A 70,876-nucleotide genomic window follows, 5' to 3' on the forward strand; every position below is an offset into this window, starting at 1 on the left:
ATTTAGTCCCATTAGTCAAGAATTAACTGGGACCTTCAAGAAATCCTGGTCAGTTCACAGCCTCTTTTGCTCTTCGATTGTCCTCCGGGTTCCTGGCACACCAGGTTAATCCCACCCCACCCCCATCATCTGCACGTTTCCCTCGTGTTACCTACTTGAGAGAGAACCCCTTTCTCACCCAGTAAACCATTTCTCCCTTGACAAATTTCTGCTGTGGCCCCACTAAGTCCTTCCTCCCCTGCCCTGCCCCCCCGCCCAGGCAGCACTTGAAGCCAGTGACTCTGTAGCGAGCTCAGCCCCTTGTAAAAGGAAGGAATCCCGGTGTCTATCCTACAGTCGTCTAGGTCAGATCCTAGGCCAGATGCGAAAACTGAGGCCTGAGGCCGTAAAGCTGGTGAGTGGCCAGCCCAGGCTGACCGGCTAACTACAGTCTTTCCTTTCACCCATAACAGGGACCGACATGGTGAGGATCCACCAAGGAGGCAACCAGGGAACAGAGCCCCTGGCCAGGTAGGTGAGGGGCCACATCCTCGTCACCTGTGCCCACCACAGGGGAGACTTGGGCAGCACTAAAGGACCATGGACAGCCAGGGAGCTTAACAGAGGCTGCGAGGGAGGGGGGAGGGCAGAGTCATGACGGGAAGGGTCGAAGGCTCCCTCAGCCGCACTTGGCCCTGGCTGTATCTTGTGCCGCTGGGGGCCTGTGCCACCTTCCATGCTGTCTCTGAAACCATCCAGGTAACAAGTGCAAGCCCCCCAGATACCCCCTACCCCCTCAGCCCCCCTCGGTCTAGGACAGCATCAAAGTAAGAGCCTTTAAGGAGTAGCATTACTCCACAATAAGTGATAAATGCAAAACAAGGGAGACAGTAATTCCAATTTCTCCTTCATTTCAAGTTGGGGAGACAGAAGCCCCAAACAGGTGAGGTGCCTTTCTCCCACACTGAAATATGCTGCGTTGGGACAATACCCAGATTTTCTAGCTCTCAGTTATGCTTTGTTTCTCTGTTTCCATCAGGGATTTAGCACTTCTTTATTTGTAAGGAAGCATATGTGATTTAGGCAATGAAATTAGGTAAAAGAAACCGGTTAAGGGGGAGGGAATTGAGTAGATGGGGGATGGAAATGGAGAGAGGCAGGGAAGGAGAGAAGGAGCAGATGGGTGCGGAACCAGTCAAGTGGAAGGAAAGGGAGAAGGGAAGAGATGCCCTACAGAGACGTCCCCTTTCCCCCCTGCCTGAGACTGGCCAGTGCCAGCAGATAGAGACCCCCAGTTCTAGTCCCCTCACCGGCCCCCTTTCCTTCCCTGACACCCCTCTGGAACCTGAGCATCTTCAGGTAGAAAGGACCTGAGTGGCTATCGTCCAACAGCACATGTACTGGCGACAGGCAGAGGGGGCGGCAGAGTGTTACTACCCACCTTTCCCAGCTGGAGATATGGGGCTTCGAGGACAGCAAATGCAGTACAAGCTGGCAGGGTCGTGGCCACTGGACCATAAAGCCTTTCCCTCAATTATCTGAACAGCCGGCCCCACACAGTCGCTTCCCCGCGGTGGGCTCCATGGGAACACGGCCGAGAAATACGCGGACCCCAGAGGAAAACCCAGAGCGAGGGCACCGGTACGAGGGAAGCGCGAGCGAGAGACTTGGGACAGGAAGTCCCAGGCCCAGGGAGCCCGACCCGAGCCTGTCCCGGGAGCCCGCTCCGCCTTCCTCCCCGGACAGCGACACGGGCGCGCGCCACCTCCTAACGCATCCCGACTAACTCTGCCTTCCCGCTCCCCGCGCGGTCCTGCCACCCAGCGCCCCGGGGTGCTCAGGGCCACCCCCAGCGGCTGCGCCCGGGCCCGGCCGGCTCGCCCTTCCCGTTCATCCGCTCGGTGCCTGCGGACGCGCTCCCGCGAAGCCCTGGCGCCCGCGCGCGTCTCCCGAGCCCGGAAAGGGTCAGCCCGCAGCGGCGGGGCCCGGCACGCAGCGAGGGATGGAGCCGCCGGGGACCCGAGGAGCCTCGGCTCCCCCGCGCACCCACCTGCCCTCGCCAGCAGCCAGCCGGGGAGGTGAACCCCGAGGCCCGAGAGCCGCGGCGCCCCGAGGTCGGCTGCGGCGCCCCGAGGTCGGCTGCGGCGCGGGCGCGCGCCCTCCGCGTCGCCAGGAACCTCTCGCCCCTCAAGTCCAAATAGAAAGTTCTGTCACTTTTCCAGAAACTTTCGGAAGCTCCGAGAAGCGGCCGTGGCTGGGAAAAGTCCCGCCAGCGTCTTCCCAAGCCGAGGCTGGGGCGCGGGGCAGGGGTGGGCGGCGGGGTGGGCACAGGTTCCCAGGGGACGCGGAGGCAGGGGCGCGCCGGGCTCTCGGCGCTGGCTGCGGGCGCTCACCTGCGGCTCCGCTGGGGGCGGCGGGGCTCCGCGGGCGCGCGGGGCGGGAGCGCGGGGCGGGCGGCTGTCTGTCCCGCCGGCGGTCGCCGAGGAGGCACGGCCCGTGCTGCCCACCTGGTGCGCTCCCGCGGCGGCGCGGGAAGAGCGCGGTGCTGCGCGCCCTGGCTGCGTGCGGCTGCGGCTCAGAGCGCGGGGCATCACCCCTTTTATAGCCCGGGCCTGGCAGGCGCCCCTTACTCTGGGTTACCAAGCCGCGGCTGACGTCATGTTATTAACAGTCCCCCCCGTCCCCCCAACCAGCCCAAAGCTGCCGAACCCAGGAGGGCGGCCTGGAGGAGGGGCGTGGCGGCCTCGGGGCTGGGGAGGCCTGGCGATGCAGAGGAAGGAGGATCCGCCCCGCGCCCCGCGCTCCCAGCACCCGCCCGCCCTCTCCAGGTCACGCCCGCAGCCGCCCCGACCCGCGGCCGGAGGTGAGCACTAGCCGCTGCGTGTTCCAGCATGAGCCAATGGTGCCAAGCAGCGACGTGACTCCACCGCGCGGGCGTCTCTCCCTCCGCTAGGACCCCGGGGTCAGCGCGGCGGGGCGCCGGGGGTCGGGTCCCGGCAGCCGCCCGCCCGAGGGGAGCCGGGAAGACGCGCAGCCTTTCTCTCCAACGCGGGCTGGCCTTCTGGAGCTTCAAGGAAACGACCCTCCGGGGCGCCCGCCCTCTCCTTCTCAAGCAGGGCGCGGGGTGGGGCGGGGACAGGAGCGGCCAGACTCCCGGTGGGACAGGTGCCCGAAGTCACACGCCGTGACGCTCCACCGTTACCCGCCTGGCGGGACCTGGTGACGGGGACCGCGGGAAGCCAGCCCGTCCACGCAAACACTGAAGGCAGCTCGCCGGCTTGGGCGTCGCCAGGCCCCGCACACGCCACGCAAGTTCACACGCAGAAAAGCCTCGGGGCTCACTGGGAACCCGATTCCGAGGTGATGGCGAGCGGTAGGACGGGGTCGGTTAGGATTTTTATATTTTAACCGCAAAGCGATTGAAACCGACAGGGAGATTCCTAGTGAAAAGCACAGGAGGGTGGAAAGATGAGGAACCGGGCAGAGGGAAGAAAGAGGGAAGAAAGAGGGGTCCTCCCAGGCCGGGCCGCGCGGGGCCGGGGTTCACCCCGCAAGCGGCCAGCGATTAGGGAAAACTCACCGCCACCTTTCTAGGGGGTTCTGCGCCCAGGGCGGCTGGGGAAGGGACCCGCCTGGAAGCACTGGCCGCAGTCAGAGTGGGCCCGCGGGATCCCGCCGCGACTCGGGCCGAGGCCTGGGCAGAACTGGGTCTGAACCTTGAAACGGTTTCCTGGTTCCGATTCCCCAGCCCGGCCTTCTCGGATGCGAGCGCGGAAGGACCAGGGACCTTCTCGACCTTCAGGACCACCAGATGTGGACCTGCGCGGGCCCGGACTTTGCGAGCGTGCCCTGCAGGGAGACCGAGCCAGTCGGGAGGGTTGGGGGCGCGGCGGAGGACAGTGACACCTGCCTGCTCCTGTCCCCGGGGGGAGGCGGTCGCGGGTGGAGCTTGGTAGTTTGGAGTAAGAACTCGAGAGGTCTCGGAGCCAGGGCTCGCAGCAGCCGCACCCCACCCGGCCTGCACAGCCTTGGCCGTTAAGGTCGTCGCGGACCCGGGATTCCGGCGTTGGGGGGCACGAGGCACCAGCATGTCACCCACGCACACACCCGCACGCACGCACACATGTCCCCCCGCCCCGGGAATCAGCGCCCCTCTTCCCAGGCCCGCTGACTGCGGAGCGGCCCGGCGCAGAGACCCCCTAGAGCTGCAGATAAAACCGGATCGCCCGCACCCGGGTTCCTCGCCTCCACACGCGAGCCTCACCCCAAGTCCCCCCACTTCCCCAGAGCGTCGTCGGGCCGGAGACTCCGCGGAGGGTGGCCTTGGGGGACTCCCGGCTCCGCCGCCGGCGCGTCCGCAGCCCTGAGGTTCCACGCGGGAACTCCGGAGAATCTGCCCTGGTGCTGACCCGGTATCCAGCCGTGTCGCGCGGGAAGCATAAGGCGGTGTATTTGCTGGATTCTTCGTCGGGGTAACAGCTCTCCCCGCCGCATCCTCCGCCCACACCCCCGCACCCCCCAGCTCCCCGCCTCCCGCAATGCTCGGGCAGGTGAACCCCGGGCCTGTGCGCGCAACCCCGAGAACGCCGGGCGAGATCAGATGGAAGGGCGTGTGTACATCCCAGTGGAAGTCAGCTGGGATTCTCTCCTTACTAGACCAACCTACCCTGGGCTATAGAGCACCACTGTGGAGTGCAGCAGGGAGGTGGGGAGTCCCGTGGGAGCTTACTTCATCCTGCCAAACGCCTGCAGAGCTCTTTAACCAGATCACGTTTTCAACTATGATTCCAGCAACGCACCCAAGCCGGGGCTGTTGGGGGTTTGGCCTGTCCTTACGGGGAGTTCAGTTTAGGAGGCAGAGAACACAAACAGACCCGGGTTCACAAAACAGTGCGAAACAAGAGCAATTACGGCAGAAGACGGCCACACACTGTTGGTTATTTTTTACTATCGTCTTGTTTCTTTCTAATAATTCTTGCTTTAGACTCTCCAGGTTACACCTGCACAGAAATGCTGCCAAGCGCCCACGGAAGCCTGAGCCGGCTTCTCTGCCTCTCCTACTGAAAAAGCAGTAAGAATCTTGACAGAGAAGTGCATTGCCACGTGAATGAAACTCTTAGCCAAGGAAAACAAAACCTCCACCTGGCTGCCTTCCTCCTCGCCCCCCCAGCCGGTTCCCAGGAGATCAGCAAAATGCCTGCTGAGTTGTAGAGAAACTGGGAAAGAGCAGCCGAAGGGAAAACTCACCCACCCCACCGCAAGCTCTCCGCCACGGGGAGGGAGGCTTGATAGCCGGGTCCTGGGCGTCCTCGTTTTGCACTGATTGATTTAATGCCACTGGTGGCCGAGTGCACTCATCACACACGCGGGCCATCCCGTCCTGCACAGGAGGGGCAAGGATGCTTCTCCACACATAAGCAAAGATGCCTGCCCTGCCTTAGAAGGGAGCCCCGGCCAGAGTTACTTCAGGGGTTGATCCCGAGTGAAGGAAGGTTAAGCAGAGATTGAGTATCGCTGAGGTTTTACCAGGGAGCGCCGCCTGGGGCATCCGCGTGCACTTCAGCCTGCGTGGGTTTTGCTTGGGAGAGGTAAGAACTGGTGACTCCATGCTGGGGCTTGTGCAAAAGGAAGGGGGAAAACTAAAAGGGAGGGGAAGAACTAGGCAGCTAAGAACAGTCCACTTGTGGCAACCAAATCTAAACACCAGAACACTGCAGGAAGCCAAAAGCAAATGAAAAAAATAAAGTTCTAGGGATATTTAAAGGTTTTAGCAGTTTCTTCTCAGCCCAGGGCACAGTCCCTTCCCACCTGCTCCCGACTCCCATTATTCTGTTTTCCAAACACAGAAGATTATATCTGCTCACCATGTGGTAGAAAGGCAAGGAAAACTCGAGTTAAAATCATCCAGGGAAGCAGCAGGGAGCCGGCCGCCCTGCCCATCTGGCTCAAGCCACTTCGTCTCAGAACCGGGCTGGGGTGGGTTGGCTGCTGGATTCTGCCTTCCAAAGCCCACACTCGCTGTAAAGCCGGTTTGAATGTGGGGTTACGGTCTCCTCAGGGCCTGCAGGGCAACTCTGCCAGTAGGCTCGGAGGTGCTGATTAAGCACCTAGTGGCTTTGTCACTTGGATAAGTCATTTCACTTTGCCACTTGGATAAGTCATTTCACTTTATGGGCTTAAGTTTTCTCATCTGAAAAATGACACTAATAATGGCATGGGTGGCTGGTGCAAGAAGAGCTGGAGCAGGGCTTCCGCCTGCACTGCCAGGCCAAGCGCTCACGGGGCTCAGGCGGCCCCTCGGCCGTCGCATCCCTGTGCCGTCTCTAGTGGACAGCCTGGGTGCTACCGCGGGGGCGTCACCTCAGTCTGCAGCAGAGCAGCTGCCTGGAGCCTGCTGGGGAGGATTCCCAGAACCTCAAGCCCTCAGCGCCAGGAGGACCCCGGAAGCATCTACTTCCGTCTTCCCCAAGCTGGGCAGGATGACATACCTGGGGACGCCATTGCACCCCAGAGTCACAGGGACACAGAGGGGATCTTGCTGGAGTGTTTGTGTTAATTAATATGTGCTTAAAAGGATTGATTTAGATTATGCAAATATGGATCTATCCATATAAAAGTTGTACAAAAACTTAGTGGAAGAGAAGTTTTCAGATACATTTTGGACTTGAAAGTTATATTCCTGGGACCCTGGGGGGCAGGACATTAGTCCTCTCTCTTCTGCCTGTAAGTGTAAAAATAGTAACAGCAAATGTCTTTGTAGCACCCACTGTCCCACACTCTGTGCCAAGCCCTTTACATGTAGTTGATGCCTTGAATCCTCATGACATCCCTGTGAGGTAAGGAAAACGAGCATCTCCACTTTACAGATGAGGAAACTGAGGCACAGGAAGGTAAATAACTTGCCAGTGAGGGGCAGAGCAGGATTCAAGCCCCGGCAGCCTGGCTCCTGAGTCTGGGTACTTCACCCTGATACATATGCCTCGCAGGAAGTGCTCAGGGAAAAACTTGTGAAACTCTGAGGTGGCCCAGTGCCCTCATTTGATGGATGGGAAGTTTATTTTATTTTTTATAATTTTTTGTCTTTATTTATTTTTTAATGTTACGTTCAAAACATATGAGGTCCCCATATACCCCCCACTCCCCTCACCCCACTCCTACCATAACAACAACCTCCTCCATCATCATGAGACATTCGTTGCACTTGGTGAGCACATCTCTGAGCACTGCTGCACCACAAGGTCAATGTTCCCCATTATAGTTTATACTCTCCCCCAGTCCACCCAGTGGGCCATGGGAGGACATACAATGTCCAGTAACTGTCCCTGCAGCACCACCCAGGAAAGCTCCAAGTCCCGAAAATGCCCCCACATCACATCTCTTCCTCCCACTCCCCACCCTCAGCAGCTACCATGGCCACTTTCTCCATCTCAATGCTACCTTTACTTCCATTACTAATTACAATAGTTGAGAATAGAGTATCAGTAAGTCCACTCTAATCCATACTCTATTCCTCCACTCTGTGGACTGATGGATGGGAAATTGAGCTCAGAGAGGAAAGGCAGCTCTCCACGATATCAGCACAGCACGTTCTCACCTGGGAGGAGCTCTGGCAGCCCTCTCCTCTCCTGAGCCTCTGTCCCCTGCCCAGCGAGATGCTCCATTTGCCCAGAATTGGGCCAAGGGGAAGAAAAGCAGAGTTTAAGAAGAGGGTCCAGCAGCATTCCAGGGCCCTTCCCTAGTGACTGGCCGTGGCTTGCATCCTGGGGGTTGAAAAGTGGGGAGGAGGAGGGAAAAGAGCCAGGAATTGCTGCACTCGAGGACTCAGCTCAGGGGAGCGAATGTGGCTCAAGTGGTTGAGCACCTGCTTCCCATGTATGAGGTCCTTGGTTCAATCCCAGGTACCTCCTAAAAGAAAAAAGAACTGAGCTCAAATCCGGTGCCGCTACCTCCTCTATGGCTGTGGACAGGTTCTTGTTTATTTCATTTTTTTAAAGATTTATTTTATTTATTTATCTCCCCTTCCCCCCCCATTGTCTGTTCTCTGTGTCGACTTGCTATGAGTTCTTCTGTGTCTGCTGGCATTCTTGTCATGCAGCACCTGGAAACTGTGTCATGGGGACACTCCATATGGTAGGCTGATGCTCTATCAGCTGAGCCACATCCACTTCTTCTTTTTTTTTTTTTTAAAGATTTTATTTCTCTCTCCTTCCCCCGCCCCCACTGTCTGCTCTCTGTGTCCATTCACTACCTGTTCTTCTGCATCTGCTTGCATTATCAGGCGGCACCAGGAAACTGCGTCTCTTTTTTGTTGTGTCATCTTGTTGCATCAGTTCTTGGTGTGCGGTGCCACTCCTGGGCGGGCTGTGATTTTTTCATGCGGGGTAGCTCTCCCTACAGGGCACACTCCTGTGCATGGGGCATCCCTACGTGGGGGGACATCACTGTGTGGCACGACACTCCTTGTGCGCATCAGGACTGCGCATGGGCCAGCTCCACACAGGTCAGGAGGCCCTGGGTATTGAGCCCTGGACCCCCCATATGGTAGGCAGATGCTCTATCAGTTGAGCCACATCCGCTTCCCTGGCTATTCTCAATAATACTGCTATGAACATTGGTGTACAAGATTCTGCCCCAGTCCCTGCTTGCAATTCTCATATTTTTAATTTTAGCCATGATTGTAGGTGTGTAGTGCTATCTCATCATGGTTTTAATTTGCTTTTTCCTAATGGTGAGTGATGTTGTACATCTTTTCATATGCTTCTTTGAAATAACATATTGTAAAATTTGCATTTTAATTATAATGATAAACAAGAGGATTGCTGAAGTTTTGCATATACTGACCCCTATTCAACAACCATACTAAACTCTCTAATTAGTTTTAATAGTTTATAGATTATCTTGAATTTATGGTTCACAAAAATGACAGTTTGGCCTTCTTTATTTTTATATCTCTCATTTATTTCTCTTCTCCAATTGCTCCTACTGTACTTCTAGACTTATTTGTTCCTAATTTTAAGAGGAATGTTCCCAGTATTTCACCACTGACTTTATATAAATTATGTAGAAATTATCCATCTCTTCCTATTTTACTAATAAATTTTTAAAGATCAGGGATAGATGGAGAACTTATCTAATGTCTTTTCAGTCTTTTCAAAGATGATCTTGTCTTTTCCACTTTGATCTGTCAACATAGTTAATTATATTAATAGGCTATTAATAGTAAACCATTCTTGCCTTCTTTTGGTATAATACTATTTTGGTTGTGGTGTATTGTTCTCTTAAAGTCCCTCTCAATTCTACTTCTTACAATTTTAAGACTTTTTTACATTGATATTCACACGTAAGCTTGAACTGCGGTTTCCTCTGTGCCGCTCCTTTTTGGCACGCTGGCCAATGTGTAACAGTGACTTTACAAAAAGAAATGGAAGCTCTCCTTCTATGTGCTTTGCAAGGCTTAACTGGAACGGGACTTCTGCCTTCCCTGAAGTCGTGCGAGTCGCTGCTCCTGGCTCTTTGGGAGGGGGCTCCTTGCCTCCCTGCCAGAGGGGCCGGCGGTGCCCCTGCTTGAAACTCCTCAGGGCTTCCCGCTGCTCTGGGAAGAAAGGCCGCTGCTTCCCGTGCTCAGGGCCCCCGAGGCCTGGCTGGGGGCTGCCCACCCCTCCTCTCACACAGGCCCCACGGTTCACTGCTCTCCAACTGCACTGAGCACAGCTCTTTAAAAATTTATTTATTTTAAAAAAACTTCATATTACATACACGCTACATAAAAAACTTAGGGGATGTCCATATGTCCCCCTCCCTCCCCCTCCCACACTTTCCCCATTACCAACATCCCCCGTTAGTGTGGTCCATTCATTACAGTTGATGAGCACTTATTAAAGCGTTGCCACCAACCGGGGATTTTAATTTATATTATAGTTTACACTCTGTCCCACGCAATTTTGTAAGTTATGACAAAATGTGTAATGGCCTGATCCATCATTGCAACGTCATGCAGGACAACTCCAGTGTCCCGAACATGTCCCCATATTACAGGTATTTTACCCTTTCCCTCCCTTCAGAACCTCCAGTGGCCACTGCTTTCATATCAATGAAAAAAGTTCTTCCATTGCTGGAATAACAGGGAGTCTGTAGTAGAATAAGAGTGAGTCTACTCTAGTCCCTTGTTCCTTCCCCACTCCTGAGGATTCTAGTACTGTGACGCCCTCTCTGCCTCTAACTCAGGGGAGGCTTTGATCCCACAGGCCCCTGAATGGGACGATCTTGCTTGCAGCTGCAGAGTCCCTCTGTTCTTTGGAATGGTCGTTCTCCATCATCACCACCTTGCTAGCTGTCCTGGGTGAGTGCGATGAACTGGAGAGTAGGTGTTGCAGCTCTATTGAGATTCAAGGCCCAGCTGGCACATGGACAGCCCAAAGATTTAAGCGTCTTGGACATACGCCAAAAAGAAAACACTCTCCACCCTGTGCCAGAAGCCCCTCCCCCAGGGAACGCTCTGCCCGCTCTGCTGGTCGCGGTCCCTGGCCCCCTTTCTGTTCTGAAGCACACAGGCACTTTCTGCCCGGGGGACCCTGCACTTGCTCTCTCTCTGCCGAGAATGTTCTTCCTTCAGCTCCCAACGGGACTCTTCTCACCCTTCAGGCCTTGTTTAATATTATATCTTCCCACAAGCCCTCCCTGACCATCAAGGCCCCTGAGTTCCGTCCTTCATTCTGTTTATTTCCTTAATGAGTCACTTACTGTGCTCTGTACTTGTCTTAATTTTTTGCTTGTTGTTTTGTTCCTTCCTCAGCTCTGCTGTTGATGGTAAACCCCTTCGAGGGCTCCAGGACCCGGCTGTCTTCTGTACTCCGTTTCCTTTCCCTGAGACTGCATTAACACACAGGAAGCAGTAAAACCCAGTGCTGAACTGAGAGAATCAGAGCACCCGTGGAGGGGACACTGGGAGGAATGGCTAAGCCACTGTCGGGAAGAAGATCAGAAGGAATCGGTGAGGGTGGAGCTCAGGGTGTACAGGTTTAATTTCAGATGACAGCAGAGGGGCCACGTGTCAAGTTTGCATTGGCATTTGGGGATGGAAGTATGAAGGGAAGTGGAGAGGTCAGAGGTAGGAACGTAGATTCCAGAGTCATCCTGAACCCCCTACTAATGCGCCCACCCACTCGTCCATCTACCAATCCATCCATCCATCTGCCTGCCTCTCGCTTCATCCAGTCATCCATGCATGCGTGAGCAAACCATGAGCCAAGCCCTGTGATGCACCTGGGGAAATACTGGCCAATGGGCACAGTCTCTGTCCCCAAGGAGTCTAAGTCGGGAGGAGATAGGAAAGGAGTGGACAAAAGTCACAACAGAGCAGGGTAACTACTGCTATGAGGGAGCCACAAAGGCGTTATATAGATCATAGCTGAAAAGATGAGGGTGGGCCTCAGTTTCCTCCCTGGGGAAATAGAGATACCCTCATAGCGATGCTGTGAGTTAGGTGCTGCCTGATGCAGAGCAGGTGCCTGTAGATGGCGGCTGGTGGTGATGACGGTGGTGACGGGAGGGCACTTTAGAGACTGCTTCCCATTGCTGAGCAGCGTTCACTGCTGGGATTTCCTGAGGTATTTCCCCTTGATGTGAGAATGCCTCATGATGTTTTTTGTTTTCTTTTTCTTTTTTTTTTAAGATTTTTTTCCCTGTCCCCTCCCCTCCCTGCCCCACAGTTGTCTGCTCTCTGTGCCCATGTGCCGTGTGTTCTTCTGTGACCACTTCTATCCTTATCAGCAGCACCAGGAATCCGTGTTTCTTTTTGTTGCATCATCTTGTTCTGTCAGCTCTCCATGTGTGTGGCGCCATTCCTGGGCAGGCTGCACTTTCTTTCCCACTGGGCGGCTCTCTTTATGGGGCACACTCCTTGTGCGTGGGGCTCCCCTACCCAGCACAGCACTCCTTGCATGCATCAGCACTACACATGGGCCAGCTCCACACGGGTCAAGGAGGCCACGGGTTTGAACCACGGACCTCCCATGTGGTAGGCGGACGACCTAACCACTGGGCCAAGTCCACTTCCCTGTTTTGTTTTTCTTAATCTTTTTTAAAAAATAAGCTTTGTATTACATAAATGTTACTTCAAAAATATAGAGGATTCCTGTATACCCCTCCTCCCCCTACACTCTCCATGAACAACATCCTGCATTAGTGTAGTAAGTACATTAGTTACAATGCATGAGCACATATTGAAGCATTGCTGCTAACTACGGGCTAGAGTTTACATTTTGCACTGATAATTTTATAGGTTTTGACAAAAGTTATGATAGCCTGTATCCATCATTGCAATGTCATGCAGGTCAAGTCCAATGTCCTAAAAATACCCATGTCATACTTGTTCTTCTCCCTCCCTCCCCTCAGAATGTCTGGTGTCCACTGCCTTTGTATCACTGATACAAGTTCTTTCATTGCTAGAATAATCATGTTTACTTTAGTCCATAGTTGCATTCTCCCCTTATGTTTGTTTATTCCTCCATCTTGAGGATTTGGGGATGGTGATACCCACTCTTCTTCTGACTGAGAGGACGCTTAGATCCCGTGAGGCAGAGGGATAGAACTGTCTTGTTGCACTTGTAGATACTCTCTGTTTTTTTGAGGATGTGCATTGTCCATCATCATCCTTTTGTTAATTGTCTTGAGCAAGTCCAGTGACCTAGAGAAGAGGTGTAGCAACTCTGCTAAGATTCAGGGCTCAACTGGTGTAAGAATAGATGGAAAATTTAAGTCTCTGGGATATATATTTGGTAAGTATAGTGCTAACTATATATTCAAATAAAAGGGACGGAAGAGCCGTGTGGAGGGGAATTACACTGAGCTAACTCTGTTACCCTGGGAAGCACATACTCCAAAGTAAGGCCCCCTGTCGGGTGCCCGGTTCCTGAGACTGTCTGCCCTGCTTATCGTGTCCCGATGTGTCTAGAGCCCTCGGGAGCTCTGCTGTCTGAGGCCCTGTCTACTGTGGCAGTCAATGAGATCCTGCTGAGAGGTGTGTAAATGTAACCTCTGTAATGATGTCCTGACTCACTTTGAAATCTCTTAACCATAGAAATTCATTTGTATTTACTATTTCCCCCTTTTGACCAAGGTCTTTTTCTAAGTGCATCACTAGTTGGCACTTGGTAATAATACCTCTGTGCCAGGGTGACTCGTTCCTGGGAGTCACACCCCACACCAGGGAGAAGGGAGTGAGTTTATATGCTGAGTTTGGTGTAGAGAGAAGCCACATTTGAGCAACAAGGAGATTTTTGGAAGGTAACACTTAGGAAAAATATAATACCAAGTAAAGTTTCAATTTCAAAAGAAAAGTTTCATTGCATAATCATTGATACCAAGGGCCTGGCATATTGGTCTGCCCTTCTCTAGGCACTGCCCATGTGCTCTAGGGCTCCTTGCTGTCCTGTTAAAGAATGTGGCAGACTCCCCTGGGTGGAAACTCAGTGTTCTTTTGGTTATTGTGTGAGTCTCCACCCACCAGGACAATGCCCCACGGCCACCTGAGCATATTCATGTACCACAGAGGTGTGCCCCAGGTGTACCCCTCCCTGCACACCCCTCACCACCGACACCCCCACCAGCGGTCCTCCCCTGCCACCGCTGTGTCCCTCCTGTGATTCAAAACCTCCTCCAAAACAAAGCAAAAAATAATAATAAACAAATAAAACTAATAAGAAAGCACATGGAGTTTGGGTGGAGAAGAGAAGGGTGGGCCAGGTCTGTGCCACCAGCTGCCTGCGGTCTGACTGTGGTTCGGAGGGAAGCTGGCTGATAGCCATCTGCTTTCTTCAGGGAAAGGCGTTAGCTGCCATCCATGGTACTGAATTGCTGACGCGGAATCTTTGTGATGAGTGCTGAAATTAAGTAATTGCTTTTTTTTTTTTAAATACATGCTTTCCTACTGGGTCAAGTGCCGGGGTCAGGAGTAGTTTTCAGTTAGACGCAATTTGCTTTTGATGAATATGGGGACTATGGCTTGGAACTTGGCCAAGAGATACCACCTTCCTTTTTTTTAAAAAAAAGATTTATTTATTTATTTATTTCTCTCCCCTTCCCCCCCCCCAACCCCAGTTGTCTGTTCTCTGTGTCGTATTTGCTGTGTCTTCTTCGTCTGCTTCTGTTGTTGTCAGCGGCACGGGAATCTGTGTTTCTTTTTGTTGAGTCATCTTGTGTCACCTCTCCATGTGTGCAGCGCCATTCCTGGGCAGGCTACACTTTCTTTCATGCTGGGCGGCTCTCCTTACGGGGTGCACTCCTTGCACATGGGGCTCCCCTACATGGGGGATAACCCTGCATGACAGGGCACTCCTTGCGTGCATCAGCACTGCGCATGGCCAGTTGTACATGGGTCAAGGAGGCCCAAGGTTTGAACCGTGGACCTCCCATGTGGTAGATGGACGCCCTAACCACTGGGCCAAGTCTGCCGCCAGATTCCACTTTCTTCCTTCTGCACCTCTGTGGAGTGGCAGAGCACTGGGGATATTGGGCGGGAAATGGGAGCAGAGTCTGTGGGAAAAGCTATACATTTCTGTCAAGCAGTCCTTAAGGAGTGTCGCCTGCTCAGAGCACCCCGCACGGTGCCTGCACACATCAGCTGCCAGGCAAATGCACCTCACAAGGGCTTTCTTGTGTAGGATTGGTAAGAGGGGTTCCTGGAGCTCTGCTGACAAGGACCATAAGAAACAAAGAAATGAAAAAAGGGGAGTGGGGGAGGGAGCCAAGTGGGGGTTGGCCAAACTCAGTAACTGATGGGGCTGTGGGTCAGAAATGGCTGGAGGAAGGAACCCGCTCTTTCTCAAGGGCCTCCTGACGGCCGCGCGTTGTGCTGGTGGCTTCATACTTGATGCTCACAGTAACCCATGAATCGCTGTGATTTACCTCATTCTGCAGGTGAGGAAATTGAGGTTCAGTAAGGGGAAGTGCCTTGCCCCAAATTATGGAACTAATTGCTGGTCAAGCCGGCATAAGAATCTAAGCCTCTCTGACCCAAAGCTCCGCTCTTTCCATTGTGCATGCCCGGGAGGTTGCAGTGCTGGGGAAACGGGCTGCTGAAAGGGAGCCCGATGCAGGAGAGCTGACGGCTCTGATCTCTCTCCACTGAGGCAGGTCTGGGCTGTTCGTTCTTTGAGAAACCGAATCTTAAGCGAGGTAGGCCTGAGTCAGCAGCACGTGGCGTAGGGAGGGGTAGGTAGGAGAGGCAGTGGGGGGGGAGCGGGGGTACACTCAGGACAGGGGTCTCCCCCCAGAAGCCTGCTTCCCCCCATGACCCAGCAGGTGTGGCCTTGATGCCTGCGGACACCAGGAGCCGGGCACCATGCCCCACGCCCCCCAGGCACTCAGCTCTGGTGGGAACTCAGCCCTGAACTCTTTAGGGGGGCAAGCCTTTTTGTAGAGACCCAGGGACATTTGAGTCATTTTGTGGCACAGGACCGATGAGATTCTCAAGAGCTCACACAAATAGTTAAGCCCTGAGAAGAAACATGCGTTGACTCCAAAATGTGAGTGGAGAAATGGCATCAAAACTAATGCATGTCTAATTAAAGGCCTGCCAATGCAATATGATGTCAATGAGTCACGGGCAACCCAGATCAATTCTGATTTCATTAGAGGGAATGTAAAGTTCCGCTCACAAAACTCAAACTTAGAAAAAGCCTTTCAAAACCTGTGCTGCGGTAAGTGCTATTTAACGCAGGAGCAGTTTAGGAGGCTGTGGTGACCAGGGCGAGCCTGGGCCTGGGCAGGCCTTGGGGGCCCCCCTTGCAGGGCAGTGCCCCCAGTCCTAGCCGAGGAAGGAGGCTGCAGCTGGTGTCCCCGTGCAACTGGGACGTGGCTGGGCGGCCGCTTGCATCCGTCCCCGTGGGCTCTCAGGAGAGACTGGGGAAGAGTGAAGGGCAAGGCGGCCCCCTGCCCCGGCTACACACAGGGACCAGACAGCCACCTGTCATCGCCCCTGCCTGAGCAGGGAGAGCACCACCCTCAGACCCTGGCTTAGAAACTGCCCCCCAGCTGCTATTATGTGGAGGGGGGTGGGGGGGTGAGGCTGAAGCAGGGCCTGGGTGAGAGGCGAAGGTGGGCTGACCCGAGCAGGGCCCGTGGAGACAGAGGAAAGCAGGTGAGTTGAGAGGTGCGCCCAAGGTAAAACGACGACTTTCTAAGCACCCGGATATGGAGGGTGAACGAGGGGGAAGAGCCCCGGGTGACTTCTGGGCCTGGGTGGGCAGGGGCTGGGCGGGGCCAACGGGAGACAGTGTGGGTGCCCGAGGATGTCGGTCTGGGACACGGTGGCTCGAAGGGCCTGTGGGATGTCCAAAGGAACTGCGCGGGCCCCAGCCAGCGAGCTGGCTTTACAGGGTGGCCCGAGGAGAAGGCCTGGGTGAGGCCCACCCAGCGTGGCCATGGCAGGGTCTGTGCCACGGGAGGCCCGTGGGCAGAGTCATCCACTTTGGGCTTTAGCCTCACGGGGCATTCATTTATTCCGTCCACCGAGCCCCTGCCGCGCGCCCTGGGTGGCCGCCCTCTGCTGTGGCTCTGAGGGGTGGATCCATTGCCTCACCCTTTTCAGCAGCTCCTGTGTTCCCAGCAGCCCTCCCGCATCTTCAAAGCCCGTCCCTCGAATCCCTGCTTTCATCACCACGTCCCCTCCTGTGACCCTGCTTCTCCTTGGAAGGATGGCTGTGATGACCTTGGGGCCACCATCTCAGGACCCTTAGCTTAACCACACCTGCACAGTCCCTTTGCCATAGAGGGGAACCTTCCCAGATTCTGGGGACTGGACACGGGCATACTTGGGGACCACTTTCAGCTACCACGGAGGCCCAGCACACACCAGGGTGTTGGAAGCCACACGCAGCCACTGCGCCCTGTTTGGTCCAAGGCCCAGACTTTCAATCACTACTCCAGGCTGACTCTCCAGGGACTTCTGAGTGGAATCCAGCCACCGTCCCTAAGCTTAGAGATTGTCTCACTTCCCATTAAATTGTATTTCAGGAATTAGGCAAAGCTGGCAATGGCTGGGCTAAACAGCGAAAGGGCTTTCCACAGCAGGACTCCTCAGAGCCTTTACTATGCTGTGTACTGTGACTCTCCACACTTAATTCACGATGGACCTCTCTGAGGTAGCAGTGTTCCAGGGAATGCAGTTTAGGCTGCAGCGATCAGGTGCCCGCGTGGGGTTTTAGCCTGAAGAAAGGAAGCCTCAGAGGAGCAGGCGCTTCCTTCCTTTATTCAACAAGCACACTTCCAGCAAGCTAGGGGCTGATAATCAGGGCATTAGATCATCATGCGTCCTGCTGTAGGGAGCTTACCATCTACTGTATTTGATGTAGGTGAAAGAGTCTTGATGTCAACACTTGCACATTAAGGGAAGGGTCGGGCTGAATGGAGAGGGAGAAGAGTGATCAGAGAAGCTCCTCAGCAGAGGTGTCTTTGGACTCAAGACCTAGAGGGGGGGGAGTCAGCAGTGTGAAGGCTGGGGAGAGAGCTCTGCAGGGGGCAGGGAGAGTGGGAGTCAGGCCGGAAGTGGGGGGTGTGTGTGAGGAGCTGAGAGGGCAGAGTGGCCACAGCACAGAGATCATGGAGGAGCGGGCAGGGGTGGGTGAGGCTGCTGGGGAGTGCAGGCCCTCAGGCCCCTCTGGGCCTGGGTGAAGAGTTTGGAAGTCCTCATGCACAGGTTAAGTGGAGAAGTTGAATGATTTTAAGAAATAACAAAAAGCAAAAGGGCCTTGTTTGGAGAGTAGGCTGTAAGAAGCCACAGGGCAAGTCTTGTTCCTCCTGTGGCCCCAGTGTCCACAGCCGGGCCTGGTAAACAGTGTGCGCACATTCCACAGAGTTTGTTGGATAAATAAATCAGCAGGAGAAGTAGGAACACTGGTATAGAGACGATCGCATTGGTCACCGCAGAGGAAGGGAAGAAGAGGGTGCATTCAAGATAGATTTTGGAACTAGAAGTGACAGGACTTGCTGATGGGGGAAGATTTAGGCATGGGAGGAATCTCTAGTGTCTCTGGGGTTTCTGCCTCCGTCAAGTGGGAGGATGATAGCGGCACTTTCCAAGAAGGGGAATATTGGGGAGAGGTTAACGAACATGGTGCTGGGGATGTGGGTGTTAGGTGTGAGATGCCTTCAAGATATCCAAATGCAGATGTCAAGATGGCAGCCTGAAGCCCAGAGGGGGGATAAAGGTTTGGAGCACAAACTTGGGAATCATGTACAAAGATAGCTTTTTCAATTTACTTTTTAGATTTATTTTATTTCTTTATTCCACCGCCCCCACCTTTTGTTTACATTTCCTGTCTGCTCTCTGTGTCCATTTGCTATGTGCTCTCTATGTCCGCTTGTCTTCTCTTTAGGAGGCATGGGGAACTGTACCTGGGACCTCCCATATGAGCTTGAGCCACCTCAGCTCCCTGCTTTGTTATCTCTTATTGTCTTTCCTCTTTGTGTCTCCTTGTTGCATCAGCTCACTGCACCTGCCTGTCATGCCAGCTCACTGTCTTGCTTGTCTTCTCCAGGAGGCACTGGGAACTGAACCCAGGACCTCCCATGTGGTAGGTGGGAGCTCAATCACTTGAGCCACATCTGCTTCCCCACAGACAGTTTTTAAAAGCACATCATGAGCAAGATCATCCAAGGAGAGGGTGTGAAGAGAGAAGAGGGCCAGGTCTTAGGTGGGTTCGGAATGGTCCATTACTGTGGTGAGCTTGAGCAATTGATCAGCTGAGTTTGTTTCCCCCACTGTGGAGTAAGATAACTCCTCCTCATAGGACCCTACTCCAAAGCACTCAGCTAAGCACCTGGCACACAGGTAGAGGCTCCATAGGTGATACAGTCCTAGAAAGGCTCAGATTTTTCCATCCTGGGATGGCCAGGGGAGGGGCAGGCTTAGCTCTTCTCCAGCCAAGGCCAGCAGAAACAGATCCTTTGGTCCTATCTCTGGGTGCCCTTCAGAGCTCTGCCCATTACCCAGCCTTCTCCTGGGCCCTCACCAGCAAGGCCCTGAGACAGTCTACCTTGCCCGCAGTTTCTCAGAGTGACCACCAGAGGGGGCACCTCCCCACAGCTGGGGCTTGCTGGCTCTCTCCTCCCTGCCCTTCTCTCCAGTCTCTTCTCCCTTCCCCACCCCACGCCCTCCCCTCTCCCTTACCCTCTTTTGTCTCTTTCATCAAAACTTAACTCTCCCAAAAAGAGTTCTTCAGTTTAAAAGGAAAGGATACTAGACAACAGATCGAAACCACACGAGAAAAATAAAGATCTCTGGTAAATGTAATAACATAGGTAAATAAATATAAGGGCCAACACTTTTGTAGTTTGGATTTGTAATTCCACTTTGTGCTCTCTAGAGGATCTAAAAGGCAAATGCATAAAATGCAATGGTAAATCTGTGGTTTGGTACTCATAATGTATAAACACGCAATTTGTGACAAGAACTACATAAAGGTGGGGGACAGAGGGTTGCAGGAATATAGTTTGTATATACTACTGAAGTGAAGTTAGTGTCTCAGCAAGCAAGAGTGTTACAGATTTAGAATATTCAGTTTAAGCCCCAGTGGAAACTACCAAGAAAATATCTGAGAACACGCAAGTTTATAGAGACAGATATCAGAGTTCAGGTTCCAGGGGCAGTGGGGCAGGGGGTGGCATTGGTGGCACCAGCGCTGAGGATGCAGACAGCTGTGACAACCCTGCTGAATGTCCCTCAGGCTGCAGGTCTTGCTGTCAGATACACATCCAAGAAGGCGGGTGGCAGCTCCAGAAACCTCAGTGGAAAGTCGCCAGCAAACACTGTGGCATCAACAAAGGGGAGGGTCACTGCGTTCATGCTGGCAACGTCCTCGGGACTCAGCGCCAGGCTGGCTGGCCCCCAGGAGCCCACGTTGGACTGGGGGAGAGGAGATGCCCTTGTGCCCTGGAGGGGGGGTGGTCCGCTACGCAAAGAAAGTCTGCCCGCCAATACCACCAGCTGCCAGGCTGTGGATCTGGTCGCCAAGCTGCCCAAGGGTGCTGTGTTCTACAAGACATCTGTCCACGTGGTTCCCAAGGGTGCTGAGTTCTACAAGGCTTCTGACCACGTGGTTCCCAAGGGTGCTGTGTTCTACAAGGCTTCTGTCCACGTGGTTCCCAAGGGTGCTGAGTTCTACAAGACTTCTGTCCATGTGGTTCCCAAGAATGCTGAGTTCTACAAGGCTTCTGTCCACGTGGTTCCCAAAAGTGCTGAGTTCTGCAAGGCTTCTGTCCATGTGGTTCCCAAGGGTGCTGAGTTCTACAAGGCTTCTGTCCACGTGGTTCCCAAAGGTGCTGTGTTCTACAAGGCTTCTGTCTACATGGTTCCCACCAGGCCTGAGGGCCCTTCAAATTGGTAGCTTTGTTTTGAGCTCCTGATGGGGGCCACTGAACAGGAACTGGTGCCCAGATGCCAGGAGAGGGTGATACCAGAAGAGGCCAAGGACTGGGGGGATGACAGACCTCCGAGGAAGAGGTCTGCTTGATGCTGACTCTTCAGGAAGCTCCTGGAAGTGATGGGCTGAGAAGCCATTGGGGAGACCTGACCTGGGGCCAAAAATAGAGTTGGCCAGAGTCATGGGGAAAAAAAAAGGTTACATAAGTGAATATCCTTGTTCTTAGGCCATGTGTATGGCATTATTAAGTGTTCAAGGAACATGATGTAGGCAACGTACACTGAAGTGTTCAGAAAATGGATAGGTTGATATGGCTAGATAGATGGGTAGATTGATAGACAAGAAAGAAAGAAAAGAAAGAAAGAAAGAAAGAAAGAAAGAAAGAAAGAAAGAAAGAAAGAAAGAAAGAAAGAAAGAAAGAAAGAAAGAAAGAAAGAAAGAAAGAAAGAAGTGGCAAAATATTCAAATTGGCGGATCTGGTTATCTGGGGAAATGGGGTACACTGCAGAGATAAGGGTATATATGGGAACTCCTGTAAGTCTGAAAATATTTCAAAATAAAAAGTTTTTAAAAAACCAAAGGAAACAAAAGAATAATGAATTCAGGATTCAGAACACTCTTTCCTTTGTGGGGGAGGTAGGGCATTGGTAGGGAGAGAACCTTATCAAGGATCTGGTCTTTCTGTTGAGTGGTTTGTTCGCAGGGGCTTATTATATTGACAAAACTGTCTAAATGAAAAATTAGAAAAAGCAGGTCATTCATGGACAATGATTAAAGTGTGCCCCAAACTAAGGATTCCACTTAATCCAATTTTGTTCATCTCATCTGAGTCCATGTAGAAAGGGAGGGAGGGAGAGAGGGGAGGGAGGGTCTCAGGCCACATGGCAATTATGGGAAGGAGGATTGGGACTAGAATGAGAGAACAGTAATGAAGCTGCTCTAGAAGAGGCTGGCTGTGGGATGGACAGCACCTTGTCACCTCGTGAAATATTTAAATCAGCAAAGAAGAATTTCACACACACACACACAAATGGTATCCAGATGGCCAATAAACAGTAAAATGTGCTCAACCCGATTAGTCACCAGGAAAATATTAGAACCACAGTGAAGTGCCACTAAACATTCACTAAAATGGTTAAAACATGTGGAATCTAAGCCCCTCTTGATATGGATGTGGAGTGGACACAACCATTCTAAGGTCCACAGGATGGAGGAATACAATATGGATTAGAGTGGACTTACTGATATTCTATTCATGAACTAAGGTGATTAGTAATGGAAGAAAATGTGGCATTGGTGTGGAGAAAGTGTCCGTGGTGGCTGCTGGGGGTAGGGAGTGGAAGGAAGAGATGTGATGTGGGGGCATTTTCAGGACTTGGAGTTGTCCTGGGTGGTGCTGCGGGGACAATTACTGGATATTGTATGACTTCCCATGGCCCACTGGGTGGACTGTGGGAGAGTGTGGGCTATGATGTGGACCATTGACCATGAGGTGCAGCGGTTCTCAGAGATGTATTCACCAAATGCAATGAATGTCTCATGATGATGGAGGAGGTTGTTGTTATGGGGGGAGGAATGGGGTGAGGGGGTGGGGGGCATATGGGGACCTCATATTTTTTAAACGTAACCTTAAAAAATAAATAAAGACAAAAACAAAAACAAAAAACATTGGGAGGGGGAAGAGGACTTGGCCCAGTAGTTAGGGCATCCATCTACCACATGAGAGGTCCATGGTTCAAAACCCGGGCCTCCTTGACCCGTGTGGAGCTGGCCCAAGTGCAGTGCTGATGCGCGCCAGGAGTGCCATGCCATGCAGGGTGTCCCCGTGTAGGGGAACCCCATGCCCAAGGAGTGCGCCCCGTAAGGAGAGCCACCCAGTGTGAAAAAAGTGCAGCCTGCCCAGGAATGGTGCTACCCACATGGAGAACTGACACAGCAAAATGATGCAACAGAAAGAAACACAGATTCCCTGTGCCACTGACAAGAATCCAGGCGGACGCAGAGGAACACACAGCAAATCGACATACAGAGCAGACTATTGGCGGGCGGGGGGGGGAAGGGGAGAGAAATAAATAAAAAATAAATCTTTCTAAAAAAAAGACGTGGAAAAGATTTTTCATAGCAGCACAGTGGAAAATACCCCAAAGCTGGTGGCAACATAAATGCTCAGCAGTAAAATGGGGCAATAAATTGTGGTATGTTCACCCAGTGAAATCCCATACATCAATGAGAACAGACACTCTACAGAAACACACAACACATACATCTCAAAAATATAATCTCAAGCCAAAGAAGCTGGTCTCAAGAGAGTAGATACAATATGGCTTGAATTTTGCAAAGTTGGGAAGCAGAAGGGTTGGTGGCTCCCTGCAGAGGCGGGGCCTGTGGGAGGCTGGTGATGGGTCTACCTGTCAGGGTGGCGGCACCTGAGTCTGCTCACTTAGTGAACATGCATCCCTCTGTGCTTACAAGTTGTGCAGTTTTCTGTACACAGGATGTACTTCAATCAAGTCTGCATTCAAAAGGAGATTCAGGAGAAAGAAGCAATTGGACGTGATGACCCATTAGAAGTCGTGGGAGAGAGACTTTCCCCTTCTAGAAGCTGAGCTGCCCTGCCATAGTGTGGAAGCTGGAGCGGGACATCACGCACGACCCCACCACCCCGGCCAGCAGGCGCCCCCAAGGAGAGCTGCCCCACCCAGCGCCAGCGGCTCAGCCGCCAGCAGCAGCCCCCGACCTGCGCTTGGCTCACCTGCGCTGTGCCCCTGCTGGCCCAGAGGGCAGCCTCTGCAGCCGGGGGGCTGTGGCCCTGCTGTCGGCACTGTCGGGCCCTGCCTTCACGGGGGCTCCAGGGTACAGAGCAGGGCTGAGCCCTGAGGCCTGACCTCTCTCACCGGAGCCTCAGGGGCCCCACTGCGAACAAGCAGCAGCCTGGCCCTTGGCACCAGGGGATGAATCAGTTTTTGGGGTGACCTTCAGGTGAGGGTTTCAGCGAGGTGCTGTGGCGGTGCAGATTTGCAAATGGATTCGCCTAATCAAGAAGGTGAAAATGAAGAAATGGAAAATCTGCTCTTAGGACCAAGCTAATGTAGCATCGCTGTAATTGGGAGTGAAAGCATAAAGGGTGAAACCACTAGGTAAACCTCTCCTCTCTCAGGAATCGCTTCCTTGCTTCAGAATCACAATGGAAGAGGGGGCCTCATGGCACAGAAGTCCACTGGCGTGGCGGAGATTTTGGAACTGGACACAAGTTTGTGGGTCCTCCTTCAACCAGTGGCTCTGATGTTATTATCTGTGATGTTATTTTCTTCCCCCAGAAAAGAAGCAGCAGGAGAGGCACAGAAAACAGTTAGCGACTCCCAATTTTTGGTCTGAATAAGCAGGTAAACTGGCGATGCCCTTTGCTGAGATGGGGACGAGCAGGGAAGAGCAGGCCTGGGCGGGGCGGGGGCGGATGGGGGGAGAGGAATCAAGCATCAGCGGTGACTGGAGCTGTGCAAAGATCACGTCCAGGTTTAGACACGCTAGGCCGGGTAGAAGGAAGCCAGGAGGGGGTGGCAGCCACGGGCCCAGTCGTGTCAAGGAAGGCCTGAGCAAACCTGCCTAAGGCTGCTGAGAGGGCAAGGCGAGATCGGAGAACTGAGCGTGGATTTGGCGATGTGGCGGTCCTTGTGGACTTGTCAAGGGCAGGTTCTCAGAACCATGGATTTGAAAGTGTGGAGCAGGGAGGACAGAATGGGAGGCTAAGACGGGACGATGTCAAATAGAGACGGCACTTCCCAGAGGTTTGCTGTGCCCGGGAACCGAGAACTGGGGCAGAAGGCGGCAGACACAGTGAGGTGGGATTCCAGAGCGGAGCTCCTGTGGCCATTGTGGACCACTGAGCAGGGCCTGGTGGAGGGAGAAGCCATGGACATGAGGAGAGGGACGAGGCCCTCGGACCATCGCTGGAACCAGGTCACTGAGCAGGTTGGATGGGGATGAGATCCAGAGCCAAGCAGTCCCGGTGGAAGAAAGGGCACGATCCGAGCGCCCAGAGCCTGGGGACCTGGCACATAAAGCGCTGCGGAGGTGGCCCTGCCGCTGATAAAGGCTGCACAACCTCTGCTTCCTGCCACCTCCAGCCGGGCCCCAGGGGAGGCGGGATTCAAAGGTTTCTTCTAAGAAACAGATCCCTCCCAGGGCAGAGGCAGGGAGCCTTGGGGCTGGGCTCGGCGCAGCACCCTGGGCTTGCACATCCTTGGGCAGCACCCAGAGCCCGTGGGTGCTCTGGCCCCAACAGTGCTCTGAGAAGCCCCAGAGCCAGGCAGAGCGCCAGGATGGTGGAGTTCGCGCCCCTTGCCGTGCCGTGGGAGCGCAGGCTGCAGACGTTCGGCGTCCTGCTGTGGGTCTTCTCCTTCCTGGTCTTGCGTAAGGCAGCTGGGCGGGGTGGGGTTGGGGGTGCGGTGGTGGGAGACCGTGGCTGTGGCCGGGGGGGGGGGGAGACCAGAGACAGGGGCGCAGGGTGCCACCGGAAGATGCTCGCCCCGAAGGGACTTGGCTGCGCCCACAGCCCCTGCCCAGCGGCCCTGGAGAGCCGGGCGGGTAGGCACTGAGGCCGCTGCCATGGCTTTGGGCAGGTCACTTAACTTCCCTGGGCTGCCGATTGTCCCTTGATTCTTGGGCAGAGACCCGGGCCGCGGGCTGGTGTGAGGGAGGATAGAGCTGATAGTGGAAAAGATCCAGGAGCCTCAGGGGGCTAAGGGGGGGCAGGAAGAGGGGGGACAGGCTTCCTTCCTCCCGCACAGAGGAGGGAACTAGGGCTGGAGGTGGGGTGGGAAAGAGGGAGGAAGGGGGAAAGAACAGGACAGGGAGGAAAGGGGGGGCTGGGAGGGGGGACTGGGGCAGCCTCGGGCTGGGCAACGCGCCCGCTGTGGCCTGGCCAGCCCCCTGCCTGACCTGCCCAGGCCCCCCTCGGTCACCTGCAGAAGGGGGCGCAGTCGCGGCCTCACGGGCTGCGGGGCAGGCGAAAGGAAACGCGGGCTTTGGCGCAGCGCAGACCTGGCCGGGACCCTGGGCCGTGACCCAGGAGGGGAGGGGCGCCCCCTGCACCCCACCCGCGATAAACACACCGAGTGTGACCGCGTAGGGCGGCATTCCCAAACTCCTGCGCTGCTGCAGTGAGCGTTGGGAAGAGGCAGGCCCCGGGAACGCGGGATGCGGTGTCCCCCGCGGCAGGTGACAGGTGACGGGGCCGCCGCCCAGGGCTGGTATTCGGTCTGTAGGCAGGATACCGATGCAGTCCCTGCGGTTTGGCCCTGCCTCTAAGGGATTCCCCTTGGCAAAGCGGCCCTGTGAACCCTGCCCTGGCCAGGCCGGAATCCCTTCTGATTGGTCGGTTTCACTGCCCCAGGGGTTGGTAAACTCTTCTCTCTCCTTTTTTTTTTTTAAGGATTTTTTTCTTTTTAAAGGAGGTACTGGGTAGTGAACCTGGGACTTTGTACATGGGAAGCAGGTGCTCAAACCGCTCCCCAGTAAACATTTTTCATACCCCTCAGTCCGTTATCCCCATTGCAAGGTGTGCAGGGAACTGAAATGTCTTAAATGCCCTGGCTTGCCCGTCTGGAGCCCTGGGCTCCTCCTACTGCCAATGACAGGAAAGCAAAGGAGGTGGGGAAAGGAGAGAGGGGCCGAGGGGCTTGGGAGAAGGTGGGCGTGGAGGTGGGAGGAGAGAGCAGGGCAAGGGCCACGCCCAGGGCAGCCTGCAAATTCTGCTGGCTCCTGAGCACCTCAGGACAAAGGGCACTGGGGACCAGAGTCCAGTGGCTCTGCTGGGATCACCGGCGATGAGGAACCTCGTGCTCAGCTGGGCTTGTGCCCTTGTTGAGAACAGGAGTGTGTCTGCATGCTCACTCCCCCACCACCCTACCGCAGGCCCTTGGCACGTGCCTAGCCCTGCTACCCCAGGAGCCTGGACTCCCAGGAGTGGCATGGAGGGATGAAATCAGCCTTGGGCCTGGGAACCAGAAGAACGACTGCTGAAGAAAGGGTTGTGGGTCCACTCGTGCCAGGTGTGGGGTTGTACCTCACCCTTTTTTCCGAGGGCAAAGGGAAGCCTGGGTAGGCCTTTAGGCAGGGGAGTGACAAGGCCCAATCTGTGTGTTCAAGGCCCCCGTGGCTGCTGGCGCTCTCCACCGTGTTTGGGGTGGGGGGGGCAGTCCCAGTCCAGCTCAGGGGTCAGCAAATTACAGAGCAGAGGTCAAATCCAGATCAAACAACAGTGTTTCTTATATTTTTAAATACTTACATTTTAAGTGACTACTTATGTACCTAAATAATAGCCTCGAATTTCCCTCTTGGGCTGCAGTCTAAAATATTTACTATCTGGCCCTTTAAGAGGAAGTTTGCCCACCTGGGTCTGGAGAGGCTGGCGTGGGGTGGGAAGAGTGTCCTGGTCCAAGAGACAGTCAGAAGATCCCGTCCCCAGGCCCCCAGACCCGGGGACCGCAGGTGGATGGCAAGGGAGGCAGGAGGACAGGATGCAGTCTCGGCCCCTGCACGGCTGGCTGTCCCCACCAAATTCAGGCACTGGGGAGGAGAAGGCTTGGGGAGTTAGGGGGACACACGCCGTGGTTGATTTTGAGGGTCTGGCAGGACTTAGACGGGGAGAAGCCACTAGGCAGCTACCAGCAGTATAACAGAAGTGAGCCCGCAGGAAGTGTGGGGAAGGGAGGGAGGCAGCGTTTGAGGGGCTTTTAAGAATCTGGTAAAGACACAAGGGCAGCCTCCCGGCGGGGACCTGCCCATGCAGAGCCCGGAGAGGAAGGGCCTCGGCACATTTCCGAGCAGTTGGTTCACACTGGAGTTACTGGATGCATTTTGGGGAGTGACAAAGATGAGGCTGGAGAAGACGACTAGACCAGTCACCGTCACCACGAAGGTCACAGATCCTGCAAGCTGGTGCTTTCCAAATGGGTTGCTTGCTGCTGCCTGTTTCTTTCCTCTCCTTTGCATCTCACACTCTTTCACAGGAAGGGATTTATCCATTCAGTTTGTCTCACTCGCAGCTGCGTCTCCTGATCCTAGAAGGGTTGGAGCCGGTGAATGCAGCTTGAATGAATGGATGGAAATGGGAGCACCAAGTGGCCAAACGAGTGGGACTGGACCCAAGTTCCACCTTACCAGTCTGCTGTGTGACCGGCCAATTTTCACACCTCTCCGGGCCTCCCTTAAAGTGGGGTTTTCCATTTCTCCCTCAGGGAAAGAAGGTATCTCCCTTCTTAAATTACTGTGAAGATGCACAGTCTGACTGTGGTATGTTAAAAGGGGTTAAGGGGTGAGCCAGGAGTGAGGAATGGGGAGGGAATTGGGAAGAGGTCTCCTCTGGGCAAGCGCAAATGCCTTGTGGGGTTTTTCCCCCAAAATTTTGTATATTTTTTCATAACATATTTAAACAAAACATGTATCCTAAAAGTAAAAGACTCCCACTTCCAGGTAACCACTACTAACCGTTTTTCATTCTCTCGAACTGGTTTTCTTAAAGTGGGAGCCACCTGCACAGACTCTTTTTTTCTTTTTTCTTTTAAATCACTTTATTGAAATGTATCACCCACACACAAACATACATGAACAATAAGTGTATAGTAATAGTTGTGAATTTACAAAACAAACATATATAACATCATACAGCACTCTCATAACTCTCTCTACCACCACCTTACACTGTTGTTAAACCTTTTAAACTAATGATTAAAGAGCATTGCCAAAATACTATCTACTAACCAAAGTATTTTTCCCCTAACCAATCCAATTATTATTATCTTTATATCATTTTTATATGAACATACCTAAACAATTAAGTGTATAGTAGAAGTTGTGAACTTACAAAGCAAACATGCATAACATCATACAGGGGTCCCAAACATCAGCCCTCCACCAACACCTTGCATTGTCATGAGATGTTTGTTACAAATTATGAAAGAATATTGTCAAAATCTTACTACTAATTATAGTTCTTAATTTACATTTGGTGTTTTTTTCCCCAACCCACCCTATTATTTTTTAAATATATTTTTTATGACAGAATTTGTAAACTTGTGAAACAGTCATGCACATGTGCAGAATTCCCAAACAACACCCCCCTATTAACACAACTCACTGTGGTGGAGCATTTGTTACAGATAAGATATTATCTGATTGTTAACCACATCCATAGTGTACATTTGGCTCACATTTTCCATACTGCCTCATTATAAACACAGTACATCTTTGGCATAGATGCAAGAATATTATATTATTACTGCTAACCCTAGTCCATAGGTCTCTCCAGTTGAATTTTTCCCATGTGTTCCCAACACCCTGCAGTAGTGATGTACATTTGCTCTAGCTCACAAAGGACACTCTTGCATCTGTACCATCAACCACAATTCTCATCCACCTCTTTGTTTACCGTGCTATTCAGGTCCTAGATTATTCTCTAGCATTCTGTCAATTGGCATTTATATCCCTAGACTACCATTTTCAGCCACATCACTATTTATAAACTAACTGTTGCTCAGTATGTGTTACCATCCACTCTATACATTTCAACACTTTTACAGAAAAGCTAATTAAAACTGCTACATACGTTAAACATCAGTAGTCCATCTCAGTCCTTCTCTTATCTCCTTTAAGAATCCACCACCTACCACCAGGTCTTGGAGATATTTTCCTACATTTTCTTCTAGGAGTTTTATGGTTCTTGCTTTTATCTTTAGGTTTTTTATCCAGTTTGAGTTAATTTTTGGATAAGGTGTGAGACAGGGGTCCTCTTTCCTTCTTTTGGCCATGGATATCCAGTTCTTTCAGCACCATTTTGCTGAATGGACTGTTCTGCCTGAGCTGTGTGGGTTTGACAGGCTAATCTGAAATCACTTGGCCATACATGTGAGGTCTGTTTCTGAAACATCAATTTGGTTCCATTGGTCTATATGTCTGTCTTTATGCCAGTACTATGCTATTTTTACCACTATAGCTAGGTAAGATGATTTAAAGTCCAGAGATGAGGGTTAACTTTTCCTTTTTATGATGTTTCTGGCTATTCAGGACCCCTTACCCTTCCAAATAAATTTGATGATCATGTTTTTAATTTTTTAAAAAAATGTTGGTGGAATTTTTATTGGGGTTGCATTGAATCTGTATATCAACCTGAGTAGAACTGGCATTAATGATATTCAGTCTTCCAATCCATGAGCATGGAATGTTCTTCCAGTTATTTAGGCCTTTTTGGATTTCTTTTAACACTGAGTTGCAGTTTTCTGAATACAAGTGCTTTACATTGTTGGTTAACGTTATTCCTGACTATTTAAGTTTTATCTGTCATGTTTTATTTTCACCACTCTTTTGACACTTTTAGTTACTGGATAGTCATCTCCATGAGGTCAGGAATCTCTGTATGTTGACAGGGCAGAGGGCTAGGGAGAAAGCCGCTCTCCTGTGTGTCTGAGGTCCCAAAAAATGGAAAGTAGAACAGCTCATCCAGCCAGTCACTCCCCATCCATTTATCGAGCACCTGCTGTATGAATAGGCATTTCCCACCTGCGAAAGCAGTGTTAGTATTTCAAGTATTGCAGAATCTTTTGCAGGGAGACAGGGGGAGGGAAAGGGGAAGACTGGAGTGAACGAGGCAGCCTGGTGTGGTGGGGGGATGAGCTTTGGAGCTGGGCTTCCCCGGGGCTCCAGTCCCTGCTCCAGGAACAAGGAGGGCTGGTTCCGCTCAAGCCTCCATCTCCCTGAAGGCAAGGGAAGCTGCTCTCATCCCTCTGGGGCCACGGGCTGGACAGATGAATCTGCTAGCGTGGGGCAAGTGGGGACGGCGTGGCCTGGGCAGCCGTACTTGCCTCTCTGGGACCTCCGACCGCTGACCGCCTGCTTCCCTCCCCAGCTCAGCTCTGCGTCGCCGCCTTCATAGGCCTCCTGTGCACGAGGTTCTGGCTCTGCGCTGTGCTGTACGCGGCCTGGTGGTGCCTGGACCAAGACACGCCGCGGCAGGGGGGCAGGCGCGTGGAGGCCCTGAGGCGCTGCGTCCTGTGGAAGTACATGAGGGACTATTTCCCCACCGCGGTGAGTGCTGAGGCTGGTCCGGGTGGGGAGAGGGGTGGCAGGGCCCAAGGGCCCCACATCTCCTCGGCAATCCTGGCCTGGCAGGCAGGAGCCTGGACTTCCACCGCCGTGGGGCAGGGAAGAGGGGCACCTTCTTGGGAACGCGGGGCCAGTGTGAGATTGACGGCTGTCCAGGATGCGAAGGCACTCTGTGACGCGTGGAACGTGACGCACATGTGTGTTATACAGATGTAAACCTCAGGGCCCAGGTTGGGAACATGAATGTAATAAACTCACAGGTCTTAAGAGACCATCTAGCCCCATGCATATCCATCAGAGGAGGAGACCGATGCCCAGAGAGGGACAAGGGTGTGAGCAACGGCACACAGCAAGTTCTTTTACTGGTTTTAAAGTTTGTGCATTGACTGTGGGTGAAGGGGCAGAGAAAAGAGCCCTGACTCTGGTATGCTGCGTGTACCATTCTGAGCCTCAGTTTCCCCATGTAGCCAGTAAGCAGCCTGGACCCCCACTGCTCTGAGTGCCTTTGAGTCTCCGGCTCTCTGGCTCGAGGCTCCTCCTGGCCGTGATGGCCACTTGGCCCCGGGCTTGAGGGTCACCTGAGGGGAGGAGAGTGTTGAATCTGAGGGAGCCGATCCCTCAGCTCCTTCACAGACTCCAACAGACCAAGCTCTTGGCTCTAAGCAGCTGGGCAGGGCTGGTTTACTGACCAGAGAGGTTAGGATGGGCAGGCAGTGGGGACAGAGAGAGGTGCCTGGCAAGGGCGGTTGCCCCTCCTCAGAAACAGGGCAAGGAAAGGTGTAAGGTGTGGTCTCAAGTTAGACAGACTGGATGCTAATCCCACGTCTGCTGCATACTAGCTGTGTGACCTTGGGTGAGTTGCACCATCTCTCTGAGCTTGTTTCCTCACATGTAAATGGGGGTGATGCCACATACCTCATAGGGTTGTGTGGGCTCCAGGCGACAATGCAAGTAAAACACCTGGAATGTTCCTAGGAACTGGCAGCTTCGGTTATTTTCCTGAGCCAGTGGGGACTCGAGGAGGCAGGGGTGTGGCTGGGGGTCGGGGAGGCTCTGATGGCTGGAGCCCTGCTGCCCTGACCTGCCCCCCTGAGTAGCCTCTCCTGTCCCTCCAGGAGTCAGGGCCCAGCTGGTAAAGCTGGGACTGCCAGTGGGAGAGCGGGCGAAGGAAATCGGCTGGTAAAGGTTAAAACCTGCCCAGGACATGAAAACTCAGCGGGGCAGGGCTCTGGCTGGGCCGCCTGCTGAGAGGCCTGGGGCCCGACAAGGACCAGCAGAGGCTGAGCAACAACTGCAGGGCCTGCGGGGCAAAGGGCAAGGGCAGGGCACAGGCGGAGGGCGGGGGGGTGGCTGGCAGAGACGGCCGCGGCCCTGGGGGTGGTAAATGCTGACGGGCAGAGCCCGTGGGCAGGGGCGTTGCTGAACTGGGGGTCTGGGTGGGGCAGTCTTCCCTGCCCCCTGGATCTGCTTCCTCTCAGGGGCCCCTCCCAGGTCTCACCAGCAGAGACAAGCAGGGCCCTGGGTGTGTCACGGGCACAGTCCCTGGTTCCCGCCGCAAGACCCTAGAGCTTTGAGATTCTGAACTCCCTTCCCAGCCTGAAGTGCCTGGAGGTCAGAGTTTCTTGGGGAGGGAGTGGCTGTGGCCCAGGGAGAGAAAAACCCACCCATCCAGTCAAGGGAAACCGTAAGCAGGTTGGGGCCTCCAGGAGGACTCTGTAGCTCCTAGGTCTCCCCTCCCTCTGCCAGCCAAATCCTGAGCTCACCCGGAAAGCAGGGCATGGAAAGGTGGTCTGCGAAGGGCCCAGCCCAGGCAAAGGGCTGGGTGCTGGTCCCAGTGGAGTTTTGACAGTAGCCTGGTGTTCAACGTGACTAGAGGAGAAGGAGCTCCGGGGCATGGGCTGAGAGAGGTTTGCAGGGACAAGACACCCAAGCCATAGAACTGGACTCCTCAGGTGACAGAGAGCAAGGGGACAGCCTCTTGTGCAGCCCAGTGGCCTCTGAAGGACAGTGTCTGGGCTCTCTTTGCACCCGGAGCCACTGCCAGTTACAGGTCTGGCAGAACTGGTGCTGCTCGGTGCCTTTTCCAGCGTGGGGACTCCGTTTGCACAAATTCCTCATGTGCAGTTGTGTGGGTGCGCTGTGTCCCTCAACGCCTTGCATCCCCACCCACTGAGGGTGGGATAGCACCCAGCGGCCGGCAAAGGGCAAGATGCCCTTCACATTGACCTTGCATGTCCCTGCTGGGCGCCTGCGGGGCGGCCCTGCCACCTGCAGACACCCTTCCCGCACACCTCCCAGGAGACACTCTGGGCCCTGCAGGGATCTTGGGGTGAGCAGGAGACAGCGAGCCCCGGCTCTGCCACGAGCTCCCCAGCATTCACGAGCCTTGGCGTCCCCTGTGAAAAGAGAGCAGCCCCCGCCCAGCCCGCGTCCCTCCAGCTCTTATGGGATTTATGCACCAGCCCTGACATGGTACTTCAGGCCCAACCAGGAAACGGCTTCTGGGCTGGAGCCACCTGAAGTCCCCCGAAGGCCCACCAAAGAGCTAGTGCAGAGAACGGGCAATGCTCCATGTCAGAGGAGCTTCCGCCCCCTCATGCTGAAGGTCTGAGCAGAGCTGGGGAGATTTCATCATCGCGGAGCAAACACTGCACAGGAGGCTCAGGAGGGTGCAGTGCCCTGCCCGGGGTGTGTCCCTGGTTGTCAGGAAATGCTGTCCCCAGAGTTCTGGTCAGAGCCGGCTTGGGGCAGCACAGGGCACATCCCTGAGCCCCCCTGTCCCCACCACCCTCACCTGGGACAGCCCCTCAGCTCCCCCTCAGCGCCCAGTCCTCCTCTCAGCACACAGGGGTCTCCGCCTGAGTCAGAGGGGCTCTTGGCCAGCTGCTCACCTGGGCTGGGAACTCCGGCTTACACAGCCCTGAGGACGGGGCGCTCCCTCCCTGAGATGGCTGCTTCATTGCGGGAGAAGGGCTGTCTTCCCGGGAGCTGGGGCCGGTCTCCTGCCATCCTCCTAGGAGTCCCACCTCTGCCTTTTGCAGGGGGAGCTGGTTCACAGGCCCCTGCCCGCAGCCCTAGGCTGCCCTGAGGGGACTGGGGGGCTTCCACGTCCCCCCCAGCCAGGCGGCCCTCCAGCATGGCTTCTCAACCTCTGCACTGTTGCCATTTAGGGCTGGAAAACTCTCTGCTGTGGAGGCCTGGCCTCACCCCTGCCCTCTACCCACTAGAGGCCAGCAGCACTGCCCCTGAGGTGCGACAACCAAAAGCACCTGCAGACGTTGCCAGATGTCCCCTGCGGGGCAGGGGGCCAACGTTGTCCCTGTTGAGGCCCACTGCTGGAGGGCGGGGTGGTCTCCTCAGCTCCTCCTCCCTGGCCCCATCAGCTCTTCCACTGGCTCCTCTTCTGCCGACACCCCCAGTCCCTCCTCCACGCGGCGCAGGACCAGCCCAGCAGTGACTCCCAGCACACCTGGAATGAAAGCTAATCTCCACGGCAGCCTGAGGGCCCTGCACCTGGGCCTCTGCCCACCCAGCCCTCACCCACCTCCCTTGCCCCTTTGCCACCTTAGTTTTCCTGATATGAGTCACGTCCCTGGCACTGTGCCCTTACTTGAAGTGCCTTTAAGCCCCGCTGCCTTTCACCTGGGGACTCCCACAAGGCTGGGCCGGCTGGCTGTGCCCACGGGGCCAGGCTGCCTGGGCCCACCTCCTAGCCCTGCCTCTTTACTAGGTCAGCGGGTGAGCAAGGTCATTACCCTTGGGTCTCGGATTCCTCATCTGTGCAATGGGGGCAGCGACGTCCGTACTTCCTCACAGGCTTGACGGAGGATGACACTGTGTGCAAGGTGCCTGGCACATAGTAGGTGCCGTGGTGCCCGCCACCTCTGCTGCGCTTTCCAGATCTCCGGGCCTGGCATGCACTGTATGTCTTCAATGCTAAGACATACCAGTATTTTATGTACCAGAGAGAAAAAATTCTTCCAGTTAGAATAGCCAGCGCCTCTTGATTTCACAATGTTAAATATGAAAACATGTGCATCTCAGAGCTGATGGAAGAGTGTCTGTGAGATGAGGGCAGGCCTGAGGAAGGAGGAGAGGGCAGGGCCAACACCTCACCCCCAGAGGCCGAGGAGGTCAGACACGGGCCCAGAGCCACACAGGGAGTCGCTGCCTGTGCCAGGGAGACTCCAGGCCTCTCCAGCCATCGGGCCATCATGCATGGGTGCAGGGAAGGACCCATCCTAAAAACTGCAGCCCCCGAGAGAATCGCTCTTATTAACCTGAGCAGCATCACACAGTGGCCGAAGAGTGGAAATAGCTGAAATGTCCGTCAACTGATGAAAAGACAGACAAACTGCGGTCCAGGTAGACAATGGAATAGTATTCAGCCATCAAAAGAAATGAAATGCTGATTCATGGACAACCCCTGAACACATTATGCTGTGTGAAAGAAGTCAGGCACAAAAAATCACAAAGGATTCCATTTATGGGAAATATCCAGAAGAGGCAAATCTGTGGTGGCCTAAATTAGATTAGTTGTTGCCAGGGCTGGGGGAGAAGGGGAGAACAGGGAGTGATTGCTAATGGGACAGGGTTTCTTTTTGAGGTGTTGAAAGCATTCTGCAATTACACAGCAGTGTAGGTTGCACAACCTTTTGGATGTTCTGAAATCACTGAATTGCACAATTAAAATATGGTATACAAAATATATTAGTAAAAAAAATTAGCAACATCCGGAGCCTAGTAACTTGGCTCAGCCCCCTCACCTGATGCCAAACCAGCTTGACAGCACAGGCACTTGGCCAGAGTGTGCCGCAGACATCAGCCCATCTTTGCTTAGTCACACTCCCCTATCCTAATGGAACCGAGGGGGCAAGACAGAGAACACTACACTTTACAGTTTGTAAACCTCTCCCCTCCTCTCTGTGTATCCCCCTTGAATTCAACTGCCACCCTGCCAGGGAGGCATTATCACTGTCCTGGTGGGACAGAGGGAAAACTGAGGCACAGAGGGGGCAGCAGCCTGGCAAAGGCCACATCGTGACCCAGTGGCAGAGCCAGGCCTGCTGCCTCTCCGGAGCAGGGCCCTTTCACCTTCAGCCCAGGTGACACGTCGGAGCAGGATGGGAGCAGGCACCTCCTTCCAAGGAGGCTGCCTTGGCCTCATGCACCCACAGGCTCATTCCTTCATTTCACAGCTTTCCAGAGCATCTGCCTTGTTCCAGGCCTGCATGGGTGCTTCTGGTACATGGGCTCTAATCTTGAGCCCTCACAGTGCTGGGATGATAGACTGGGGCACAGGGGACAGATAGAAGGTGGTAGTGCAGAAGACACCAGCAGAGAACACGTCCAGGGAGGTGCAGACTGGGCCTCGGGGGGCAGTCATGGGCCCACCAGGGCCCACTCCTGGACGCGAGCAGATGCGTGTACAAACGCTGGCACCCATGCCTGGACACAGGCCCTCACATCACCAGCATTTTTCTCTACACAAATTTGTCTTTATGAAGGAAGTAATCATTCATTCATGCATTCACTCGTTCTTTCATTGTTCATTTATTTCAACCTGGTAATACGATCTTGTTCAAGATGCACAAGAGACAAAAGGATATACAGTCAAAGTCTCCCCCCCACGTCATGTCCCATCTCTCCAGGTCCCTTTTCTAGGGGTGACGTCTACTAGCAGCGTTTGGAGTGTCCAAATGCAGACGATGTATTTTTCCCTCCTGTGCCCAGTTGGTGGCATTCTGCACACACTATCCTGCCCCCTGCTCTTTCACCTGCTGATCTGTTGTGTTCCTCATCTCGTATCAGGACAGGAAGAGCTGTTCACACTTCCCTACACACAGTGATCCACCGTGTGTTTCATAATTTGTCAAAAAAAGTCCTGTTGATGGACATTTGATGCCAAGTGTGGTTTTTTTATTTTGTTTGTGTGTGTGTGTGTGTTTTTGAGGTACTGAGCCTGGGAATTGAACCTGAGACCTTGTATGTGGGAAGCTGGTGCGCAACCACTGAGCCACATTGGCTCCCCTGAGTTGGTTTTTTTGTTTGTTTCCTTGCTTTTTTTGTTTTTAGGAGGCACCGGGAACTGAAGCTAGGAACTCCCATTGGGAAGCAGGTGCTCACATCCGCTCTCCCCAGGTTTTTGTTTTATTTATCCTCTCTCCCCAGATGGCGCTCTCCTCTGTCTGCTCATTGTTTGCTTGCCTTCTCCAGGAGGCACAGGGAACCGAAGCCGGGACCTCCCATATGAAAGGCGCGTGCCCAACGGCCTGAGCCACATCCGCTCCCCGCAGGCCGCAGCGGGGCTGGCTTGTGGCATCTGCGCATTCAGGTGTCTGCTCACTGCAGCGGGTACGGCGTCTGCTCATTTCTTTAGGAGGCACTGGGACCCGAGCCCGGGACCTCTCCTGTGGTAGGTGGGCACCCAACTGGTTGAGCCACATCTGCTCCCCTCCCCATGTTTTTGATATTAACAAAGGATACGTCAGTGAATAACTTGCATAAATGTCATTTTGAACAAGGGTGAAAAATTCTGTAAGCTCATTCCTCTGCAGCAGGGTTGCTGGGTTAAAAGGGCCAATTGTGTTTTTTTTTACAAATTTTGATGAGTATTGACAAATTTCCCTTAAATGGGAGTTGTACAAAATTACCCTTCCACTAGCAGAAAATGAGAACTTAAAAGCAAGTGTTTCAATGCACTGAGCAAGTTATGTTTTTACAGAAACCACACCAGGTAGATTCCTGAGGCAGCACTTGTCCCAGGGAGCATCCCCAGCGATTGTTCTGCTCTGTCTATGTTTTCACACCCAGCAAATCCCCCAGTGCATGAGGGGAGGAGGCTTGTCCTCATCTGGGGAGGCATTGGGCCCTGCAGCCCTTCTGTGAAGCGTCAGTGGGTCTGCGGGAGTGGGGCAGAGGCCAAGTCCAGTCAAGGACAGGTGGGCCTTGGGCTGGGAAGCCTAGGTGGGGCACCCAGGCCCCGTTGCTACCTCCCAGGCCCCTCCAGGCCCCTCCAGGCCCCTCCAGGAATCACCTGCTGAAAGTTGCAGCTTGAAGGCAGAGTGAACTTTCACATGGGCGAAGCTGAGTCATCATGGGAAGGACAGCAGATTGCAGGGCCCGGGCCATCAGGGTGCTTCCTGCCCAGGGGTGGGGGTTGGGCCAGGAGCCCTGGGGACCCTTTCAAGTCCAACGGCTGTGGCTCCCAGAACAGAGGGCACTCTGAGGGGTGGGCTCAGCAGTTCCTGGCTGAGTGGGGATGGGACGGTCCCCCGAACAACCACTGGCCATAGCAGACTCGGCTACACTGCCACCTGTCAGGTCACCTGCCAAGAGGAGCGTTTGTTAACTCAGCCCGTCCCCACCCCATCCCCTTCAACTAGAAGCTGCTAACCACAGGCAGGTCTCCTCCCCCACTCAATCTACAATACGACACCTGCAGGGACCCCACACCCCCTCCATGCTGCAGGCCTGAGCAGACCCAGGCACGTCGCTGTGCTGGAGCCCCCTTGGCCAGGGAAGGGAGTGGAGGCAGGGCAGCAGGCCTGGCTGGGGGGAAGCAGAGGGCCACAGGGTGAGAGACTTGCATTGTGAGTAGGAGGAAGCAGGACTGGAGCCAGCCTCCTGGGCCGCCTGCTCTTTCAACAGGAATCCACTCCTGATATAGCCTCTAAATATTCTCACAGGTGTTTTTTTAAAATGTTTATTTCTCCCCACCCCCTTGTTGTTTGCATTTGCTGTGTCTCTTTGTTGTGTGCTGGACTTCTCTTTTAGGAGGCACCAGGACCCCAACCATGACCTCCCATGTGGCAGGGAGGTGCCTAAATCACTTGAGACACTTCTGCTCCCTTTTTGTTGTCTCTCATTATGCTTTCCTCCTTGTTTCTCTTGTTGTGCCAGCGCTCCCTGTCAGCCCCGCACATCAGCTCACTGTCTTGCTCCTCTTCTTTAGGAGGCACTGGGAACCCAACCGGGACCTCCCGTCTGTGGTAGGTGGGAACTCAATCACTTAACCAGATCCTCTTCCCACTCACAGGTCTTTTTTTTTTTTTTTTAAGATTTATATACTTATCTCCTCCCCCCCCATCTGCTCTCTGTGTCCATTCGCTGTGTGTTCTGTGTCTGCTTGTCTTCTCTTTATTTTTTTTAAAGATTTATTTATTTATTTATTTATCTATTTCTCTCCCCTTCCCCCTCCACTCCGGTTGTCTGTTCTCTGTATCTATTTGCTGCATCTTCTTTGTCTGCTTCTATTGTTGTCTGTGGCATAGGAATCTGTGTTTCTTTTTGTTGCGTCAGCTCTCCGTGTTTGCAGCACCATTCCTGGACAGGTTGCACTTTCTTTCGTGCTGGGCGGATGTCCTTACAAGACACACTCCTTGCACGTGGGGCTCCCCTACACAGGGGAAACCCCTGTGTGGCAGGGCACTCCTTGCACGCATCAGCACTGCACATTGGCCAGTTCCACACGGGTCAAGGGGGACTGGGGTTTGAACCACAGACCTCCCATGTGGTAGACGGACGCCCTAACCACTGGGCCAAGTCCATTGCCTTGTCTTCTCTTTAAGTGGCACCAGGAACTGATTCTGGGACCTTCTGGAGTGGGTGAGAGGTGATTACTCTCTTGCGCCACCTCACCTCCCTCTTCTGCTGTGTCTTATTTTCTCTCCTCTGTGTCTTTTGTTGCTTCATCTTGCTGCGTCAGCTGGCACTCCTGCACGGGGCAGCACTCCTGCACGGGGCAGCACTCCTACACAGGGCAGCACTCCCACACGGGGCGGCATTCCCACACGGGGCGGCACTCCGCATGGGCCAGCTTGCCACGCGGGTCAGCTTGCTCTCACCTGGACATGGAACCCTGGACCTCCTATATGGTGGACTGGAGCCCTCCTGGTTGAGCCACATCCCTTTCCCTCACAGGTCGTATATGCCAGGTTTGCTTACGTTGTTTTGTTGCCATGGGCCTCGCTGGGCATGGTGGCGCCCGGTGTGGCCCTTTGGTGCCTTCAAACTATATTCTGTGCCTTAGCTTTGGTAATTCCAGGAGCGGCCGGCATGCTGGTTCCAAATACCGCACCTTTACAGATGACGGGCCTAAGGCCACACAGCCGGGCAGTGGTGGGCAGGGACGGCCACCCGGGGCCAGCGCGGGCTCACCAGGCCTTGTCCCTGCAGCTGGTCAAGACCGCGGAGCTGGACCCCTCCCGGAACTACGTCGCGGGCTTCCACCCCCACGGGATCATGGTCGCAGGCGCCTTCCTCAACCTGTGCACGGAGAGCACGGGCTTCTCGGCGCTCTTCCCGGGCATCCGCCCATACCCGATGACTCTGCCCTTGTGGTTCCGCGTCCCCTTCCTGAGGGACTACTTCATGAGCTTAGGTGAGCCTGGGGCCCGGCAGGGGCGCTGCAGGGCCGGCTGCCCGCGGGGCCGCGCGCTCCCCGCGCATGCGCAGGGGGAAGGAGGCGCCTGGGGAGCAGCGCCCAAAGCGGCGCGGGGCCGCGAGCTCGGGGAGAGCTGGGAAGAGGGACAGGGCTCGGGCCTGTCCTCAGGGGGCCCGTGGGCACTGCTGGTGAACTGCACCCCGAGGCTGCCGCACCTTCCTCTCCCCCCAGGGCTGGTCACGTCAGACAAGGAGAGCGGCGCGCACGTGCTGAGCAGGAAGGAGGGCGGGAGCCTCCTGGCCATCGTGGTGGGGGGTGCCCAGGAGGCGCTGGACGCCAGGCCCGGCGCCTACACGCTGCTGCTGCGGCACCGCAAGGGCTTCGTCAGGCTCGCGCTGGAGCACGGGTACCCGCCTTGAGGAGGAGGGGCGACTGCACAGATTCTGTTTTGGTGGGAGATGCACCGGCCCGTTTTCAAATGCCCAGAGAAGTTTCCACTAGAGGAGACTCGGCGGTCAGAGGGACTGGGTGGGAAGGAACGTGTTCCCCAAAGCTGACACTAGATCTGAGACATTTGGGATCAGGGAGAATGAGGTGTGCGGCCCATTCCGAAGCTGTTCTTCCTTGGGGTAAGCCTCATTGAGGAATAGGAGCCAGCTGGGGTAGGGGAGATTTTTCTAGAAAGTTTGGGAAGATGGAAAACATCACCTGAGGTATTCTGATCTACCTGTCATGGTGCCAGTGAGAGGTTGTGGTCCTGAGAGGGGCAGAAACCTGCCAAAGGTCAGCGAGCGAGGCTATGGCCGATCGGGGAGAGAACCCAGACCTCCCATTTCCAGCCCAGGGTTCTGTCCTCCACCCCAGATCCTGGGTGCTGTGTCCCTGACGGAAGCAAGGTGCTTCTTGGGAGATTCGTGCGTGCCCTGACTCTTCTGTCTCTCTCCAGGGCAGCTCTGGTGCCCATCTTCTCATTTGGGGAGAATGAACTATATGACCAGGTAAAGAATCCCCCCGGCTCCTGGTTGCGCTGCATCCAGAAATGGCTGCAACAGGTCATGGGCATCTCCCTCCCACTCTTCCACGGCCGTGGAGTCTTCCAGTACAGCTTTGGCTTCGTGCCCTACCGTCGGCCCATCACCACCGTGGGTGAGTTAAGACCCAAGCTGGGAGGAGGTAGGCTGCAGGGACAGGGGCTTGGGCTGGGCACTGCAAGGGGATGTGGGGATGGGCAGGTACCTCTCTGTCCTCAAAGAGCGTATATTTCTAGCCTGGGAAACACACACATGGGCAGATAACCCTAATGCAAGGCAGCCTGGGATAAGACCGTAACACAAAGACCAATAGTCCCTGCTGGTTACCGAGCTGCTGTGTGCCAGGCTCATCACTGGCTGACTTACATTCAGTGTCTCAGTTTCTCCTAACCACCTGCATGGCAGGGATTATTATATCATTGATAGCAAACTGAGGCCCAGAGAACCAAAAGATAACACTGCCTCTGAAAAAGCAAAATTGAGATTTGAATCAGGATTTATTATGCCAGAGAAGGAGGGTTTTTGATTCTGACCCAAAAGATCTGAAAGGGCTTATTGGAGAAGGTGGGTGGAAGGAGGGATGGTCCAGGTCTGGGTACATTGTGTGTCCCCTAGCAGTCAGTAGGCTCTGAATTCGAGCCTGCGGGATTTCCTGTGAGCAGTGGGCATGGACTTTAGTGCGTCCTCTCTGACCTGTCAGGAGACCTCTGCTTCTAGGATTCATATCAGGCTCCTCTGCCCAACACTGTAGAGAGAGGCCCCTTGGTCTCCTTCCACCCCTGTTAGTTCAGCAGACTTGGTGAGCCTCTAAGCCCTGCCTTCCCTGTGCTTTTCCTAGCTGCGTGGCCTTGAGCAAGTTACTTAATCTCTCTGAGCCTCATGGCCTTACATGACAAATAGGAATGATAACAGATTCCATCCCCCCATCCACAAGGCTTAAAGGAGATAATGCAGGTAAAGCACATGGCACTGTCAGCTGCTGTTCTTGTTCTATCAGTACTGTGCCGTCATGCCCTAACCTCTTAGAACTGATCACCTGAAACTACAGTGTGGAAGGGGTTTGGTACGAGCACTTTCCTGGGGCGATGCCCATGGGGTGCGCGCCTGCACCAAGGGCCCATGTGACCCCAGGTGGTTTCCACTCTGAGCCGCTGCCCACTTTTGTGCCTTGCAGTGGGCAAGCCCATCGAGGTGCAGAAGACGCTGCATCCCTCGAAGGAGGAAGTGGATCAGCTGCACCAGCACTACCTCAAGGAGCTGTGCAACCTCTTTGAGACCCACAAGCTCAAGTACAACGTCCCCACTGATCAGCACCTGGAGTTCTGCTGAGCGCCTCCAGCCAGAGGCGGGCTGTCCCCAGAGGCAGGGCCGGCAGCCGTGGAGAGCATTAGGGAGCCCAGCTGGAGCTGCTGCCATCTGAGAGGGCTTCCTGGTGGCATTTGTTGAACACACCATCTCCAGAGACACTCCCACCCCCACCTCCAGACTCCTGCAAATTCCACCCACACCAGGTCCCAAGTCAGACCCGCAATGTGGGAGAGCAGGCCAGACTCTGGCATCTGTGATCCGCATGCCTGCTCTGAAACCTCTGCAAGTCTTTCTCTTCTTGGCCTCCATCTGCTCACCTGTGCAATGGGAGAGAGCGCTGGACGAGAATGATTTCTTAGGTCTCTGTCCTCTCTTGTGATGTCACTCAGTGGGTAGAGGAAAAAGAGCAGTGACTGGGTTTTTCTTCCTTTACCACTGAGTGACAGCACAAAGAACCCACCAGCCCTCAAATCCCTCTCCTACAATTCCCTCCATCCTGCAACTGTCCTCCTCCCCCAAGCTAGACAGGAGGGGGTGGCCACTACGTCCCCTGCACTCTCCCAAGGCATCTTCAAGTTTCTGAGTCCTTTGGGCGATGGAGTGGCAGCCAGAGGGTTCCAGAAGGTGGGTAAGGAGAACTGAGCTCCATCACTGATTGTTTCTGCATGACCCTCCCCTGAGCCTCAGTTTACCTGACTGGCTAAGATGACCTCTGATTCTCAGCCCTGACTCCATAGGTTCACCCCTGACTCACCCTTGGTAACCTCAGCCCCTGACCTCAGCACTAGAAGGGACCTCAGCAAATGTGACTGTAATAAATGGGTTGGGCCGCCTCTCCTCCTGGCCCCAGGCTGTGTCTTACTCCTCCTGAAGGTGGGCCAGGCTGGGCCAGGGGAGCCCACACTGGTGACTTCATGGTCCTCAGCCCCGAGCTGATGCCTCTGGCTCTCTCCTTCAGGGGCAGAAGGAAAGCATCTGGTAGGAGGCAGGCCAGACTAGCCCAGGGAATGGAGCCACATGCGAGGTCTGTGTGCTCGCAAGTGTCCCCAGGGTGGGTGAGAGGGCACAAGTGCCCTGACGAGAAGTCTGGATTCCTGGGTTTGGGACATGCGTCCCTGTAGCCCCTGCCCCCCTCTCCACCTTCCAGGGCCTTCTCTTTGGCAGCGGTCAGTGAGGGGCAGGGCGTGGCTGGGCAGCCTGGCGCTTGCGAATCCCCCTCAAACCCCAGCAGCGAAGCAGAGGCCTTGCCCTCCAGGGCAGAGCTCGCGAGGAGCTACACCACGGGTGGCATTTGGAGATGTTTCCGTTAGGGTTTGAATCCTGGCTCCACCCCTTCCAGCGACCCTGGGCTAAGCCACGCTACCTCCAAACCTCAAGCTCATCATCTGAGAACGATTATAGTAACTGACCCCTGGTTTGGGGAGCGTGTCCTGAGAACGTCAGCCACTGCCTCCTTTAGGGGATGATGTAAGGTAGCAGTCAGATGGCAAATGGGCACAGTGTCTCCAGAAGGTGCCTGTCATCCTATAGGCAGCATGGCGTAAGTGCCACAGGAGAAGCAGGGGTGACGGGCAGTAGGGGTCCAGAGGAGGGAGCAGAGATTCCTAGCCAGCGGAGAGACGGGGCAAGGGACATGAGGGCAGGGCCTTGAAGGAAGCAGGGAGGTGAAAAAGCGCCCTGCCCGCCCCACTCCCATCAGTTACCTCCTGCCGTGTAACAGGCCCCTCCAAAGTGAGGGGTGAACCCACCAGGGTTATTTCCGCCGTTCTGCGGTTGGCGGGTGGTTCTCCTGGGGCTTGCATTCGGCTGGTGGGTGCTCTGTGGCTGGGACCAGCGGAGGAGCCGGAACAGCCGGGCCTCTCCACATGGGCCCTGGGCCCCTCTAGACTGACGGCCTTCGACATGACGCTGAGTGGGTGGCAAAGCCGAGAGCTGAGGCTGCCAGGCCTCCCGAGTCCGAGGCTGCACGGCCTGCCCTGCGTCCCTCCCTCGGCCAAAGCAAAGTCAATGGCAGCCCAGATTCAAGGTGTGAGGGACAGACACCCCCTCCAGAGGGGAGGGGCAGCAAAGTCATAGTTCAGAAGGACGTGGGCACACGGAAGGGTCCTCGTGGCCATGTTCACAGACAATCTACCAAATTGTACAGGAAAGCTCACCGCAGAGCCCCCCCGCCCCGCACACACTCGCCCTGGAATTCCTGTGTGGACGTGACAAAAGCCAGAGTTTATCCCAAGGGCCCCGTCTCTCTCTGCCCAGGACACCCTTCACGCGGCAGCCAGAGCCAGCACCTGAAACACAAATCTCACTCCCCAGCTCATAACTACTATTGATGGGGGCTATGGGTGGGAGGCTGCTGTCTCTTCATAGGTCACCTAAGCTGTCTGTGTCCTGACCTGTGGGTGTGGGACAGTGAGAGGCTGCCCTCCTGCCCTTGGTGACCATGGCAACGGCTCCAGTCCCAGAAAACAGTCTATCAATGCAAACTCTATCCACTTTAAATATTCAGGGAAAATGCAAACCAAATGTGCTAAAGCTTATCTAGACCGTATGAAGTCCATGCTAAAAGCTTACCGAGGATGTGGAAGACATATGCTAGTTCAAGCCTATTGAGCACTGAAACAGAGAACCCTTTGGCCCTTCCTCTCTGTATAAAAGGAACTCAAAGATCTTGTTGGGGGCTCAGATTTTGGAATGAGAAGCTCCAAACCCGGCCAGTCTTAAATAAATCATTTTTCCTTCCCAAAAATTATTCCTGAGTCCTGACCTTTCTATATGGAAATAACTGAAGCTCTGGACTTCCACCACACTATGGCCCTCCATCGCTCCCCGGACAGAGTTTGTGTTGATCTGGTCCCAGCAGGCACCAGATGCCATTAGGTTTAATGAAGGAGCGCTTTTCTGGGGTGTGTGCAGGGCAAAGGGTGGGGGCAGTAACCCGGGGCTGTGGCAGTGGGCGAGGCACTGCTGTCCCCCTGAAGCTGGAGGGGCAAGTGCAGGCCGCGGGGACCGGAACCCACAGGGAGGAACCATGGTCTGCCAAGGGATGCAGGGGGTGGGGGGACCCCCAGGGGTGAACATTCCCACCTCCCTCTCCTCCCTCTGCTCCATCTCCTGCCAAGGCTCCCCTGCCTGTGCCCAGTCGGAAGCGAGAGGGTGCCAGGTCTGCGCCACCTTCTGCACGGGGAGGTCTCCCTGGAAAGAGCTCAGTGGAGGCCATGGAGAGCGGACGCGCAGAGGTGGAGGAGGACAGACATCCGCCACAAGGCCCACTGCTCTCCGCCAGCCCCAGTGCCCCCAGCCTCAGCTCCCTGCCTCCCTCGCCGCTCTGCTCCTGTCACACTGAGCCACCTGCAGCCCTTTATATCCCCCGTGGTCTCTCTCTGCTGGGGACACCTGCTCCCACCCCCACCCCACCCTTGGTCTGGACAAATCCCACTCAGCCTTCGCGAGTTTCACCCACTCAGGAAAGCCTTCCCCCATCCTCCTGAGACAGGGGTCCCTCCAGGTCCCCCAGACTGCCCCTTCCGCAGCACCCTGGGTGGTCACCGCATGAGTAAATATGCACTGAGGTTCCCGCCTCCAGCCTTCCCATGTGCATCACCCAAGAAATCTAAAATAAAACGGTCCCCCAGGCCACACCGTAATGCCAAAACCCCTGCTCAGGCTGGCAGGCAAGGCCCTTTATCCTTCTGCCCTTGGATTGAGAAGATGTGGAAGGCATGCCCTTACACTGTTTACAGGGCCTTTTGTCTAACTGAACGGTGTTCTGAGGCCCTGCTTTTGATCCTGCTGTGTTTTTAACAAAGGGTTAATTTTTGTACTGTGTTTTCCTGGGAGTGCCTTAGATTTGATCTTTGTTTGGAAGTCATTTCTTCATTTTAGCCTTGTTTGCCATCTGGAGAAGCTGGGAATCTTCAAAACCAGTTAGTCCTTGTTCCTTTTTGCTTCGTTCTACTATAATCCATTTTATGATAAGCCACAAGAATAAACCAGACAGCGCCTTCAGCACTCTGCCTGGAGATCTCCTTTTCTAGACTGTTCAGGACTCTCCTACCCCACATTACTGCACATGACAATGCGGCTAAACCGTCTGAGACTAGTAACAAGCATCTCCTTTCCTCTAATTTCCAGTAACGTTTCTCTCACTTTCTTCTACTCACCCTCACTTGCAGCTTTATCAAAGCCATGTGGCTTCTATTAACAGTTTTTCATTTTGTTTGAGGGTTCCAGGGCCAGAGATTGAACCTGGGACCCCACATGTGGAAAGCTGACATTGGCTCCCCTGAGTTGGCTTTTTCATGTTTTGCTTGTTGGTTTGTTTGTTTTGCTTGAGGAGGCATCAGGAACTGAACCCAGGACCTTCCACGTGGGAACAGGGACTCAACCGCCTGAGCCTCATCCGTTCCCTATTTACAGTTTCTTTGAGGCACTAATACTCCCCTCAAGCCTGATGCCTGCTTCCAAAGCCGTTCCCTCATTTTAGGTTTCTGTTATGGCAGCACCCTATTTCCAGGTACCTAAATGTGGGCTACCTATTGCTGTGAAGCAAATTACCCCAAAACTCTGCAGCTTTGAACAGTAATATCGCACGTAGTTTCCGAGGGTCTGGAACCTGGGTGTGGCTTGGTTGAGGGGTTCTGGCTCAGGGTTTCCCCGGAGGCTGCAGCCGGGTGTTGGCGGGGGCTGGAGGACATGCCTCCAGGCTTACTCCCGCAGCCTGGGGGAGGGGATGATGGCACAAGGGTGTGGATACCAGGAGGCAAGGCTAATTGAGGGACAGCCTGGAGGCTGGTTATTGTGGGGACAGAGGACTAACACTCAGAGGCCAGCAGGGCTACTCCAATCCTTGTTCTGCTGCATAAGATCACTTGCCCAAGGGACAGAAGCCGAACAGGCCACGAGGGGGGTACACACACGGGTGGGGGGCAGCAGCAGCAGAGCAAAGGGGTAGAGGGAGGCATGTTAAGCATGACCCACCGGGCTGCTGTGACGGCCTGTGAGGGCCATTAGACTTGAGGATGCCAGGAAGGGAGATGGAGGGAGGCAAGTGGAGGAACTTGAGGGGGTGGGGACAAGAGGCCTCTCTTTTGCAGCAACTTTGGATGCCCCCTGTTGAAAACACTGGCCACCCAAGATAGAAGGTCAGGGCCCTGTCTCGGGAAGGCTGCCCAAGAGAGCCAGCCAGCCAATCACATAGGACTTCATGCAAGCGACAAACGTCCTTTTCTTGTGCCAAGCCCCTGAGTCTGGGGAGTGTTCGTTACAGCAGTTGGCCTGCTCGATTAAGGCCAAGTGCTAGGAGCTGACAGATGAAGGTGCAGGCAGTAAGCGGCACCATCTGCACCTGCTCTGGCCCCAGAGCCCACCTCAGCAGTGGGTGGGAAGACGGTTCCCCTGGCCCCAGCACACACACAGATGCAGGTGGCCAGAGGAGGACAGGGTATGTTCTACGTGACTAGAGAGGGTCAGAGGCCCCAAGCGATGGGAAGCTAGCATCGCCCTGGAAATCAGGCTGCCCTTCGACCTAGGGAGATGTTCTCAGATATCACCCAGAGGGAGCAAAGGGCTGCAGGGCCCCGGCCACCTGACAGGCACCTGATGGTTGACTGGGTCGGGAGTGCAGGGTGGGACAGGGTCAGCCAGCTCAGCGCTGCAGCAGCCACGTGGCAGGGGGCAAGGCTGCCCTCCTACAGGGCCTGCCCTTTGCTAGGCCTGAAGGAGGCAAAGAGGCCAGGAGGGCATCCACCCAGAAGCTGCTGTGGCGCAAAGCTGGGGGGCAGTGCTGGGGTGGTGCTTATGACTCAGGTCCAAGGGCGAGGCTCAGGGGAAAGGCTCCTGGAGGCTTAGGCCTGAATTCGGCCAACACTTCTGAACGCGTGCTGTGGGCCAGGTGCTGGAGAGAAGGGTGAGCAAGGAGACAGGGTCCTGACTGGGTTTTGCTTATTGTCTGATAGAACTCAATGTCCAGCCAACGAGCCAGGAATTTATCCCCAGGTGTGGAGGGCTCTGGAAGGTCTCTGAGGTGGAGTGCGCCATGGGCCAGGCCAGAGGGGAGACGATGTCTTGGGCTGACCTGGGCATTTGTCTCAGTGACCCCATGGAAGGGCAGAGCTGCACCCTCAGCTATATACAGAGTCCCTGCTAGGTGCTAGGCAGTGGGTAGGAGACTCTGCGTACATCCCTCAAGGACACCGTGACCCCTTTTTCACAGATGAGGGTCACATGTCAGAGAGTTTTAAGGACATTCTAGAATCCTGGCCCTAACATGAAGGCTGCCTTCCCAGACAGCTGTGACACGCCCGCTCCCACCCTGCTGGGTTCTGGCTTAGATGAGGGTGGCATGGGCAGTGGAAATGGCAGGGGCCTGAGAGCCACAGAGCCAGCTCCTGTCCCGACCTGCTCCCTGCATGGCTGTGTGGCGCTGTGCAAGCCATGTCCCCTCCCCGCGTCTTGGTGTCTTCCCCTGCCATCGGTTCATCCACAGCCGAATATTCAACAAATGCTAGTTCTTCTTCCCTTCCCCTTGCTAAGGGCCAGGAAATGACCTGGAGGACTTGTGCCCATCTCAAATGAGGCTTAGGCGTGTCTTTCTCTCCCTGTCTGCGAGAAAACTGGTCTGAGTGTTTCTCTCTTCAACCAGTTGAGAAGTGGCAAAGAACCAGGCATGGTTTTTCCCCTAATTTGTCGTGGACATATATATTTGTAAAATACCAACTAAATGAACTATAAGAAAGTGGAGAAAACAAAGAGAATCATAGCACAGGTCCCAATTTTTTATTAGAGTCAACAGACAACAAATTACCCTATTGCATTGCTGTAGGCGTTTATCAAGTTACTCCCAATTTCTGTACTAATTTCATGAGACATCATTAACAAGCAGTGCGTGCACCAGTGCCTGCCCTCGGAGCCCACTTGAGTAGCTCTGCTCTGGAACTTGTGGCTACTATCATCATCATAAGGTCGTTATGGGGAAACGGACTTTGGCCCAGTGGTTAGGGCATCCATCTACCATATGGGAGGTCCGCGGTACAAACCCCGGGCCTCCTTGACCCGTGTGGAGCTGGCCATGCACAGCACTGATGCGTGCAAGGAGTGCCGTGCCATGCAAGGGTGTCCCCCGCGTGGGGGAGCCCCACGCGCAAGGAGTGCGCCCGTGAGGAAAGCCACCCAGCGCGAAAAGAAAGTGCAGCCTGCCCAGGAATGGTGCCGCCCACACTTCCCGTGCCGCTGACGACAACAGAAGTGGACAAAGAAACAAGATGCAGCAAACAGACACCAAGAACAAACAACCAGGGGAGGGGGGGAAATTAAATAAATAAATCTAAAAAAATAAAAAATTAATAAGGTCGTCGTGAGCTAATGCACAGGAAATGACTTGGTAAACTGCCAAGCACTGCACGGGCTTGGTTGGGGCTGCTGTTTTGTCCCCTTACATCTGGGTGAGCTGAGGCGGCTGGGAGCAGGGAGGCCTCACCTGCAGGCACAGCTGGGGAGCGGCAGCTTGTAACTGGGGCTCCACTGCTTCCAGCTCTCAGCCAGGACTCCGTCCACTCTGCTTTACGTGGGGATGCTGGGCTGTGCCACCCACATGCTCCTTCATGGAAGGACTTGGTGCTGTCAGGAGAGGCTATCAGCCCCTTCTGGGGTCACCTCAGCTGCCCCTCACCCGAGGGCACCCCCATCCCTAAGCGGCCACCTACGATGCCTGGTCCCAGGAGGATGGACTATAAAGGCTGGGACATTTCAGAGCAACCCTGCTGGGCCACGTCAGCTCGACTTCTCCCTCTGCTCGATGCCCCCGCCTTCCCTTCCTTCCACAGGTGGTGTCCCCAAGGCCATCCAGAGTAAACATCCAGCAGGCTGAATCCCACCTCAAAATCTGCTTCTTGAAGAATCCAACCCATGACCTCATGCGTATATGAAGAATTAAACTCCAGTGTGAGGCTCAGAGAGATTAACCTGTCCCAAGTCACGTGGTTTTTAAGTGGTGGAGTCAGGATTCAAACTCAGATCTGCCTGACTGCAAAGCCCGCTGTCCTGTAAGGTGTGGCCTCCTGACTACCAGCTTGGGAAACAAAGGAAAGATCAGAAAAGTTGGATTTAAGCTCTGTAACTTAAAATAACTCTCACTCATTCAAAATGGCACAACCTCTTTGGAAGACAGTTTGGCAGTTTCATATAAAAAAATAATCTAAACTTGCCAAATGACCAAGCAATCACACTCCAAGGTATTTACCCAAATGACTTGAAAATGTATATCCACACAAAAAACCCGCACATGAATGTTTATACCAGCATTATTCATAATCATCAAAAGTGGATGCTACCAGGATGTCCTTCAGGAGGTGGATGGATAAACCGTGGTAATTCATCTAATGGAATATTATTCAGAAATAAAAAGCAGCAAGCCACTAAGCCACACAACATGGATGAATCTTTTTAAAATAAGTTTTTATTCATAAACACTCTATACCTACCAATCCAAATCTTCCCCTCTTCCCCCTTAATCTCTGGTAACCACTAATCTACTTTCTGTCTCTGAAACTAGAATTCACTAATTCTATATATTTGATATAAGTGACACCATACATTTGTCCCTACCTGCCTTGCTTATTTCACTGCTATATTAAATGCATTTTTCCTAAGTGAAAGAAGCCAGACAAAAAAGCCTACATACTGTATGATTCCATTAATATGACACACTGAAAATGACAAATAATAGGAATGGAAAACAGGTCAGTGGTGATCAGGGATTGGGGAGGGAGGGTTATTTGGCCAGCGGCAGCACAGGGAATTGTTTAGCGTGGTGGAACTAACTTGTACAGTACTGTGGTGGTGGAGATATGATGCCATGAATTCGTCAAAACCCACAGAACTTCACAGCACAAAGGGTGAACCTTATTTATACAAATTAAATTTAAAAATCACCCAGAAGTTTGGGGGTTTCCAGAATAGATACAGACTGTGACAGAAGAGTCTAACTGTGTCACAGAGAAAGCATGACTGAAGGGAGCCAGGAGAAAAGGTGCTGGCCCAGGAAACCTGGGAAATGGGCTGTGACCGGAAACTGTAAGACTAACGACAAAGTGAACGATGCATTAACACTGCACTCTGGTTGGAAATGTTTTTTCTCGTGGGGGTACAGGTAACAAGTCTGAAACTGCTGTAATGTATCCTGAGACTGAACGAATAAGCAGAGAGGTGGTGGGTGGTGGGAGCCAGTTTTTTCACTGTTGGAGAGAATGGTAAAGTAAAGAATGCAGAGAAGAACATGCGGTAGGTAAGACATTAGAGTCGGAGAAGCAGTGTGAACTCTTTGGCTTCGTAAAGCTATGGAAGTCATTACAAGTTGTGTGTACACAGGATTAGTACACACACATCTCTTTCCTAGCTCTGTCTACTCAGAGACCTGGAAGCAATGTCCCTCAGTAACAAGGGCATCTAAAGCCCAGATCCTGGTGTCTAATACCATGCTCTACTAGAAAAGATTCAGGATCTTTTGTGAAATGGCTGATTCTAGGGCTGGGGAAGGGAAAGTACAAGATGAGCCTAAAGCACCCTGCAATGCCAGAAAGAAAGTACTCAAAAAACAAAAAGATGGGGATGTGCCAAAGGGACCTGGGAGTCAATCTGAAAGAGTCCACAAAGGTCATGGCTAGAACAATTTGAGCAACAAAACGGATCATACAGTATTGGATTATAATCCAAAGTATAAAATAAACATCCACAAGTACATACTGATATAAATAAGTGACTGAGGAGGTCATTTATTTATATCAGCTCACCGTGTGATGAGCTGGCCCACGTGCAGTGCTGCTGCACACAAGGAGTGCTGTGCCATGCAGGGGCGCCCCTGCATAGGTGTGCCCCACACGCAAGGAGTGACCCCACAAGGAAAGCCATCCTGAGTGAAAAAAGCACAGCCCACCCACGAGTGGTGCTGCAGACACGGAGAGGGGACACAGCAAGTTGATGCAACAAAAAAAGAGGTGCAGTTTCCTAGCACCACCTGACAACACAAGTGGATGCAGAAGAACACACAGCGAATGACACAGAGAGCAGACAATGGGGGGAGAGTGGTGGGAGGAGAGAAATAAATAAACTAAATCTTTTTTTTAAAAAAAGAAACAAGGAGGGGAGAGGATGTGGCTCAAGTGGTTGAGCCCCTGTTTCCCACATGGAAGGTCCTGGGCTCAGTTTCTGGTGCCTCCTAAGGAAATGGAAACAAACCACAAGCAAAAACAAATGTAAAAACCAACTCAGGGGAGGGAAGCGGATGTGGCTCAAGCAACTGAGCTCCCGACTGCCACATGGGAGTTCCAGGTTTGGTTCCTGGTGCCTCCTAAAGCAAGACCGCGAGCTGACACAACAAGATGATGCCACAAGAGACACATGGAGGAAAACATAATGAGACAAAACAAAGCAGGGAGCAGAGGTGGCTCAGGCAATTGGACCTCCCACATGGGAGGTCCTGGGCTCGCTTCTGGTGCCTCCTAAAAAGGAAAAAGAAGACCAGCACAGAACAGACAGAGCAAATGCAAACAACGAGGGGGTGGGGGAAAATGGACAAATAAAATAAGTCTTTTTATTTTTATTTTGTTTAAATTGCAATAAAATAAATCTTTAAAAAACAAAAATGGTGGTTGAGCACCAGCTTCCCACATATGAGACCCCAGGTTCAATCCCTGGCCCCTGGTACCTGAGAAAAACAACAACAAATGTCTTAGAAACACTATCAGACTAGAGGAGATGAGGAGACACGATAATTACATGCAGTGTGGAGTACTGGATGGGATCCTGGAACAGAAAAGGTCATTAGGGAAAAATGAGTGAAATCTGAATAAAGGGGGGGATTAGTAAAGAGTCATGAGCTGCTCCCCGCCCCTCAGGCGTGACTCACAGCAATAACGGAAGATGTTTGCCATCGGGGATGGGGGGAGAGGTACATAGGTCCTTTTGTTCCATCTTTGCACTTTTCTAAAATCCAAAAGTATTCTAAAATTAGAAGTTCATTTAAAGGAAAAAATTGCCGTGGGATGTTGTGTCAGTTTCCTGCGGCTGCTGTAATCGCCTCAACGTGGCCACTTAAAGCAGCAGCGGTCGAGCCTCCCGCAGTTCTGGGGCTAGATGCCCAGAGTTAGTCTCACTGGGCCAGAGCCCAGTGTGCAGGGCCACATTTTCCCAGAGGCTCTAAGGCAGGTGCTCTTAGCAAGGAGTTCGTGAGCTTGAATTGAAATTCTAAAAAGCATTATTCCTGTGGGGACGTGTTGGTGCAGGTGTGGTCTATTTATTAAATAACACACGGTGCAGTGTGGACCTAGGAAGGGGTCTGTGGTTTTCACCTGACTGGCAAAGGGCTCTGTGGAACAAAAAAAGGTTAAGAACTGCTGTTCTAAGGTAAATCCATTTCCCTGACTTTTCTAGCCTCTAGATCTACATCCCTTGGCTCGTGGCACCTTCCTCCATCCTCAAAGCCAGCAGCACAGCATCTTCAGATTTCTCTCTCTGCTTTCATCATCACATCACCTTCTCATCTAGTAAAAATCTCTCTCTGCCTCCTTCTAATAAAGATACATGCTATGGCATTAAGGGTCCATGTAGTTAATCCAGGACAATCTCCCTATCTCAAGATCTTTAACTTAATTACATCTGCAAGGACTTTTTTCTTTCTTTCTCCATGATAAGGTAATGTTCACAGGTTCCAGGGATTAGGGCACAGATACCTCTTACAGGGCCATTTTCCAGCCTATCACAGATGCCAAAAAAGTTAGGCATCCTCCTGAACCTCAGATTCCTCATCTGGAAGTTTACTTCTGCAAAGGTATGTAAATCAGGTGGGATGATCTGCCCCTGTGCCTCCAGGAGGGAAGGGAGGAGCCTGAAGAGCTCCTTGTCTGGGCAGATGAGTCCTGACACCACCTCTTTGTCCGCATATGCCTCCCCTCCAGGTGGGCTGGGTCCACAGTGACCACGTGGTGGTAAAGAGAAAGGCACAGAGGACCGGGGATCTGGAGGTCTGCGTGTGAAAATCCCAACTGTTACCAAATTGCCCTGTAACCTCGAGCACATCACCTGCCCTGTCCCAGATACAGTGTGATTGCAAGACGTGCGTGTATGCAGGCCCTGCCCTGGGATGTGCGTGCTGGCCCTGCCCTGGGACATGTGTGCTGGCCCTGCCCTGGCATGTGCGTGGTGGCCTTGCCCTGGGAGGGGGCTGGAGTGGGAGCTCCCAGGTCCTTCTCCCCTGAGAAGCTGAGATTACAGGATGTGGCTAAAGTACCTCAGTCACTCCCAGTAACAAAGATGCATTTTAACTGGAGCCCCCTGGAGGGCTGTGGCTGCTGCAGGGGTGGGGTGGCAGGGAGCCTCCTTTGTTTCTCTCTCCCTTGGTCGAGCCTCATTAGTCTAGACCAGGGGTCAGCAAACTACAGCCTGTGCTTGTGTGACCTGTGAGCTAAGAATGGTTTCTACAGAAGAACATCGGCAACTGATTTGTTGATAAGCAACAGTAACTCTGATCTGCAATGAAATGCTTTTACCCCCCAAGAGAATTTCATTCTTCACATCAGTAGCCATGTATTACCAAAAAAAACTGCATTTGATCATTATTTATTTTGAAATTCGTCCATTCAAATTTTGTAGAAATTTGTTCCCTCTCTTGTTAATAAGCAGCTTGATTTTGCCTCCTGGCCTGCAAAGCCTCTTCCTGCCCCCGTTTAATCAGTCACAATCTCAAATCCTGCTTAAACCATTCCCAAACCCACTCTCCACTTTGCAGCCAGAGGCACTTTCCAGACGTGGAAGCTGACCCTGTCATCCCTGATTAGAACTTCCCAGTGGCCTCTCAGGCTCCTGGATGGCTCCTGACCCTCCTCCACCTGCCTCCTGCCTTCCCGGCAGGCGCTCCCTACTCCCCAGCCGCCCTGAAATTCCTCCAGCTTCCAGCTTCTCAGTGCCCCTTGCTTCCGTGGCCTCCAGAGTTTTGCACAAGTGTTCCCTCTGCCTGAAATGCCTTTTACCCTACTCGCTGTCACCCAAGCCTAATTCCTATTTGTCTTCAAAAAGTCATTTCAGAAATCACCTCCCCCAGGAAGTCTTCCCTGATCCACCTCTCTCCAGGCTGGTATGTGCTTCCTCTGGGCTTCCCGGGCCCCTTTCCTTCTGCCCTAGCACTGGTCACACTGTTTCAGTGCCCATGACCTCCACCAGGCTGGGAGCCCTGCTGGCCACTGGCTGTGTTCCTGCTGGCTCCTGCCACTTGGGGAGAAGCAGGCCAAGGCTGGGGCTGGGGGCCAGAAGCCCCGAGTGTCAGTCCTTCTCTTCCCTGGCCCGCAGAGCCTCCCCTGGTGAAGGGAGCAGGGCCCCTGGCCCCGACTGTCTTCGGCCTGGCCAAAGGTGGGCGTGGACCCCGGGGCTGGGTGTGTGGTGGAGGAGCTTCTAGACGCCTTTATCAGTCCCACCCCAGACAGGCTCGAGCCTGGGCTCTGGGACCGGCGTCATCTGGGCCGTCCCAGCCAAAGGTCAGTCCTCAGTGCCCAGCTGCAGCGGGCCTGGCCCTGGCCCCTGCCCTGCCTCCCCCATCCCCTCCCCTCCCCCAAAAGCCAGACAAAAGGACCATGGCTGGCTGTGCTGGACGCGCGAGTGTGCGTGTCTGAGGCTCTCTCTCAGGAGAGTACCTGTGCGGTGTACGGGCTTGGGACGGGCGCGTACCCCTGTGCCCTGGTCAGTGCGCCCGCGCGCACCCAGGTGCATGCTTCCACATGCATGTTCACACAAGTGCATTCTTGTCCCCGTGTGTCCTGACTGTGCGTGACTCCCTGCGTGCGTGCTGGCAGGACTTGAGAGGGCGGAGGAGAGTCAAGCTGCCTTGGCCCTGCCCAGCTGTGACACCCGTTTCCCCGGGGCTCCCTGGCCGTGTACCTGCCATGCTTACACCGACGCTCCTGCTCAGGCCACATGTTCTAGACTCCCGGTGTATACGTGCCCTCAGCCCTTCTCTCATCAACTCAGCGCTTCTGGGAGACCCGGAATCCCGAAATAATCGGCTGACTCCTGAGGGAGTTACAGGGATACCCAGGGCCCCGCCAGACCCCCTTTTACCATTTCTGTGCCCCCCCTCCAGCCCCCGACTGCATCGGCGACTCTCGGGCTGCTGAAGGCGCTGTTCCTCCTGTGCAGAGCGCTCCCCCTCCTCCCACCCCTCCAGGTGAGCCTGAGCCAAGGCTGCCCGGCGCGAGGGCAGCTGCCTTGCTGTGGATGGAACAAGCTCTGGCATCTACCTGGCACCGCAGAACACCCCTTCAGGGTCAGGCGGAGGCTGCACCTGGCTGCTGCTCTCCCCGCGCGGCCTCCCCACTCCCGCAGCTCTTTTTCCTGGGAGCCTTTCCTTAACAAACATGGGCCCAGTGAAGCCTCATCTCAGCGTCTGCTTCCAGGGAGCCCAAGCAAGGCAGGGAGGATGGGCTTAGAAGCCCCCATGCCCGATGCTGGACCCTCAAGCCCTGGGAGACAGTGGAGCTTTTGAATGACTCAGTTTCCCCATTTATGAGATGCCGGCAAGGAGCCCAGTGAGGACAGCATTTCAGAGCACAAGCGTCAAGCCTCAGAGCTGCTCTCACAGGCATGGCGCTCTGAATGAACGAGCCAGTTACTCCACCGCTCTGCACCTTAGTTTCCTCATCTGTCAACTGCAGGTGCCCACAGGACTCAGCTCATGGGATGTTCCCAGGGGTAAATGGGATAAGGTGCTCAAGGCACTTGGCAGGTCCTCAGCATACCCTGAGCTTTGGAAGTGGGTGGCTCTTGTCCTTGCTACACTCCGTCCCAGTGTTGTAATAACTAGCTTGACCCTGAGGCCTCATCCACTTGACACAACTCCCATGCTTGGCAAAAATCAAAGAATATCGCACAAAGGAGACTATTCAGAGGGAGAGCTTCAGGGGTTTCCCTTTTCCCTGTCCCACCTGCACTGCCTCCAACACCTCCCCTAGCTTCAGAAAGAAGACACAGAGTCCCCAGGGGCTCCAGGCACAGGGCTGGTGCCAGTGGGTCCTCCGGGCAGATGGGCTAGGCTGGGCAGGTGTGTGTGAGGGACAAGATCAGCAGAAGAGCACAGCCAAACCCTGTTTCCTTTCCATTTACTAAAGCAGGGAGAAATAAGGCAAACTTAATCTTTCCCCACCAGCCTTCATTCAGAAAGGTGTTTGTTTGTTTGTTTGTTTGCTTTGTTTTCATTTTTCAATCTGGGTAAGAATTGGGTGTGAAGTATGAGATGGTTAGTACTTGTTTCCTGGTAGTTTCCTAGTTTCCTATGTGCCTGGCCCTGTGCTGGCCTGGAGCTCGGGGGGAACGCAAGGCTCAACACCAACTCTGAAGGTTTAGGATTCAAAAAGCCTGGACACCAATGGAAGAGAAAATTCTTCATTTATTCATTCAACAAAGCTTTCCAGACCCTGTCAGGCCCAGGGGGCCGGGAAACAGCAATGGAGGACCCCCACGCACGAGAGCTGGGAGGGGAAAGAAGCAGGCATGACCACCCGCCACCCTGACTTTCCTGCCCCCTGCCTCTCTGAGTAGCCCACTACCGCCTGCCCTCTAACAGAGGAAGGCGTACGCTGCTGTGTACACCTACAGGCTGGGGCTCGTGAGCTGTGGGAAGAGCACTGCACAGATTCTGGATCCTGCGTTTACACCAGTTTTACCCATTATTACTAGGTAAGCTTGAGCTAAGCTCTTCCCCTCTTTGGATCTCACTCTGCTAATGTCAAGTGGGGATGGACAATATCAGACATGCACACCCTAAGAGGCCCTTGTCATGGCTAAATTAGGTCATGAGTGTGAACAACCTTTGACTCTAAACTTGAGGTCCCCAATTACCTACATTTTGAGATTTATAATTGAGATAAATAAGTAGGTACCAATCCTTGGGGGCTGACAGCTCCAAAGCCACCCTCCAATTCCCTCCCCACTCTGCTCCCTCATATACATCCCAACAGCCCCAAACCCCACTCTACAGAGAGACACTAAGGTCCAGACTTGGCCAAGGACTGAGCCAAAAACACACAGAAAGAGCCCTGCCCTCTCCTACCCAGGTGAATCACTTCATTAATTATCCTACCCCAGTCTTCATACATACACTCACATAAATAAATAAAAACTTCATAGTATCCCAAATAGTCAGGACTGAAAGGACTCTTAGAGACCATCAGTATTAATAGTAGTAGTAATGGTGGTACTTTTACTACTACTACTATTACTATTACTATTACTAATGATGGTGATGATGATGATGATAGCAGCTAAGGCTATGTGCCAGGCATTATAAGGGCTTTATATAGGGACTTTATTAATAGTAGTAGATGTTATTGTTTTATTTAGTAGTAGATTTTATTATCTACATTGAACAGATTTGGTAACTGAGGCACAGAGAGGCTAGGTAACTTGCTAAAGGCAGAGACTGGCAGACTGGATAAAAAAGCATGGCCATACTATATGCTGTTTACAAGGAACTCACCCTAAAACCAAAGACACAAATAGGTTAAAAGTGAAAGGATGGAAAAAAATATCCACGCAAATAACCAAAAGAGAGCCAAAATGGTATACTAATATCAGATAAAATAGACTTTAAGTCAATAATTGCTACAAGGGATAAAAAGGACACTATATATTGATAAAATGGTAAATTCATCAAGATGATATTACAATTTAAAACATATACAGGCCTAAAGCAGAGCCCCAAAATATCTGATGCAAACACTGACAGATTTGAAGGGAGAAACAGACAGCTCTACTTAAGTATGAGACTTCAGTATACCACTATCAGTGATGGACACGACGTCTAGACAGAAGATCAATAAGGAAATACAGGACTTAACTATAATGTAAATCAACTAGACTTAAAAGATGAAATAGAACACTTGACCCAGCAGCAGCAGAATACACATACTTCCCAAGAACACATGAATCATTCTCTAGAATACACCATATGTTGAGTCACAAAACATGTCTCAATAAAATTTAAAAATATTGAAATCATGCAAATCCTCTCTGATGATAACAGACATAACAGACAGAAGCTAGAAATCAATACTAGTGAAGTATGGAAAATTCACAAATATGTGGAAATTAAACAATATATCCTTAAATATCCAATGGATCAAAGAAGAAATCACAAGGGACTTTAGGAAATATCTTGAGATGAATGAAAACAAAACACAACATACCAAAATTTATGGGATACAGCAAAGACAAATGAAGAAGGATGGAAAATCAGTAGCTTATCATTACACCTGCAAGAACTAGGAAAAGAACTAACTAAACCCAAGGTGAGCAGAAGAAAGGAAATAGAGATTAGAGCAGAGCTATATGAAATAGAAAAGAAAAAAATAATAGAGAAAATCAATGTGATAGTTAATTTTATGCACCATCTTGGATAAGTTATGGTCTCCTATTGTTTGGAGAACATGCCAGGTTGCTAATATGAGTGTGTTACACAGATGGATGTAAATCATTAGTCATTTGATTGCATATTGGCTCATTACATCCACAATCAACAAAGAAGACTGACTTTAGCCCTGAGGAGAGTCTCCTCATCCAATCAGTTGGAAACCTTAAAGTGAGAATGAGGATTTTAGCAGCCAGAAAGAATTTCTGCCTCTTCTTTAACCAGCCAACTTCTCCTGGAGAAGACAATTTCACCTTCTTGTGGTTTCCAGCTTGCAGCCTGCCCTAGGGAATTCAGACTGCTCAGTCTTATGGTCACATGAGCCGATTACTACATCTCCTTATAAAAATATCTGTCGGTTCTATTTCTCTGGAGAACCCTAATATAACTGATGATATCTAAAGTTGATTCTTTGAAAAGATCATTGAAATTGACAACCTTTAGCTAAAGAGTGGCAAAGAAAAGAGAGAGGACACAAATAACTAAAATCAGAAATGAAAGAAGAAACATTGCTACCAATCTTACAGAAATTAAGAGGATTATACTAATATGAACAAGTGTATGCCAACAAATTAGATAACCTAGATGAAATGGACAAATGCATAGAAACACACAAATTACCTAAACTAATGCCACAAGCAATAGAAGATCTCAACAGATGAATGACAAGTAAAGAGATAGAATCATTAATCAAAAATCTTCCATCAAAGAAAAGTCTAGGACCAGATGGCTTCACTGGTGAATTTTAGCAAACATTAATAGAATAATTAATACAATCCTTTTCAAATAAAAATTGAGGGGAGGAAGCTCTTCCTAACCCATTCTATGAGGCCAGCCTCACTCCAACAACAAAGCCAGATAAAGATATGAAAAGAGAAAATTACAGACCAATATCATTTTGAATATAGCTGCAAAAATCCTCAACAAAAACTGATGAACCAAAAACAACAACACATTAAGAGAATTATCCAACATTATCAAGAGGGATTTATCCAAGAAATGCAGGGATGGTTCAACATAAGAAATCAATGTACTATACTAAATTAATCAAAGGAAAGGGGAAAAAAAGGGATCATCTTGGTCAATGTAGAAGAGGCTTTGATAAAATCCAGCACTCTTTCTTGATAAAAACACTCTGAAAACTAGGACTAGAAGGGAACTTCCTCCACATGATAAAGACACCCATGCCTAAATCTTTCTCGGTGGTGAAAGATTAAAATCTCTTACCTGAGATCATCAACATGCTAAGATGCTTTCACCACTGCTATTTAACACAATACTAGATGATCTAGTCAGAACAGTTAGGCAAGAAAAAGAAAGAAAAGACATCCAAATTGGAAAAGAATAAGTAAAACTCCCTATTCACAGATGGCTTGATTCTATATATATATGGATAAGTCTGAGGAATTGCAAGAAACAATTAGATCTACTAAATGAATTCAGCAAAGTCATGGGTACAAGATCAACATGCAAAAACAAGTAATATGTCTATATACCAACAATGATCAATCTGAAAAGAGTATCAAGAAAATAATTCCATTCACAGTAACAACTAAAAGAATAAAATAGCTAGGCATAAATTTAACCAAGGATATGAAGAACTTGTACACAGAAAACCACAAAACCTTGCTGAAAGGAATTTTAAAAGACTTGAATGGAAAGACATCCCAAGTTCAGGGATTGGAATACTTCATATAAAGATGTCAGTTCTTTCCAAGGCAATTTACAGATTCAACACAATCCCAATCAAAATTATGACAACCTTTTCTGCAGAAATGGAAAAGTCAATCATCAAATTCACATGAAGGGTGAGAGGCTCCAAAAAAGCCTTCCTGCCCAAGCCGCCTCCAGAGCACCATCCCACTCCAGGACCTGAGCAGAGATCAGCCCAGTGCACGGCAGCCCCACCTGTCTCTCCACTTAGTCAAAGTCTACCCTCCCACCACATGCCAACCAAGATTCAAGCCCCAGCTCTTTCTCAGTTACTTAGCCTCTAGATAGCGACTACTCCTACTCAAGGGTTACATGTACAGTGTCTTGCAAAAGGTCAGAACTAAACTCCTATCTGTCCTTGATCTCTTCCCTAAAGTGCACCTTCCCAGAAAATGCGGTGTTGATGGTACACCCTCTTCTCAAATTAACCTTCAGAAGCTCTCGGAGCTTCTGAAGCAGATCTATTTTCTGCTCACCGTTGTATTCCCAGGACCTACACAAGCCTTGGCAGAGGATGTACGATAAATGTGTCAAATGAGTGAATGAATAAATGGTGATAAATGGCAACACTGACTGTAGGTACCATGAGACTTAACACTGGATTCCACACTGTATTTTCCAAGTCCCTAGTCTGCATATGATTGGATGGGGTAGGAAGTGGCAATGAGAGGAATAAGAGACAGTCCTTCCTTGAGGAATTCATAAGTTTTATTTCTGTCTTCCCTGTGTTAGGCCTCAAGCTGGGCACTGGAAGCTCTGAGATGAATCAGCCTTGTCCCTTCCCACAGTCAGGTGGGAAAGAGGCAAGCAGACAGATAAATCATGAACAAATTGTTTGCTTCTCCAAGCTGTGAACTTCCAGAAGGCAGGGACCCTGTCCTATAAACCTCCAAATTCCCAGCCCAGGCCCAAGTGTTTATGCTTAAGTGAAATTAAAAATAAATAAATAGTAATAATAAAGAGTCGGTGTGGAGGAAGATAGGCTGAGCTAGGAAGGATGGGCAGGGCATAGAAAAGGGGGAGGTAAGGACCAGGCAAGAGCACAGCATGAGCAAAGACCCAGAGGTAGACAAGCACATTCAGGGCCACAGCAAGTGACCTGATGTGACTGGAGGAAGGAGGTGAGAAAGGAGTGGAGGGGAGGGTGGCAGGGCAAGATCATGGGAGGCCTTGGGTGCCAAGTTAAGGAGCTTGGGCCTCATCCTAAGAGCTCTGGGGAGCCAAGAGGGAGATGTGGCTGGATTGTGTTACAAGGATCATTCTGAGATCAGTGTGAAGCGCGAGGTGGGAAATGGGGTCAGTGAAGAGGCTAGTGTATCTGTCTACACAAGAGAAGGTGCGGGAAGTGGACGTGGCCAGTGGTTCAAACCCCGGGCCTCCTTGACCCATGTGGAGCTGGCCCATGTGCAGTGCTGATATACTGGTGTCCCCTGCATAAGGGAGCCCCACAGGCAAGGAGTGTGCCCCATAAGGAGAGTGGCACAGCTCGAAAGAAACTGCATCCTGCCCAGGAATGATGCCGCACACATGGAGAGCTGACATGACAAGATGACGCAACAATATGAAACACAGATTCCCAGTCCTGCTGATAAGGATAGAAGCGGTCACAGAAGAACACACAGCAAATGGACAAAGAGAGCAGACAATTGGTGGTGGTGGGGGCAGAGGAGATAAATAAATCAATCTTTAAAAAAAAAAAAAGAAGGTGGCATGCCTAGGGCAGCAGGAGTGGAGAGGACTGTTTCCAGGTTGGTTAGTGAGGGAGATGCCGGTGGGTGTGTTTCTTGGTGTGGCTGTACATACACACAATCTTCCACAAAAGGTCCACCTAGCCAGAAATACCAGGTCTCCTCGGTTTCACAACCCACCATACCCAAAAGCCTGGGTGAGGATGAGGTGGCTCCAAGACATTCAGCCAAAGCCTGACTTTATGTTACTTCTTAATATTATCCTGTCAGATCCAACACTCTCTTCAGGCTGCCAGGGTCTTCTGATCCTGGTTATCTCTTCCAGAACATGTACTTTCCCTCCCTGCTTTGTAGCTCCTGCACGCCCTGAGTCAATATGCTGCAGGCCAGTGATAAAAACACAACACAACACAACAACAAACTCCCAGGGCCAGGCTGGGGGTGGTGCCTGGAGCAGCCAGGAAAGCCCCACTCTAGGATGAGCCCCCTCCTGAGGCAGGTACTTCCCCCTGCCGGGCTCCTCCTGGGCCAGCTGCTCAGTCGCTGAGCTCAGCCTGGGAACCAGCAATGCTGTCAGAAAGGGAACTGGCACCCCGAGGCTACTCCGTGGTGACTCAACCCCAGCTCTGATAAGCAATGCTTCCCTTTCTCGAGGGCCACAGAACACCCTCCAGAGTATACAGTGTGTACCATAGACCTCAGAATCTGGACAGGACTTTGCAGCTGTTATAGAGCATGAGCTCTGGAGTCAGCCACTAGCAGACGCGTGACCCTGGGCAAGTTATGTAACCTCTCTGTGTGCCTCAATTTCTTCATCTGTACAATGGGACTAATGATAAAATCTACTTCATAGGGCTGAGAGGCTTAAATAAATCCACAAGTGTAAAGTATCTAGAATAATGACCGGCACGTGGTAACTACTCACTAAAGTTCAGCAACTGTTATTACTTGCTGCGGATAGGAAACCTGCAGTGTCTCCTCGCAGAGAAATCAGGACTGTACTGGCCCCCCTCTAGGAGCAGCCACGGGATACTTTCTCCAACTGAACACCATCCCCCAGAGGTTACAGATCCACCTGCAGGTTCTCTGAGACGCATGCCCACGTTCACTTGCAGGGGCCTCACAACAAAGCCGGACAGCAGTGATTCTCAGAGCGTGGCCTTCAAACCAAGGGCATCAGCATCTCCTGGGAACTTGTTACAAATGCAAATTCTCGGGCCCCACCCCAGACTTACTGAAACAGAAACTCGAAGGTGGGCCCAGCAAGTGGTGTTCTGACAAGGTGATTCTGATGCATACTGAAGTTTGAGAACCCCTGCAGTGTAGCACAGCATAGTGATTTATTCAGGTCGCTGCAGCCCTGATCCCTTCTCTTTCTTCTTGTGTTACAGCCATTGTGCCCGGAAGTACGTCCCCAGAGGGCAAGCTCCCCAAGAGCAGAGAAGAGTCTTGCCCATCTCTGCCCCTGCACTAGGCACCCTGGGTCAACAGTAGGGGGCTCTGCTTAAGAGGATTTGCTGAGCCAAGGTCAGAACAGTTCCAGTTTCCTCTAAGACTGGGCTCCCTTCCTCACAGGACGCTCCCCCACATTTCATCTTCCTTTGTGAGTTGTGGTCATCCCCCACACTGGGATGCCTGTCTCTCTGTCACTTCTAGTGCCCTCCAGTTTCACAGGTTTCTCGGAGCATTTTACTCTTCCCTCCCCCTTTATGTTTGTTCAAAGCCCACTGGACAAGGTGCCCCATCTCCAGGCAAACTGTCATCTCCAATTCTTATTTCCAATTATAGTCCCTCTACTGATGACAACACTCATCAAGTAGCTGACTATATGCCAGGTCCTGATATGGACACTTTACATCATTCATGTAGTCCCTACAACAACCCCAGGAAAGAGATACTTTACTTATTCCCATTTGGAGAATAGAGAAGTGGAGGCTCACACATGGTGAGCAAGGTTGACCTGATGCAAGGTTAGAGCTGGGGCGGGAGGCAGAGCCTGTGTGCATAAGGATTAGAAGAGCCCTGTCTAGGCAGACTTACTATGATTATAAAAGTGATCCCACAAACCATCCTGAGCCCCTCCTCACTAAGCGGCAGCGCAACAGGGGCTGCCCTTGCTCACATCGGGCACATCTGCCTCACCATCTTCAGCGCCTCCCTTGCCACAGCACTTACTTTCTGTCCTGTGAGAATTTTCAAACAGTTCCCCCAGAGCCCTAGAGAGTGAGATGGGTGGATGGGACAAGAGAGAGGCTGAGCATGTGGAGCTCTGGGATCACCCTTGCTGTGATCAGAGTCATCCCTTCATCATCAATGGACATCCCAACAGGGAAGGCCACATTGGAAGAGAGGTTTTCATTCCTAAAGAAATCTTGGGAAATTGCTGAAGAGTAATTGCCTTTTTAATGGGTCATTTCATTCCCTCAGCATGTGGGTTCCTAGAGAGCAGGGACTGCATCCCTAGCACCCAGCACAGGGCTAGGAAGGTCTCAGGAGAGGTGAGCCAGATGGAAGGACAGAGGAAAAATGAGTTCTCGGGCATGGATGAGGCTCAAGCGGTTGAGCGCCTGCTTCCCACATGGGAGGACCCGGGTTCCATTCCTGGTGCTGCTTAAAAACAAAAACAAACAACAAGCAAACAAATGGAAAAGCCACTCAGGGGAGCTGATGTGGCTTACTGGGTGAGCACTGGCTTCCCACATATGAGGTCCTGGGTTCAATCCCCAGCCTCGGTACCTCAAAAAAAAAAGAGTAATGTAAGGTTTAATCTTCCTGCTCCTCACCCATTTTCCTACAGGAGGGAGACCTTGGGAGAGCTAGAGACTCGCAGGCAGAATGATGCAAGGGGAGCTTTCTGTACATATCGCACCAGAGCATCTGAAGCAGGGCCAGGACTGCGCTGCTGGCTGGTTCCCAAGGGACTCAGCCCTGTGCTTCTTCCTCCTGCTGGACAGACCTGCCGCACAAGGTAGGGCCAAACCTTGCCCCACCCCTCCGCAGCTCTGCACGGGGCAGGCCCATGCTCCAGGTGTGCATCCCTGTCCTGGAACCGGGGGGAGCAGAGCAATCCTCATGCACAGACTAGGTCTGAGGCACTCACCGTACCAGAACTTGCCTGCATGTAAAAGGTGCTCACAGAGCTCTCCTCCAGCCATCTGTGCCCAGAGTTATGGGAAAGTAGTCAAGTCATGATGCCGGGGGAGGGATTACAGGCTGCAAGACAAATGCAGCTGCCAGGACAGTGAAGAAGCTGTTCCCGAGGGAAAGGCACACATTTGTATCCACATAACAGAATTCCTAGGGCCATATACTCATGCCCAAGACAAGATGCAAGCTCAGCAAGGCTGAGGGGGTCCCCTAAGTTCTGGCCTGGAGCTATTCCCTAAATTCATTGTAGGGATAAATCCTGAGGGAGAGGTCTACTACTTCTTCTACTTCTTCTCCTCCTTCTCCTCTTCTTCATCATTGCCGTATTTATCATCATCATCATCTTTTTTTTAAGATTTATTTATTTCTCTCCCGTCCCCCCACCTCACCCCCACCCCACCCTGGTTGTCTGTTCTCTGTGTCTATTTGCTGCATCTTCTTTGTCTGCTTCTGTTGTTGTCAGTGTCATGGGAATCTGTGTTTCTTTTTGTTGTGTCATCTTGCTGTGTCAGCTCTCCGTGTGGGTGGCACCATTCCTGGGCAGGCTGCACTTTCTTTTGCACTGGGTGGCTCTCCTTATGGGGTGCACTCCTTGTGTGTGGGGCTCCCCAACATGGGGAAACCCCTGCTTGGCACGGCACTTCCTGCGCGCATCAGCACTGCGCATGGGCCAGCTCCGCACAGGTCAAGGAGGCCCGGGGTTTGAACCGTGGACCTCTCATGTGGTAGATGGACGTCCTAACCACTGGGCCAAGTCCGCTTCCCGTCATCATCTTTTTGTTGTGAGTGTTAGCTCCTGGTATTTAAGGAAAGCTCTGTTATAACACTTGATGGATATAAGCTTAAGGAACAGGGGCCTCAGAATCGAAATTCCAGCAAAACACATTAAAATATCAAAATACAGATATCTCAACAAAAGATCACAAAACATATGAAGAAATAAGAAGCCACTGCCCAGCCAAAGAAGTGTAAAGCATTAGAAGCCATCAGTAAGGAGGACTAGCCAGGGACACACCAGAAAATGACTTTTTAAAAATTGTCCTAAGTATGCTCAAAGTGCTAAAGGAAAACACGGACAAGGAACTAAAGGAAATCAGGAGAACGACAGATGAACACAAAGAGAATATCAATATAGGTGGAAATTATGAAAAATTATCAAACAACTGAAGACCACAGTTACAGAAAATTGGCTCTGAACATCGGTGTGCATGTATCTCTTCATGTTCCTGTTTTCAATTCTTCTGGGTTTTATCTAGCAGTGTGACTGCTGGATCTTACAGCAGTTCTTTAGTTAGCTTCCTGAGGACCTACCAGACTGTCCTCCACCACGGCTGCACCATTCTACATTCCCACACATCCTTTTCAACCCCTGCAGTTTTATGTGTTTTAATAGCAGTCAGTGTTATTGGTTTAAGATGACATATCATTATAATTTTGATTTGCATGTCCCTAATAGCTAGTGATGTTGAGCATCTTTTCATGTGCTTTTTAGCCATTTGTATTTCCTCTTTGGAAAAGAATCTATTCAAATCCCTTGCCCATTTTTTAAAGTGGGTTGTCTTTTTATTTTTGAGATAAAAGAGTTCTTTATATATACTAGATATTAGACCCTTATCACATAAGTGGTTCCCAAATATTTTCTCCCATTGAGTAGATTGCCTTTTCACTTTCTTGACAAACTCCTTTGAAGCACGAAAGGTTTTAATTTTGAGGAGGTTCCATTTATCAAATTTTTTTTCATTGCTCGTGCTTTGGGTATAAAGTTCATGAAACCATTTCCTACAAGATCTCATACATGGGGAAGCAGATGTGGCTCAACAGATAGAGCATCCACCTACAATATAGGAAGTCCAGAGTTCGATACCCAGGGCCTCCTGGCCCGTGTGGTGAGCTGGCCTATGTGGAGTGCTGCTGCATGCAAGGAGTGCCCCACCCATGCAAGGAATGCCCCCCATGCAAGGAGTGCTGCTCCACGCAGGAGTGCAGCCCACCCATGAGTGGTGCCACCCACACAGAGAATGGATGCAAGATGACACAACAAAGAGACACAGAGAAGAGACAATATGAGGCACAACGAACTAGGGAGCCTAGGTGACGCAAGAGAACGATCGCCTCTCTTCCACTCCAGAAGGTCCCTGGATGGGTTCCCAGAGCCATCTAATGAGAATAATACAAGCAGACACAGAAGAACACATAGCAAATAGACACAGCAGACAACAGGGGGTGGGGGAGGGCAAGAGAGGGTGGGAAGAGAGAGAAAAAAAATCTCATAGATGCTGTATTAGTCAGCCAAAGAGGTGCTGATGCAAAATACCAGAGATTGGTTGGTTTATATAAAGGGTATTTATTTGGGGTAGGAGCTTAGATACCAGGCCATAAGGCATAAGTTACTTCCCTCACCAAAGTCTATTTTCACATGTTGGAGCAAGATAGCTGCCAACGTCTGCCAGGGTTAAGGTTTCCTGGGTTCCTACCTTCCAGGGTCTTGCTTCTCTCTGGGCTCAAGGTTCCTCTCTTCCTGGGGCTTGCATCTCTTTCCTCTGTGAGCTTACTTCCCAGGGCTCCAGCTTGAGGCTACAGAATCAAACTCCAACATCAAAACTCCAACATCAAAAATCCTTACATCAAAAAGCCCCAACTCTGGGAAGCCGATGTGGCTCAACTGATAGAGTGTCCATCTACCATATGGAGTGTCCAGAGTTCAATCCCCACGTGTTGAGCTGGCCCATGGGCAGTGCTGCCATGCACAAGGAGTGCCATGCCACGTGGGTGCACCCTGCATAGGGGTGCCCCACATGCAAGGAGTGCACCCCATAAGGAGAGCTGCCTCACATGAAAAAAGCACAGCCCACCCAGGAGTGGTGCCGCACACATGGAGAGCTGATACAGCAAGATGACGCAACCAAAAAGAGATGCAGTTTCCCAGTGCCACCAAATAATGCAAGCGGATGCAGAAGAATGTACAGTGAATGGACACAGAGAGCAGAGAACTGGGGAGTAAGGGGAAAGAAACAAATAAAAAATAAATCTTGAAAAAAAAAGACTCAAACTCTGTCCTTTGCCATGCCCTTTATCTGTGAGTTCACACCCACCAAGGGGTGGGGACTCAATGCCCTAATGATGAGGCCCAATCAAAGCCCTAAGCATAACTCAATCATGCCCAGTAAAAGACCAGATTACAAACATAATCCAGTATCTATTTCTGGAATTCATAACTATAGCAAACTGCTACAGAGGCTTACCTACATGGTCTCCTAGGAGTTTTATGGTATTGGCTCTTACATTTAGGTCTTTGATCCCTCTTAATTTTTGTACAGGGCATGAGATGGTGATCCCCTCTCATTCTCTCACATACGGCTATCCAGTTGTCCCAGCACCATTTGTTGAAGAGGCTATTGTGTCCCAGTTGAACGGCCTCGGTGGCCTTGTTGAATACTGTTTGGCTGTATATACATGGGTCTATATCAGAACCCTCAATTTGGTTCCATTGGTCAGTATATCTATCCTTGTGCCAACACCTTACAGTTTTGACCATTGTAGTTTTGTAGTATGCTTTAAAGTCAGGTAGCATGATTCTCCAATTTTGTTTTTCTTTTTCAGTATGATTTTGGTTATTCAGGGCCCCTTGCCCTTCCAAATAAATTTCACAATTGGCTTTTCCAGTTCAGCAAAAAAATGTTCTTGTAAATTTTATTGGGATTGCATTAAATCTGTAAATCAATTTGGGTAGGATAGACATCTTAATGATATTTAGTCTTTCAATCCATGAACATGGATTAATATCCCATTTATTTAGGTCTTCTTTGATTTCCTTTAACAATATTGTGTAGCTTTCTGTGTATAAGTCCTTTCCATCCTTAGCTAAGTTTATTCCTAAATATTTGATTCTTTTAGTTGCTTTTGTAAATGAAATTTTTTCCTGATTTCCTCTTCAGATTGCTCATTAGTAAACAGAAATGCTACTGATTTTTGTGTGTTGATCTTACATCCTGCCACTTCACTGAATTTGCTTATCCCTCTAGAAGATTTATACCTATAGAGGTGATCATGTGATTTTTTTTTCTTTTGATTGGTTAATGTGGTACATTACATTGATTACATTTCTTATGTTGAACCATCTTTGCATACCTGGGATAAAACCCACTCGATCATAGTACACAATTCATTTGATGTGTTGTTGGATACAATTAGCAAGTATTTTGTTGGGGATTTTTGCTTCTAAATTCATAGAGATATTGGTATATGGTTTTTTTCTCTTTTCTTTATTTTTTTTTTGAAGATTTATTTACTTTTAATTTATTTCTCCCCCCCTCCATTGTCTGCTCTCTGTGTCCATTCACTGTGTGTTCCTCTGTGTCTGCTCGTATTCTCACTAGGTGGCTAGGGAACAGATCCTGGGACCTTCTGGAATGGGAGAGAGGTGATCATTCTCTTGCACCACCTCAGCTCAGTCTGTTGCATCTCTTATTGTCTCTCCTCTGTGTCTCTTTTTGTTGCATCATCTTGCTGCATCAGCTCTCTGTGTGGGCCAGCACCCCATGCGTGGGCTGGCACTCCCATGTGGGGTGGCACTCCTTGCACAGGGCAGCACTCTGCGTGGGCCAGCTCACCACATGGGCCAGCTTACTCACCAGGAGGCCCTGGGTATTGAACCCTGCACCTCC

General features: G+C 52.2%; 1 protein-coding gene across 1 annotated transcript; it reads left to right on the forward strand.

The window, feature by feature from the left end:
• The first annotated feature begins 24,540 nt into the window (after window positions 1–24,540).
• LOC101420722 (2-acylglycerol O-acyltransferase 2-like) lies at window positions 24,541–44,967 on the forward strand. Its single transcript, XM_004483445.4, has 6 exons — window positions 24,541–24,809; window positions 30,301–30,479; window positions 39,675–39,879; window positions 40,114–40,288; window positions 40,829–41,028; window positions 42,088–44,967. The coding sequence occupies exons 1-6, from the start codon at window positions 24,719–24,721 to the stop codon at window positions 42,240–42,242; spliced, it is 1,005 nt and encodes a 334-aa protein (XP_004483502.2). The 5' UTR covers window positions 24,541–24,718; the 3' UTR covers window positions 42,243–44,967.
• The last annotated feature ends 25,909 nt before the right edge of the window (window positions 44,968–70,876 follow it).

This window comes from Dasypus novemcinctus, chromosome 10 (assembly GCF_030445035.2).
Source record: "Dasypus novemcinctus isolate mDasNov1 chromosome 10, mDasNov1.1.hap2, whole genome shotgun sequence".
NCBI lineage: Eukaryota > Metazoa > Chordata > Mammalia > Cingulata > Dasypodidae > Dasypus > Dasypus novemcinctus.

Excerpts from the sequence above, each read along its gene's own strand:
- LOC101420722 (XM_004483445.4), top strand. The coding sequence starts at position 24,719 with ATGGTGGAGTTCGCGCCCCTTGCCGTGCCGTGGGAGCGCAGGCTGCAG. Across the intron at positions 30,480-39,674 it reads GGGACTATTTCCCCACCGCG|CTGGTCAAGACCGCGGAGCT; the intron begins GTGAGTGCTGAG and ends TTGTCCCTGCAG. Across the intron at positions 39,880-40,113 it reads GGACTACTTCATGAGCTTAG|GGCTGGTCACGTCAGACAAG; the intron begins GTGAGCCTGGGG and ends CTCTCCCCCCAG.